Here is a 72,089-nt window from a genome sequence, read left to right as displayed (position 1 = left end):
TGTCAAATCTCCACTGGGTGAAAGCAAGAATGCAATTGAAACAAAGTAGGAGAAAATGAATGACAAGTGTTGTTTTTGTTTTTGTTTAACATAAAATACAATGGGTCTGTTTGGTAACGTTTATGTTTTCAGTTTATATTTACAAAAAATTTATAAACTGGTTTTTGTTTATTTTTTGTTTATTTTTAGAAAAACATAAACTACAAACGCGTTTGGTAATTAACAGAATGTTTAAAAATTTTAAAAATATAAAAAAGAGTGAGAAATGGCAAGTGGTGGAAAGTGGCGGCGGAAGACGGTAGTGGAAAGTGGTGACGGTGGGTGGTGGGTAGCGGATGGTGGCGGATGGTGGTGGGCGGGTGGGTGGTGGTGGTGGGTGGGTGGGTGACGGTGACGGTGGTGGGTGGTGGGTGGCGGTGACGGTGGCGGGTAGTGGTGGCGGTGGTGGTGGCGGGTGGTGGTGGGTGGGTGGTGATGGCGGGTGGTGATGGTGGGTGGATGGGTGACGGTGGTGGGTGGTGGTGGCGGGTGGTAGGTGGTGGTGGTAGGTGGTGGCGGATGGCGGGTGGTGGTGGGTGGTGGCAGGTGGGTGGTGGTGGCGGATGGTGATAGTGGGTGGGTGGGTGACGGTGGCGGGTGGTGGATAGTAGCGAGTGGGTGGTGGTGGTAGTGGTGGCGGGTAGTGGGTGGTGGTGGAAGGTAGGTAGCGGATGGCGGGTGGTGGTGGTGGTGGTGGTGGGTGGGTGGGTGGGTGGGTGGCGGTGGCGGGTGGTGGGTGGTAGCGAGTGGGTGGTGGTGGTTGTGGAGGTGGTGGTGGGTGGTGGTGGCAGGTGGGTGGGTGGTGGGTGATGGTGGTGGTGGTGGTGGTGGATATTGGGTGGTGGCGACCGGTGGGTGGCAGGTGGTGGCGGGTGGTGGATGGTGGTGGCAGGTGGGTGGTGAGTGGTGGTGGCGGGTGGTGGTGGCGGGCGGTGGATGGTAGTGGCGGGTGGTGGGTGGTGCTAGGTGGATGGCAGGTAGGTGGTGGGTGGTGGCGAGGGGTGGGTGGTGGTGGCGAGTGGGTGGCAGGTGGGTGGCTGGTGGGTGGTGGTGGCAGGTAGGTGGTGAGTGGTGGTGGGGGGTAGGTGGTGGTGGCGGAAGACGGTGGTGGAAAATGGTGGCGGGTGGTGGCTAGTGTTGGGTGGTAAAAAAAAAAAAAAAAAAAAAACTCAAAACTCAAAACGGAAACACATTTTTTGAGTTTACATTTTTTGGCCAAATTTATAAACTGAGACCACTGATTTATAAATCAAAAATTTAGCAAACAAGTTTTTATTTGAGTTTTTTTTTAAATTTTTGTAAATATAAACAGAAAATTGACCAAACGGCACCAATGTAATGGATTTGAAGGTTTTGCTATTTTTGTTTGTGGTATATCACCAAATAGAATGTCAAATTCCATAATCCTTACAGTGGTAGGGGCTTTTTGTATATTTGAAGCCTGGTTTTTGTATTGATTGCCCCTTTATTAGTGTATGTTTTGCACATCATGAATGAATGACAATTGTATCATTAGTGATGCCAAATGAATGACAAGTGTGTGAACTGATTAATGTGAATGATAATTTACTACCTTTCATGCTACTATGACAATTTATGCCTTCATTAGTAATGGACTACTATGTGTGTGTGTGTTGGTACTTGTTTTTTTTTTATATTTTTTTATTATAGTTTTCAGTTTATGGATGGATATGATGTTCAAGCAAGAATGTCAATTTTGGTGCCTTTACTAGATTGTTTTCACTAATTTGAATTTGAAGTCACAATGTGGTCACAAATTCTGTGGGTGACTTACAATCCTTTCCCAACTTCTGTGTCTTGATTGGTGATGGATTGCTATGTATGTGTATTGCTGCTTGTTTGTTTGTTTTGTTTTGTTTTTTGTTTTTAGTTCAGGGATACACACAGTGAAAGCAAGAATCTCAACTTTCGGGCCTTCAATATATTGTTTTGCCCAAATTGAATTTGGAGTGACAAATGTAGTGACGAATTGTGTGTATGAGTCACAATCCTTTTCCAACTTCTGTGTGCTATCTCTGTCTATGTGTGAATAACCAAACACAAAATAAAAGACACAAAAATAACAAGTCACCAAAAACAAAATAATAGACAAAAATACATAATTTTCATCTCAAAATCAATTTTTTCCTTTCACAATAGTTCACCCATTACATATGATTCATAAACATGATACAGGCTCCATTCATTCATACACTACCATATAACTTGTAACTTTACATTACAAACCATATTCCTACAACCAACCATGACAAAACCAAGCAAATCCATAATTTCCTCTCTCTTCCAGTCATTTTATCCTACTGTGCTTCCATTTTATTCAACTTCTTCAATAAACCAGAAATGATCTACATTGCCCGATCGCACATGGGTGGGTCTACCCAGGTAAAGTGATTGCAACCATTATTAGGGCAACTTAGAAATCTCCTCCCAAGATTTGCATCGGTCCATGCTATGTGTATCGACCTTCTTCTTCCACAAACATTGCAAAACATCTTGTCCACATTACTTGCGTTCCATCTCTCTTGATTTCTTGAGCTTTGATTATTCCTCATTTCTTCTCTCCCATTGCTTTCGTTCATGCTCTGTTTTTTTTTTTTTTTTTTTTTTCGTCCATGTTTTTTTAAGTTGAAGGGAAGAGAAGGGAATCTTAGGTTTTGGCGGGAAATGCTTAATTTTCCCTCCGTCCAAAAGTGTAGGGGGCCACGTCATCCATTCTATCCATTTCCTTGACGAAAATAGATGGCAAGGGTAAAATTGATAAGAATTTGCATAGTATGGGGGGTAAAATTGAAAATAATAAAAGTTTGGGAGTGTAATTGAAAATCGTGATAAAATATAGGGATAAAAATGAAATTTTCTCTTATATCTTCTAGAAGATAAATATAGCCTTTTTTTGGTAGATCATTCACCTTTCACACTACTGTCTCTTCATTACCTGTGATTCTATGAAAGGATTTTGGAAAAATAAAAAAATTAATCAAAACACTTTCTTATAAGCAATGAAAAGGAGGATGAGAAAGAGTCAAGACAATACCAAGTCTAAAAATTTACATGTACCACCAAATCACCGCACTACAAGAAAATGCACCTACGGCGACCAAATTGGCGACTAAAAAAATTTTTAGTCGCTGAAAGTATAGGTTTTGGCGACTAAAACAACATTAGTAGCCAAAAGTAAAACTTTTTGGCGACTGAAAAAATTTAGTAGCCAAAAGTATAGGTTTTGGCGACTAAAAATCAGTTTAGTCGCCAATTATCGACTTTTGGCTACTAAAATATTTAGTAGCCGAATGGAAATTAAAAAAATGATTTTTTTCCTCTTTGGCAACTAAACTTTGGTCGCCAAAAATGTCATTTCAGCGACAAAAAAAAATTTTAGTCGCCGAAAATTGACTTTTCGCTACTAAAATTTTTAGTAGCTGAATGGAAAATAAAAAAATTATATTTCCTCTTTGGCGACTAAAGTTTTAGTCGCCAAAAACTTACTTTTAGAGACAAAAAGAAATCTAGTTGCCGTATATTGATTTTTAGCTACTAAAATATTTAGTCGCCGAATGAAAAATAAAAAAATTATTTTTTCTCTTTGGTGACTAAAGTTTTAGTCGCCAAAAACTTACTTTCAGGGACAAAAAATAATTTTAGTCGCCAAATAATTTTTTTATTATTATTATCTTTGGTAACCTAATCAGCGACTGAAATTTAGTCGCGGATGTGTTCAAAATTTTTCTGGGAAATATTTCCAATTGGCGCCTAAATTTTTGCCCAAATCTATTACTTCTTCACACGCAGTTCTTTCTCTCTTGCTGTCCCTCTGTCTCTCTCTGTCACACAGAATTTGTAGGGTTTGTTTGAGTAATGGAGATCATCGATACTCAAAGCCTTTCGAACTTGGATCTCAATTCCAAACCACCATTCTCTTACAACTCCATCAAGATTTGCTCCTACGATGCTTCTCAACAACTATCTCTGGCGATCGTCCTAAGCAGAGGTTTTGACTCTCTGGCGGTGGCGGCCGGAATGACAAATAATGGTGATGTCAGTGGCACCGGTGAAGTGCCGAATAATACCGAATCGAGTGCCACCGCCATGTGGGTGCAGAAGGTTTATCGGAGCTACCGCACCAGACGTATGTTAGCCGATTCCGCTGTTGTAGCCGAAGAGCTCTGGTTGGTACACCCTCTCTTCAATTCAACCCTCTCTGTTTTTCTTCATTAGACACACTAATTCACAAATGTAATTTTTCTTGTCATTTTCATTTTTGTTTCAAATTTGGTGATATTGACAAGTGTATCAATAATTCCGTTTATAAATATTTTTGGGCAAATTGCAATTCAGTTGAAAGATCAAAAATAAATTGCAAATGAATGGTAAACTTATCAACTTTAATAATTGAAGTGATAAACTTTTCCATGATTTTGTAATTTTTTTTGGGTCTTTCCATTGATTTACAATTTCCCCAATATTTTTCTGTAGAAAATTGGCTGTTTATTTCTCCCTCTGAAGTAAATTGTCCCAGAAAGTGATTGCTTTGTTAGGCATTTTCTGATTTGGAACTTGGCTAAATTATATGGTAGATGTTTTAATTAAGTGTGTTTATTTATCAAAATAAAAAAAAAAAATTTTATTTGATAGAAGTAAATACTGAAATTTAAGCTAACTGTTCGTATTGGCATTGAACCTATACCTTTTTGATAGTGTGATTTTGCAAATAGGGATATAATTGCATATCTATGAGCACATTCCAGCTTTGGAAATTTTCTAATTGTTTTATTTCTATGTGAATGTCTGTTCAACCACCGCTTATACAGCCATCAGATAACCAGATAAGCTTGGCTAACTTTGATGCAATTAAAGTCATTGGAAAGGGAAATGGTGGAATTGTGCGATTAGTGCAACACAAATGGACTGGTCAATTTTTTGCTTTAAAGGTACTTTACAACTTCCATACTAAACCTGCACTTCTAGTCATTAGAATCTTACAATTCATGATATGTATCTTTCGATTCAGTTGGTTTGAATCTTTTGGCTGAATTTTATATTTGTAACGAATCTTTCAGAATTGTGTGTGAATCTTACGACTAACAATTTGGGTACAATTCATGTGATTTGGTAGTCTTTCATATTCAAGAATTGAATCTATCCAAATGTTGCATGAATATTATGAGTCATGATTCAGTGACCTTTCAATTTCAACAACCACAAAAAATTCCTGTATTTTTTTCTCCTACAATATGGAAATTGGGAAATGCAGTGTACCATTCTGAGACTGAATTATTGGCAATTAGATGTTTGTATTAAGGGCTTTGAATGCTTGGAATAGTGGGTTTGTTCAACATGTTGTGGATTGAAATCTCTTGATGATTGTGGACTTTGGGTTTCGTTGGTAGTGTTGTTAATATTGAAAATATTCATCATCAATAGTTGGGCAGTTTGAAGTAGTTGGGAATGTGATTGTGTTGGCATTTTTAGATGTGCACAAGCATATCATCGGTGAGTGTGCACAAGCATATCATCAGTTGAATTATGTTGTACACACCTAATAGTTTGCACTTTAGAGTTGTCAGTTGTCTGCAGTTATGCCTGAATATGTCAAATTTTGTTAACAGTTGGTACATCACCTTGAAAAATGTTCTGACAGGCTGTCTATGACATTTGTTTGCTTCTACACGTGTGTTGTTCAAATTTTTGTATGAACATTTTACTGTTGTTCTACTTACATAGGGATTTATTTATTTATTCTTGACAATGCTTAGAAACTTGAAGAACACAGATGCTTAATGTTTAGTCCGGTGTATGCACAAGATACTCAATGTGCTGTCATAATAATTCTCTGTAACCACCTGAAGAACATAGATCCCTTTGTGTTGTCCCGAGTTGTATAGTTAGCTTGACTCTTATCCTTTTCTATTGCATTAGCTAGTCTGGTGTACATGCCCTTTTCAACTCATCATTGACAAGAACATCTATAATTCTGTATGTGCAGCTCCATTTCATATCAATTTATTTATTTATTTATTTTTGGGGGGTAATGGAAAATGAGTTGGGCCCCCAGTGGGGGTGCTGGGGGTCATCTCTGATTGGCCCAATATTTTTTTTTTTGAGCCATTGGCAGTGCGCCAACTGTCACTGGGGGTGCGGGGGGTCGCCCCCCACTGGGGGTCCCCAGCATTGCCCGGGGGGTAATATTCATCTCAATTAGTGATGAAGATATATTTAAATGGTTCCCAATAAATAAAAGTTACAATGGTTCCCAATATATATATTTATCAATCTAGCCGAATAGGCCCAAAACTTAGTCGAAAAATGACGTTTTGGGGGCAAAAATTCAAAACAGCCCCTGAACCTCCGTGTGGCCAAAACGAATAGTTTCCCCATGCCAAATATGAATTGTGACAACTAACGAAATGTTATTCGGACCTATAGGTTGGGATTTAGAGCCGAATACGCCCAATGCCTTAATCGAAAAAGGGCATTTCGGGGGCAAAAATTCAAAACAGCCCCCAAACCTTCGTTTGGCCGACACGAGCAGCATCCCCATGCCAAATATGACTTGTGACAACTGACGAAATGTTATTCGGACCTATAGGTTGGGATTTAGAGCCGAATACGTCCAAAACTTAGTCGAAAAATGGCGTTTCGGGGGCAAAAATTCAAAACAGCCCCCGAACCTCCGTTTGGCCGACACGGGCAGCTTCCCCAGGCCAAATAGGACTTGTGATAACTAACAGAATGTTATTCAGACATATAGGTTGGGATTTAGAGCCGAATACGCCCAAAACTTAGTCGAAAAAAGGCATTTCAGGGGCAAAAATTCAAAACAGCCCCCGAATCTCTGTGTGGCAAAAACGAATAGTTTCCCCATGCCAAATATGACTTGTGACAACTGACGGAATATTATTCGGACCTACAGCTTAGGATTTAGAGACAAATACGCCCAAAACTTAGTCGAAAAATGGCGTTTCGGGGGCGAAAAATCAAAACAGCCCCCGAACCTCCATTTGGCCGACACGGGCAGCTTTCCCATACCAAATAGGATTTATGACAACTGACGGAATGTTATTCGGACCTATGGGTTGGGATTTAGAGCCGAATACGCCCAATGCCTTAATCAAAAAAGGGCGTTTCGGGGGCAAAAATTCAAAACAGTCCCCGAACCTGCGTTTGGCCGACACAGGCAGCATCCCAATGCCAACTATGACTTGTGACAACTGACGAAATGTTATTCGGACCTATATGTTGGGATTTAGAGTCGAATACGTCCAAAACGTAGTCGAAAAATGGCGTTTCAGGGGCAAAAATTCAAAACAGCCCCCGAACCTCTGTTTGGCCGACACGGGCAGCTTTCCCATGCCAAATAGGACTTGTGACAACTAACGAAATGTTATTCAGACCTATAGGTTGGGATTTAGAGCCGAATACGCCCAAAACTTAGTCGAAAAATGGCGTTTCGAGGGTGAAAATTCAAAACAGCCCCCGAACCTCTGTGTGGCAGAAACGAATAGTTTTCCCATGCCAAATATGACTTGTGACAACTGATGGAATATTATTCGGACCTATAGGTTAGGATTTAGAGACAAATACGCTCAAAACTTAGTCGAAAAAGAGCGTTTCGGGGGCGAAAATTCAAAACAGCCCCTGAACCTCCATTTGGCCGACACGGGCAGCTTCCCCATGCCAAATAGGACTTGTGATAACTGACGGAATGTTATTCGGACCCGTAGGTTGGGATTTAGAGACGAATACGCCCAAAATTTAGTCGAAAAAGGGCGTTTGGGGGGCGAAACTTCAAAACATCCCCCGAACCTCCGTCTGACTCTCACGGGCAGCTTTCCCATTACAAATAGGACTTGTGACAACTGACGGAATGTTTTAAACTTGCTAATTTTGTAAACGTACACACGTGCGTTATTATTTTTATCACATGTTCTAATATCCTCTCTGAAATGGCATTCATATACATTAATAAGCACCGATGGATTTATATCCAATCTAATGATTCAAATGCCTTTTGCAAACAAATAATGAGGAAGTTGGTAAAAAGAATATTTTCTATTCACATTGGGCTTCGATATTGGTTTAGCCACAGAATTTGGATACATGTTGCATACAAATAGAAGTTTGTTACATTAGCTGTATGTTACTAATGAAAGATTTAGTAATGATTGTTCTGCATTTAATAATGTTCCTTATAACAAAAGACTTTAGAAAGACTGTACAATGACTGATAATGGATTCATCATGGAAGGTTGCTTCTCACTTATTTTTATTTGTCACTTGTTCCCAAATTCATTCATGAAGTTGGGCATTTTTGGATCCAATTCTAGTGTTTTTTTTGTTTTTTGTAGATGACTTCGCTGCGTGGACTTGCAGAGATATTTTTGTGTATGGAGAAGAAATTGTACTTTTGTATAGAAGTAATATAATATTTTTGTCGTCTTTAGCTTTTGTGCAGTTAACTATTCCTGATACAGAAAACTATTGGCAGCGAACAGATAATTATTGGCATGGTAGATAGATCACGTTTTGACGCCGTCCACTAAATTGATTTTTTGTCGTGGTACATAGATGTATTTTTGGCTTGGTACATACATCATCTTTTGCCATGGTACAGATTACGATGATAATTTGTACCATGCCAAATGGTCATTTCACATGGTATAGTAAATGTAATTTTTGTATATGGAGGGCTTTACTTTTTGTATAATTGTATATGTTGTATGGAATTATTATTTTAGTTCGGACAATAGTTCGTTTGTATGTACTTGGACAGTTAAAGTAATTTATTTTTTGTATATGGATGCAGATTGTGGAATGATTGATAATTTATGTATAATTTTATTTATATACGTATTACAGGTTGAATGGAATACAGATAGGTTATGGACACATTATAATATTAACAATAAAACATAATATCATGTTTTTGCCGACTAAACCTTTTGTAGCCAATGAAAAGGGGGGAAAAAAAAAAACAAACAAACATTTGGCTACTAAAAGTTTTGTAGCCAAAAGAAAATCAAACATTTGGCTACTAAATTTTTTGTAGGGAAAAGAAAAACAACCATTTGGCTACTAAATGTTTTGTAGCCAAAAGAAAATCAAACCTTTGGCTACTAAAAGTTTTGTAGCCAAAAGAAAATCAAACATTTGGCGACTAAAATATTTTGTAGCTAAAAACAAATGTTGAAGAATAAATGACTTTTGGCGACTAAAAATTTAGTAGCCAAAAATGTCGTAGTTTAGGCGCCTAAATTTTTAGTAGCAAAAAACGTTGAAGTTTAGGCGACTAAATTTTTAGTAGCAAAAAACGTTGAAGTTTAGGCGGCTAAATTTTTAGTAGCCAAAAGAAATAGTATTTGGCGACTAAAATTTTAGTAGCCAAAAAAGATTGACTTTAGGCGACTAAAATTTTAGTAGCCAAAACACTAGTATTTGCTTTTGGCGACTAAAAAATTTAGTAGCTAAAAAGTTTTTGGCCACTAAATAATTAGCTTTTGGCGACAAAAAAATTAGTCGGCAAAAATGTATTTATTTAATTAATTTTGAAACCTATTGGTGACTAAATATTTAGTCGCCAAATGAGTACATTTGGCGACTAAATTAGGTTTAGTCGGCAATTATATTTCCCGACTACTCTTTGGCTACTAATTTCCCGACCAAAAAATTTAGTCGCTAAAGAGTATTGGCGACTAAAATATGACTTTTGGCGACTAAAAATTGAGTCGCCAAAAGTGAAAATTCTTGTAGTGTATAAAATGTTTGTATGTTGTGATGTGGAATGATATATGAAGTTATATGTTTGTACTAGTAAAATCATGTTTTTATTTAAATGTTATTATGTTTGGTTTGCAATAGTTAGAGACTCCATGGTATTACATGTATGATGAATGTATCACATTTTCAAAAAGTGATGAATTGAAACCCACTTCATATATCGCGGTCTTTCAACGTCTTCCATCACTTGCACTTGGCAGTATCCAGAAAAAAAAAAAGTTTATATTGGTGAAGTAAAAAAGGGATCCCTCAACCAGTCAAATGGGAATCAGACGCCTAGATCAGAAAAAAAGTGTACAAATTAGATTTGTTTTAAGTGTAATTTACATTACGATCATGCATTTTATTTTTAATATTATTTTTCAAACAAATTTTTTTTTTTGTCTTTTCAAAATTTATATATTTTTCTACACAAGAAGGGGTAGGGGAAATTTTGCCTCTTCAAATGTGATGTGGCCCATGGTTTACCAAAACCAAATAAAATAAATAAAAGGACGGTTATGAGTATATATATATGAGGCTCCTCAATCTTTAAGGAGTTGGTCCAGTGAGCATAATTTAAAGTTTAGGATGTGCTCTCTTTGGTGTTAGGAAAAATCGATGATTCTCCACAAATAAATCAATCAATGGGAATAAAAACTTAATGCAGAAAAATTAAATCAAAGGCAACACAAGAATTTTACGTGGTTCCCTCAATGTGAGGTACGTCCACGGGATCGAAATCCGATTCCACTATCAACCAAATAAGTTCCAAACGATTACAAACGAGACACTAATGGTCTCACAAAACCACCCTTAGGTGAATTCCAAATAATCACAAATAAACTAGAGGAAAGACCTCACCAAATAGATGAACCAAAATCTTCAGAACCAGAGTTGTAGAAGACCCAAAATAACGAACCAAATCAACTTCCACACAAAGCACCCGAAACAAAGCAGAGAAGCAAACCAAAGGCACCAATCCTTAAATTGACCAAGTCAAATCTAGAGAAAACAATCTAATTGAAACTCACCAAGGCACTGTTGTCCAATAAATCAATTAGTTGTTCCACAAAGCAAATCCCACCAAATTGATTGATACCCCAACCACTCTCACGGAAAAAAAAGAATTGCTGCTGCTGCGTTTTTTTTTCTTGGGAAAAACAATACACATCATATATTGAATCTAGGGTTTTCTTCTCAAAACCTTAGTTGTTTCCAAATTAGATTAGGTCTCCACAAATTAAATATAATATATAAAAATATATTATACCTAAACCAAACCAAATTAAAGCTCTTTTAATAAACTAATTGGGTCCCACACTCCAATAAGGAGGTATACCCAACAATTCTTCCCCTACCGACTTAGGTGGAGACATCAACCATACCCGCCAAAGTTCGACACTTCAAATGTTTGTCCCTCGACAAAGTCTTTGTCAACATATCTGAAATATTATCATTTGTGTGAACCTTTTCGAGTTGTAATAACTTCGAATCTAACACATCACGAATCCATTGGTATCTCACATCAATGTGTTTCGATCTCGAATGAAAAGAAGAATTTTTACTCAAGTGAATAGCACTTTGACTATCACAATAAAGCACATACTTTTCTTGCTTCAAACCCAACTCTTGCAAAAATTTCTTCAACCATAACTCTTCTTTGCAAGCTTCTATAATGGCAATAAATTCAGCTTCAGTAGTTGAGAGAGCAACACATTTTTGTAATTTAGATTGCCATGCCACAGCTCCCCCTACAAAAGTCATCAAATACCCTGAAGTAGATTTCCTAGAATCAACATCACCGGCCATGTCAGAATCCGTGAACCCATCAAGCATCGGCTTACCATCTCCAAAACACAAACACACCTTCGAAGTCCCTCGAAGATACCTGAGAATCCATTTTACCGCTGCCCAATGTTCTTTACCCGGATTAGAGAGAAACCGACTCACCACACCAACGGCGTTGGCAATATCCGGCCTTTTACAAACCATGGCGTACATCAAAGAACCAACTGCTGAAGCATAAGGAACTTTCAACATCTTTTCTTTGTCTTTCTCACTTGTAGGACATTGATTCGAACTAAGTTTGAAGTGACCCGCAAGTCGACAACCAACCGGCTTTGCTTTATTCATGTTGAACCTCTGAAGAACTTTCTCAATGTAGCTTTCTTGAGACAACCAAATCAGTCCCTCTTTGCGATCACGAACAATTTTCATACCAAGTATTTGCTTTGCCGGCCCCAAATCTTTCATAGCAAAGGACTTGCTCAACTCCAACTTCAACTTGTTAATCATGGTAGAATCTTGGCCCACAATTAACATGTCATCAACATAAAGCAAAAGAATAATAAATTTGCCATCCGGGAAATTTTTCACAAACACACAATGGTCCGAAGTGGTTTTAGAAAAACCATTATTCATCATGAAAGAGTCAAATTTTTTGTACCATTGCCGCGGGGCTTGTTTGAGACCATACAAACTTTTCTTCAATTTGCAAACAAATTTCTCTTTCCCTTTCTTTACAAAACCTTCCGGTTGCTCCATGTAAATTTCTTCTTCAAGATCACCATGAAGAAATGCGGTCTTCACATCAAGTTGCTCAACTTCAAGGTTCATACTTGCAGCCATGCCAAGTACAACCCGAATAGAAGACATCTTTACAACCGGTGAGAAAATCTCGTCAAAGTCAATACATTTCTTTTGCCCAAATCCTTTTACTACAAGACGTGCCTTGTACCTCAGATTCTTACTATCATTCTTTAATTTGAAAACCCACTTATTTTTCAAAATTTTCCTCCCTTTAGGCAACTTCACTAAATCATAAGTGTGATTTTCAAGTAAGGAATTCATCTCCTTTTCCATGGCCTTTTTCCAATCATCTTTCTTTGCATGCTCAATTGCTTCTTGGTAGCTTTCAGGCTCCCCTTGATCGGAAATCAACACAAATTTATTGGGAGGATACTTTCTTGAAGGTTGTTGGTCCCTTGTAGATTTCCTCAACTCAAGTTGTGATGACGGTACTTGAGTTGGATGCTCTTCCTCAATTTCTGGCTCAACTTCATTAGGATTAGTATCATCCTCCACATCTTCAATAGGTGGCTGCACATCTCCCCCATTTTCATCATGAACTGAAGATGAAGGAGATGGATCTATGTCAATGAGATCACTAGTTTTTGGCTCCGGTTGATCACCTTTTCCAAAGTCTTCAATTGTTTGGTCTTCAAGAAACACAACATCACGGCTTCGAATGACTTTCTTGTCGACCAGATCCCACAATCTATACCCGAACTCATCACGCCTATAGCCAAGAAAAATACATTGTCTTGACTTACTATCAAGCTTGGACCTCTCATCCTTTGGAATGTGAACAAAAGCTCGGCAACCAAACACTCTCAAGTGCTCATAAAACACATCTTTGCCAGTCCAAACTCTTTCAGGAACATCACCATTCAAAGGATAGCAAGGAGACAAATTGATCACGTCAACCGCTGTACTCATTGCCTCACCCCAAAAGGATCTTGGCAATTTAGCTTGTGAAAGCAAACACCTTGTTCTTTCCACAATGGTGCGGTTCATCCTCTCGGCAACGCCATTTTGTTGAGGAGTCTTCTTAACTGTCTTTTGGTGCCGAATACCTTGGCTGCAACAATACTCATCAAATGGCCTAATGTATTCACCACCATTATCTGATCGGATGCACTTCAATTTCTGTCCTGTTTCTCTTTCAACCATGGCCTGAAAATGCTTAAATACTTCTAGAACTTGATCTTTAGTTTTTAGTAGAAAAGCCCAAACTTTCCTTGAATAATCATCAATGAAAGTAACAAAATAAAGTGCACCGCTATGTGTTCTAACTTTTAAAGGACTACAAACATCCGAATGAATTAACTCCAACACATTTTCTTTTCTAGAAGCAACATTTTTATGAAAATAAACTCTATGTTGTTTACCCGCCAAATAATGAACACAAGTTTTAAGATGTGTACCTTTCAAACCGGGTAGAAGCTCTTTCTTGAACAAAACTTGCAGCCCCTTTTCACTCATATGGCCAAGCCTCTTGTGCCACAATTCGGTAGAAGTATCATCTTGAAGTGCATTGACAACACCTTTACAAATTTCTCCTTGCATCGAATAAAGTGTATGAGTCTTCTTGCACTTAGCCACCACCAAAGAACCCTTTGTGAGCTTCCATATTCCATCACCAAATTTGTTGTTGAAGCCTTTATCATCTAGCTTCCCAGTAGAGATCAAATTGAGGCGAATGTCGGGAACATGCCTCACATCTTTAAGCAACAACTTGCAGCCCAAATTTGTTTCCAAGCAAACATCACCCATACCAATAATCTTGGACAAACCTTCATTACCCATTCGAACAGAATCATAATCTCCTTCAGTGTAGGTAGTGAAGAAATCAACTCGAGAAGCCAGATGAAAAGAAGCACCGGAATCAATCACCTAATTGCTCTCTTGGCCCACAAAATTGATACAATCATCTTCACAAACAACCATGAGATCATCAGTAGTAACTGCCGTTGTGTCTTCTTACTTCTTATCCACACTTTTATTACGTCTTTTCTCCTTGTTCTTGAGCTTTCGGCATTCTCGCTTCATGTGCCCTTTCTCATGGCAATAATAACACTCAATGTCTTTCTTTGAAAAAGAACCATCTTTTGATTTGTCACTATCACCCTCAATGGGTCCATACAAATCTTTACAAAATAATATGTCCTCCATTTTAGTTTTCCAAGTTACCCAATTGCTTCCATTGAAGCTAGACATACGACCCACATTCCCCTCCATTGATTTACACAAATAAATAGATCCAAATAAACCGTAAGCTCTGATACCAGTTGTTAGGGAAAATCGATGACTCCCCACAAGTAAATCAATCAATGGGAATAAAAACTTAATGCGGAAAAATTAAATCAAAGGCAACACAAGAATTTTACGTGGTTCCCTCAATATGAGGTACGTCCACGGGATCGAAATCCGATTCCACTATCAACCAAATAAGTTCCAAATGATTACAAACGAGACACTAATGGTCTCACAAAACCACCCTTAGGTGAATTCCAAATAATTACAAATAAACAAGAGGAAAGACCTCACCAAATAGATGAACCAAAATTTTCAGAAACAGAGTTGTAGAAGACCCAAAATAACGAACCAAATCAACTTCCACATAAAGCAGCCGAAACGAAGCAGAGAAGCAAACCAAAGGCACCAATCCTTAAATTGACCAAGTCAAATCCAGAGAAAACAATCTAATTGAAACTCACCAAGGCACTATTGTCCAATAAATCAATTAGTTGTTCCACAAAGCAAATCCCACCAAATTGATTGATACCCCAACCACTCTCACGGAAAAAAAAAGAATTGTTGCTGCTGCGTTTTTTTTTTCTTGGGAAAAACAATACACATCATATTTTGAATCTAGGGTTTTCTTCTCAAAACTTTAGTTGTTTCCAAATTAGATTGGGTCTCCACAAATTAAATATAATATATAAAAATATATTATACCTAAACCAAACTAAATTAAAACTCTTTTAATAAATCAATTGGGTCCCACACTCTAATAAGGAGGTATACCCAACATTTGGCTCTTTGGTTCAATACTCACTGGCTTCGAGAATTTAATTGTGCTTCTGCAAGTGGCAGTGAAATTGGTTTTCAAAGATTAGTCAATGTGCGTGTAAACCAATTAGAATACTCGGTTATCAATATATATATATATATATGGAATTTGTTATGCACTTTAATTTGAAGATGGGACAGTTACAAAAAAATTTCAAGGTTTGATTTTTGTAACAAAATAAATCTTAAGTCTTTAATTTTGTCAATTTAAAATCTATACTTTTGATTTATTTTCGATCTGAACTATGTGCCTATTTCCACTAACTAAAACCGATGAAAAAATAAGTATTTTAATCATTGAACTCATATTTCTGCTTACTAAAATTGATGAAAAAAAATAATATTTTAATCAATAAACTTGATGTAGGTATACATAAAATGTTTTCGTTAGTTTTAGTTAGCAGAAATAGACAAATGATTTAGATTGAAAACAAATAAAAAATTTAAAATTTAAATTGACAAAATTAAAAATTTATAATTTATTTTGTTATAAGGGTTAAACTTGGAGATTTTTATTTTTATTTTTATATATTTATAATTTTTCCTTTGAAGATTTTAATTTTACTTCTATTTTATTTTATTTTTGAGAAAAATTACAGTTATCGTCTTGAAGTTTGACTTTTGTATCAAATTAATCCTTAAATTTCTTATTGCATGACGTTTAAGCTTGAATTTTCATATTCTGTAAGTTTATTCCAACTGATAATATTTCTTTAGATTGTGTTTGGATTATGATGGATTTGGATATGGATTTGAAAAGAAAAAGAAAAATGTCACATTTCATTACATTTTTTGTTTCAATTTCCAAATCTGTACCTAAATCCATAATCTAAGTACAATCTTAAAAATTGGATTGAAATCAAGTTTAAGTTCGAATTTTTCATGTTGCGTTAATCTTATCTAATTGATAATATTCTTTAAAGCTGTATTTGGATCATGAATTTGGATAAAGATTTAGAAAAGAAAAAAAAAAAAGACGGTGAAATGTGAATGAAATATAATTATATTTCACAATGCTTTTTATTTTCTCTTTCTAAATCTTTATTCAAATTTATGATGTGTTTGGATTATTAGCCTAGTATGAACAAATATTGAATGTGAAGATCGATAAACAAAATTGGGTAAATTATAAATATACTTTTTGAATTTTATTTAAAATACAGATTGTCTTTTGTGATTTGAAAAATTACAAATATTTCCTTATTAGAATTTTTCATTTAACAAAATTAACTAAAAAAATAAAATTTGTAATTGCTCTCTTATACAATAATAAAATTACCTAAATTATTAATTAATACGTATTTTTTAATATCATTAAAAACTGTTAATTAACTTGATGATTTATTAATAAAAGGGGCGATTTGTTATGAAATTAGAAACCTCAAGAGGTGGAATGTAATTTTCAAAACTATAGGGGACGATTTATATTTTAATCGAATCTCAGAGGGTATATTTATAATTTACCAAATAAAATTAGGTGGACAATGTGTCTCACACTAAGCACTAATCTAGCCATGTGATTCTCGCTAAAGTCATGTGATATTATTGTTATACCCTATGTTACATATACTTTTCAAAATAAATCAAATACTCACGTTTGACATCCGATACTTAGATAAGGGTGTGAGATATATGTCCGATACTTTTTATTGGACATTTCTTGTATATTTGTATTTAACATTATCTTGTATTTATCATTTGTTGTGTAATTGCTATAAAACTTCTTTTTTATTTTTTTTATTTTTTATGAATGGTGTGTCTAGACCAACTTATGTGTACCTTGACTAATTCGGAGACCCACGCAAAGTGTCCCGTCCACATGGCTATAAAACACCTTTTTTAACATTATATATTATATATAGTAAATCATTTTATTTCACATAATAGATTAAAAATATAAAAATATGATATTTTTTATCGAGTTTGTGTACCTTTAGATTTGAGATTTTAAGAGTACACCGTTTAGATTTTAAGAGTACACCATTTAGATGTACAGTCGCACCCGAATCTATGTAATATAGGTTATACCCAATGTTTATTCTTCTAATACTGGCTTCTCTGGGTAAGCTCAGTGACAGCAACTATAGCACTGCCTACTTATAGCAACATTGCAGCCACTCATTTTCCTCAAAAACCTTTGAGTTGTACCATCTTCTCTCAAGCTTAAGTGCTCTTGTCTCTCACTAACAAATCATCAACCTCTCAATATTTTCTCCATTAATGGAATCCAAAGACTACACTCAAGATGGTACTGTGGATCTCCATGGCCACCCTGCCCTTGCTTCCAAAACTGGCAGATGGAAAGCTTGTGCTTTTCTCGTTGGTATACTCATCTTCTTATCTCTTCTTCTCGTTGTGTTCTCATTTTCTGTTTTCTTTTTTCCTTTTCTTTTTTCGTTCTCATTATGTAAATTATGCCACAGAAGAGTAACGATAGAAAATTAATGGTGTTCTGTGTTGGGAAAAACTACTCACATTACATAATTTCACATTGCATATCGCAAAATTATGAGATGAACAAAACAAACCTTCAATCCCAGGAAAAATAGCATGTTGAATAAAATACAGATAAAATATAAAATGGTTAAAGGAAGCAAACCGAAGCCTGTGTGATACCACAGTCTCCTTAAAATAGATTCGCCGCCTCACCGTTGGGTGCTGGAAGTACGCCGGCGTCTACTTCCCAGTATACGACGGTTTTTACCAGCTACAACAAAAGCACCTTCTGATTAGCTTAGGGAACGGACAACGGCAGCACTCTTTCTCAGGAAGAAAATTATAGGAGAAGTAGACTGACAGTGTATGGATGTCAAGGAAAAATTCTATATATCTATTCAAGGAATAGGGCCTCCTTTTATACACCATGGGGGAGAGGGGAGGAGCCTCTAGCCATCAAGGCTAGCAACTAATGCTAGCAAAACTGCCCAATCAATTTTGTAAAACTGATGAGCCTTAAATTTGTGAGTTATATACACATTTATGAGGCAATTTCTCATTCAACCATTTTTCTCCAACAATCCCTCACATGAATAAAAATTGACCGAATACAGCAAACGCTCAACGTTTATCAACAAAGACTCGGAAAGAGAGAGAGCACACAGACTAACCCTGCATCAGAAAAGGTAGCTATTGGCCTTGAACCTTTCGTAGTGAAAGCCTATCGGATTTACTAGCTGACCAATGAACATGATGTCTTGAACTGTTCTGCCGTTTATCGAGACAATAGACCTCACACAGGAGTTAGTCCAACCATTGTTTTTGTTCTCACTGGTGTGTCCGGTATGGCCCCGGAACACTAGCCTGATTCTGTGAGTGTTTTTAAAGAATTCGGCCTTGGCAATTCTTAAAGAAGCAGCCCCACTTCGCACTCACATAAGTGACCTAGATCTGTATTTCATTATACCACATCACTACGGTCATTAAAAGCATTAGCTTAACCTTCCACCCCCACAGGGCATCACTGTATAAAGGAATGGGCAAGAGGATTTACCTCTTCAGTGACTCACCCATTATACGAAGTTAGGTTGTCCCTTTGAACCTAGATCTTGGGATTTCCAGTCAACTAGGTTGGGTTTGCCGTTCCGGTAACCTTTACTAAAGGCCTTAACCCCATTCCTCTTGACGACTTTTCTACTAACTCTCGAGTTAGCCCTTTGGTTAGCGGATCCGCAATGTTGTCCTTAGACTTAACATAGTCTAGAGAGACAACTCCATTTGAGAGTAGTTGTCGTATGGAATTATGTCTACGACGGATATGTCTAGACTTTCCATTATACATATTACTCTGTGCTCGACCAATCGCTGATTGGCTATCGCAATGAATACTGATAGCTGGCACAGGTTTCGGCCAACGTGGAATATCCTCAACAAACTGGCAAAGCCATTCAGCTTCTTCAGTTGCTTTATCTAAAGCAATAAACTCAGATTCCATCGTTGATCTCGAGATACACGTTTGCTTGGCAGATTTCCAAGACACGGCTGCCCCTCCGAGGGTAAACACATAACCACTAGTGGATTTGGAATCTTTTATATCAGATATCCAATTTGCGTCACTATACCCTTCTAGTGCCGCTGGGTATCTGGTATAATGCAGCCTATAATCCAGGGTGTAACGGATATACCCCAACACCCGCATAATGCCCTTCCAATGAGTAGCATTAGGATTACTCGTGTATCTACTCAACCTACTAACAACGTAGGCGATATCCGGCCTTGTACAACTCATCAGATACATCAAACTCCCAATGACCCGAGAATATTCTAGTTGAGAGACACTCTCATCATTATTCTTGGTCAAATATAGACTTAAGTCTACCGGTGTCCTAAACATACTTGTATCTGACTTTCCAAATTTCTCAAGTATCTTATTAACATAATGAGCTTGAGAAAGTACAATACCACCAGATGTTCTAGTGATCTTAACACCCAGAATGACATCTGCAAGGCCCATATCCTTCATGTCAAACTTAGAGTTTAACAATCTTTTGGTAGCTTTAATCATTTCATCATTGCTACCAACAATGAGTATGTCATCAACGTATAGACACAAAATGACATAACCTTTGTCAGTGTCTTTAACATATACGCACTTATCACACTCATTGATTCGAAACCCATTTGACAACATAGCATTGTCAAACTTCTCATGCCATTGTTTGGGAGCTTGCTTCAAACCATAGAATGACTTGACAAGCTTACAGACTTTCTTACTTTTCCTTGGAGCTGAAAACCCTTCGGGTTGCTCCATGTAGATTTCTTCATCTAAATCTCCATTTAAGAAAGCTGTCTTTACATCCATCTGATGTATTTCTAAAACACGTAAAGCTGCTATTGCAATTACCATGCGAATGGATGTAATCCTTGTCACAGGTGAATACGTATCAAAGTAATCCAGGCCTTCTCGCTGTCTGTATCCTTTGATAACTAGCCGAGCTTTATATTTGTCAATTGACCCATCCGCTTTCATCTTTCTTCGAAAGATCCACTGACTCCCCAAGGCCTTACTGCCTGGGGATAGATTAACCAACTCCCAAGTATGGTTCTGTAAGATGGAATCAATCTCACTTTTAATTGCTTCTTTCCATAAAGGATTTTCAGGTGAAGTCACAGCTTCATGGAACGTTCGAGGTTCTCCCTCTAACATATAAGTCAAGAAGTCTGGACCAAAAGACTTTGTGGTTCTAGCCCTTTTACTCCTTCTTGGCTCATCTACTTCATCAGCTTGATCATCTACTTGATCAATTATTTGATCAGCTGTTTGATCATCCATGTGATCATTTATGTGATCGTCTTCGTGATCATCTATTTCTTTCATGGAACTCGGAACCCTATCTTGGGAACAACACGGAAATACATCTTTAAAGAAAGATGCACTTCTAGATTCCATGATAGTATTCTTGTGTATATCTGAAATATCAGACTTGTGCACAAGAAATCTATATGCACTACTATTTTGTGCATAACCAATGAAAATACAGTCTACGATTTTCGGACCTATCCTAACCCGCTTGGGTGTAGGTACCGCCACTTTTGCAAGACACCCCCACATTCGTAGGTATTTATATGAAGGCTTGTGACCTTTCCACAACTCATATGGAGTCTTATCCACTTCCTTCCGTGGTATTCTATTAAGAATATAATTCGCGGAGAGAATTGCTTCCCCTCATAAGTTCTGTGGCAACCCAGAACTTATCAACATTGCATTCATCATCTCTTTCAGCGTCCTGTTCTTCCGCTCAACAACACCATTTGACTGAGGCGAATAAGGCGCTGTGGTTTGGTGAATAATCCCAAATTGAGCACAAGTCTCGGCAAATGGGGATTCATACTCACCACCACGATCACTTCTCAATGCCTTGATTTTCTGGCTTAATTGATTCTCAACTTCATTCTTAAAAAGAATAAATTTATCAATAGCCTCGTCTTTGCTTTTAAGCAAATACACATAACAGTATTTAGTGCAATCATCAACAAAAGTGATAAAGTACTTGTTGTCACCACGTGATTGTACAACTTTCAAGTCACACACATCACTATGCACTAAATCCAAAGGCTGGGTACTTCTTTCAATAGAATGAAAAGAAGACCTTGTCAATTTTGCTTCTACACAAGCTTCACACTTGTGTTGTGGATTAATCTTGAAAGATGGTATGTGATCTAACTTGATTAATCTACGTAAAGAGTCAAAATTTACATGACCCAATCTACCATGCCATAAATTAGGGCACTCAAGCATATAAGTAGAAGAAGAAGCTTTCTCATTAATCTTAGGGATAAATGTCATTACATTCAATTTAAACATACCACCTGACATATATCCCTTCCCCACATAGACCCCGCCCTTGGTCAACACGACCTTATCTGATTCAAACACCATGCGGAAGCCATGCTTGCTTAGGAGAGACCCCGAGACAAGGTTCTTACGAATGTCCGGCACAAAAAGGACATCGTTCGAAGTCAGTTCTTTTCCTGAAGTCATCTTCAGGATCACCTTGCCTTTACCCTCAACAGCTGAGGTTGCAGAGTTTCCCATAAACAACTTCTCCCCATTTGAAACCGGTTCGAAAGTTGTGAACATTCTCTTCTCTGCACAAATATGGCGAGTGGCCCCAGTGTCTACCCACCACTCCCTCGGGTTTGACCCCACCATGTTCACTTCTGACACGACGGCTGACAGATTCATGTCGTCCACATCGTGTGACAATTCCTCCATTTGAGCCATATGTGCCCGGTTTTTGTGTTGCGGAGGGTTTTTCCTGTAGGGCTTCTTCTTCAGACAATCAACTGCCCGATGCCCGTCACTTCTACAGTTGAAGCATTTGCCATTGAACCTAAAAGTAGGCTCCTTTGGCTTGTAGGCTGGCCTTTTGGAGATTCCTCCTCTAGCCCCCAACTTTGAGCTTTTGCCTGTCGGTGGTTTATTCCTTGCCCCCGAGGACTCGCCATGCTCAACCATGTTGGCTTTGACAGTGGAGGTACTCCCTCCTTTCTTCCTGTTGTCCTCTTCAATCCAGAGCCTGACAACGAGCTCTTCAACTGTCATCTCCTTTTGTTTGTGCTTCAAGTAGTTCTTGAAGTCTTTCCAGCCGTTAGACAGCTTCTCAATCAAAGCAGCTGCCTGGAATGACTCACTTAGGACCATCCCTTCTGCATGTATCTCGTGCATAATTACTTGGAACTCTTGGACTTGACTCAGGACAGTTTTAAAGTCCACCATCTTGAAGTCCAGGAACCGGCCGACGATAAATTTCTTTACCCCAGCATCCTCGGTCTTGTACTTTTTGTCCAAGGCATCCCACAACTCCTTAGCCGATTTCTTGGCATAGAACACGTTGAAAAGCGGGTCCGCCAAGCCGTTCAGAATGTAATTCCAGTATAAGAAGTCTGCTTGTTTCCAAGCGTCTAGAGCCCTGAGCTTTTGTTTATCTTGCTCATTCTCCTCTACGGCTGGTACATCTTCACTCAGAAACCTCGCAAGGCTTAGAGTAGTCAAATAAAACAGCATCTTTTGCTGCCATCTCTTGAAATTCACTCCCGTGAACTTCTCCGGGCGCTCGTGATGATTGAGCGGTCCTCCCGGAACAGCCGGAGTAACAACAGAAGGATTGACCACAGAGGTCACAGCAGGGGTTGGCAAGCCAGTCGCCCCGGGGTTCGGATCCCCACCAACATTAACAGCAGCAGCATCAGCATCAGCATCAGAGACAGTTGCCATTTCGAAAAAATTACAGCAGAATTTTCACTATTCTGTATTTCCAGAAATCAAACTTAACACTAGAAAATCCCACAATTGGAAATTTAATTCAAAACTAGTATCACCACACAACCTAGAATCGAACATGGTCAGGAAAGTTTCCAGGAAGACTGGAGGGGTCACACCGGTCCCACTTAAAACCCAGTTAACCTTAGACAAAACTTTCAAGAGTATGTTGACTCCTAGTCCATAGGAAACAACTTTAAGAATTAAATTTTCCAAGGGATGAACTAGGTTAAACACACCAAGTTCCAAACTGTACAAGCAATTACAACAAAATTGCTACAATAATTACGAGCAAATAAAACGTGCTTTACATATTGGTGAATAACCACAAATGAACACTCAAGCAAACAATTGCCTCAAATATTTAGTCCAAATTAATCCTTTTTCCCATTCCCATAGGTATTCCTGCAATAAAGAATTAGCAGCAAAATACAATAAAACCTCCCTCAGCTTTTCTTTGCTTTTGGCAAAGTAGTGATTGAAGGGGAGGGTATTTGCAAACAAAATAATAAATAACTGTAAGTAAAGATCAAAACTAACCCTTAAGTTACACATCTAGAATTTAAACTAAAAAAAACTGTAAAAAATTAATTACATAATAAACATGTAATTAACTATACAAGTTACAAATCCAAAATTAAATATAATTAAACCATATTTTGAATTGGTAAAGGTTACATATGAACTTATGGTACACTAAACATGTAATTAATTGAGGCAAGTTACAAACATTTTATAACTCCTAAACACTTAAATCACATTACTAGGCAAGAATTGCAAATGACATGATTAACATGCAAATAATTCTAGAGAAATTAACATGAATTTAAATATAGGCAAGTTATACACTTTACAACTCCACGCCTAAGTTAAAAATTAATAGGTACAAGTTACATGTAAATTTACTACCTAATAAACATGCTAGAAATGTAAATTACACTAAAAATTAAAACCGAATGAACATGTAATTTATATTGTAAACTAGAACCATGTGAACTAGAAGCATGTAAATCTAGAAATACAATGTATGAACCGGTGCACCATAAATTAATAAATTAATTAGAAAATACAATGAATTAACGTTGCACCAATGGAACTCTTCTTCCCTATTGATAACAGTGGCCTATTCCATGCTATGGGAAGACCAAACAGTAGCATACACAAAATGGAAAAATCAAAAGCTTAACCCTGTGTACATGCATCTAATAAACCAATTAACTCGCTAGTACTACCAGTGGCCAATTACATGCAAAATTATTACACACACCTAGGAATCTATTAATCTAATTCTATGATAAACGTCGAATCTATTTTAAGTTTGTTGGGAAAAACTACTCACATTACATAATTTCACATTGCATATCGCAAAATTATGAGATGAACAAAACAAACCTTCAATCCCAGGAAAAATAACATGCTGAATAAAATACAGATAAAATATAAAATGGTTAAAGGAAGCAAACCGAAGCCTGTATGATACCACAGTCTCCTTAAAAAAGATTCGCCGCCTCACTGTTGGGTGCTAGAGGTACGCCGGCGTCTACTTCCCAAGATACGACGGTTTTTACCAGCTACAACAGAAGCACCTTCTGATTAGCTTAGCGAACGGACAACGGCAACACTCTCTCTTAGGAAGAAAATTATAGGAGAAGTAGACTGACAGTGTATGGATGTCAAGGAAAAATTCTATATATCTATTCAAGGAATAGGGCCTCCTTTTATACACCATGGGGGAGAGGGGAGGAGCCTCTAGCCATCAAGGCTAGCAACTAATGCTAGTAAAACTGCCCAATCAATTTTGTAAAACTGATGAGCCTTAAATTTGTGAGTTATATATATATTTATGAGGCAATTTCTCATTCAACCATTTTTCTCCAACATTTTGTTGGTTATGAAGGGTATAAAGCATATGAGAGGATGGCATTCTATGCAGTAGCATCCAATTTAGTGGTTTACTTGACAACCCAACTTCATGAAGACACTGTTTCGTCTGTGAGGAATGTCAATAACTGGTCTAGCTCAGTTTGGATGACTCCAATCGTTGGCGCCTATATAGCAGATTCTTACTTAGGTCGCTTCTGGACCTTCACATTGTCATCTCTCATTTATGTCCTGGTAAATTTCTTTCATCTCTATTGTTATTAAGAAAAATACACTATTTTTTTTACAAGTTTTTTACACAATTATCCATCAGAATTATTAGACTTATCTCACATCGTCTTTCTAAGCCCACCGAGTTTGGTTAATATATTTGAGAGCCTGCGTCAAACAAATGTCAATTAGTTTTGAATTGGATGTTTTGACCAGAATGATATGGTGTTAACGTAACATATGGTACATAGTATTTTTTTTGAAAATAAAATAAAATAAAAAATCTTTCATGGATTTTTTATTTTAAAGTGATACAGTCAATTTAACATATTATTTTGTATATATTTTTTTGCATAAAATTTACTTTTTGCATATCCTTACCCAAACATGGTCTCATCAAGACGTTCTTTTTCTTGTGCATATTTTATAGTGACCCAATTACATGATAATGTCCATCTACAACATTGTTATCTATGCCTACGCTCTCAAGGGCCAATAAAAGTCATAATTTTTTCAAAATCTATACATGTATTTGTTAGATAATGTCTCAATGGGACCACATAATTAAATGTGGTGTTATCATTTATAAGAAGCCTACAATTTAAGTGATTCAATTTAGTTAATAGGCTTAAGGGTATATGTGTTATGGACCTAATGTGTAGATACTAGTTGTATAATTTCTATTTCTATGAGGGGCAGAAATAGAAATTAAAACATATTGGTTAAAGTTGGTTTTCATTACCTTTCAGTTTTAAAACCAATAATAATAATGGTTAATTTATTAGTTTTTATTACCTTTCAGTTATGAAACTAATAATGGTTAATTTATTGGTTTTTATTACCTTTCAGTTATGAAACCAATAATGGTTAATTTATTGGTTTTCATTACCTTTCAGTTATGAAAACCAATTACAACCTTTAAAAGGTTATGGTCCCTATTCCTTCCCAAGAGTGAAAAAACAAGAATACTGTTTTGTTTTCTAAATCCTCTCAAGGAGAAACATAAGGCACATAAGGGAAAGGATTAGAAGGCTCTAACAAAGTCAATATTAAGGTTTTATTGACAATCAGACACTTCCGTTTAACCGTTCATCAATGGATTCAGGTATGTCATTTTGTCTTGATCTCTTGATAATACACATGGTAAATGATCCAAAGTGTAAGGTTTATGTTCTGAAATTTTATGTTTACAAGTGGTATCAGAGCCAACATATCATGTGTCTTATCAGAATTGATATGCTTTATTCATTCTATTTAGTTTCCTGGAATCAGATTCTGAATTTTCTTATGGATGTAAATTCTGTTTTTTCCTGTTTTGTTCTGTGAAAATGGCAATCTATTTTCTGGCATTGTAAAATGATTCGGTGGGCAGTTTTTTTTTTTGGACCCGTCAATTCTATTTATATATGTATATATATAATTGGAATTGCTTCAGATTATATAACATATACGGGGTCACAAATTTAGAAATCTTTAAATTTAATGTAATTTCATACAACGTCTACAGAAATTTAATTTTCTAACATTCTCAATATAAGTCAATTCAAACAAGATGTCACAAAAGTGATCTCTCTTGTCTAGATTGTTTTATATGGAATGTTTTGAAGTTCATGTCTGTGTATCTCATGCGGGTATTTATCGGTCCAAAGACATGATTAAAACTTGGCAGAATTACACACACATTTTGTGGTGATAAACATGTGCCAATTGTCAAGAAAACCTAATGTGAATAATAAATCTATCAAAAGATAGATTTGTTATTTGACATAACTTATTGTCAATGTTTGATCATTACAACAAGAATACCACTTACAGTTAATATCACTACCCAAAGGTTTGGTATTAATGTTGTGCTAGGTATCTTGAGATGTTGTTATTTTTTTTTTTATTTAGAGATTATCTGTTTGGTAACTTAATGTGAGCATTCCTTTTATTTTCTTGTCTATTCAGCTTTAATGTCGACTACTTCAATCTCTGCCAACATGAACAATGTTCCAATGTTAAATGGAACAAACTTTAAGGACTGGAAAGAGAACATATTGATTGTTCTCGGCTGCATGGACATAGACTTGGCATTAAGAATGCCAAAACCGAATGCTCTCACTGCACAAAGTACTCTTGAGGAAACTGTGTACTTTGAAAAGTGGGATCGTTCTAACAGGCTAAGTCTTATGATCATGAAGCGTGGGATTCCAGAAGTTTTTCGGGGTGCAATAACAGAGGATGTTACCGTTGCCGGTGAATTTCTTTCAGAAATTCAAAAGCGTTTTGCTAAAAACGATAAGGCTGAAACAAGCACGCTTTTAGCAAGCTTGATTTCAATAAAGTATAAAGGTAAGGGTAATGTTCGCGAGTACATCATGGAAATGTCTCATCTGGCTTCAAAACTTAAGGCACTAAAGCTCGACTTATCTGATGATTTGCTCGTGCATTTAGTTCTCATCTCTCTTCCTGCACAATTTAACCAATTTAAGGTCAGTTATAACTGCCAGAAGGAGAAATGGACTCTCAATGAGCTCATTTCATTTTGTGTGCAAGAGGAAGAGAGATTGAAGCAAGAAAGGACTGAAAGTGCTCATCTGGCAAGCACCTCCAAGCATACGGGCAAAAGAACGCATAAGGGAAAGGAAGTTGCTATTCCTCAGGGTCCGGAACCAAAGAAACAGAAAGTGCAGGATGGTTGTTTCTTTTGTGGCAAGCCCGGACACAGAAAGAAGGATTGTGCCAAATACGTCGCCTGGCGTGTAAAGAAAGGTACATTTCATGTTTTGGTCTGTTCTGAAATAAATTTAGCTTCAGTACCAAGAAACACTTGGTGGGTAGATTCTGGTGCTACTACTCACATATGTGTTTCTATGTAGGGTTGCCTGAACTACCGAAAGCCAACTGATGCTGAAAGATACATCTTTGTGGGTGATGACAAGTCGATAGAAGTGCAGACAATAGCGCACTTTAGATTATTACTGAAAACTGGTTATTATTTGGATTTATTAGACACTTTTGTTGTACCGTCCTTTAGACGGAATTTAATTTCTGTTTCTGTATTGGACAAATTGGGATATTATTGTTCTTTTGGAAATATGAAGTTTAGTATGTCTATTAATTCCAATGTTGTTGGTACTGGTTTACTTAATGTGTTTGATAATCTATATTTGCTCGAAACTATTGCATCTTATAATGCAACCTTGCACGTGGAATCACGAGGTACAAAGCGTAAATTAACTAAGGAAAATTCAGCCTCATTATGGCACAAACGCCTAGGTCACATCTCTAAATCTAGAGTTGAGCGCCTTGTGTCTGATGGAATTTTGGACTCTCTTGATTTTTCAGATTTTGATGTCTGTGTTGAGTGTATCAAGGGAAAACAGACCAAAATAAAGAAATATGGTGCCCATAGGACTACAGATGTCTTAGAATTAATTCATACGGACATTTGTGGCCCATTCCCTATGGCGTCTTGGAATGGTCAACATTATTTTATCACATTCATAGACGACTATTCCAGATATGGGTATCTATTTCTTATCCATGAGAAATCACAGTCTTTGGACGTATTCAAAAAATTTAAGGCCGAAGTTGAGTTACAACTCAACAAACGGATTAAAAGTGTCAGGTCTGACCGTGGTGGTGAATACTATGGCAGATATGATGGATCAGGTGAACAACGTCCAGGACCATTTGCAAAATACCTAGAGGAATGTGAAATCGTCCCACAATACACCATGCCAGGATCACCTAGCATGAATGGTGTATCTGAGAGACGAAACCGGACTCTTAAGGATATGGTAAGAAGTATGATCAGTCATTCTACTTTACCAGAGTCCCTCTAGGGTGAGGCTCTAAAGACAGCAACTTATATCTTAAATCGGGTGCCAACTAAAGCAGCTGCAAAAACACCTTATGAGCTTTGGGTTGGGCGAAAGCCTAGTCTAAAACATTTGCATGTGTGGGGGTGTCCTGCTGAGGCGAGGCCTTATAAACCTCATGAACAAAAATTGGACTCTAAAACCATTAGCAGCTACTTTATTGGCTATGCCGAACGATCACGGGGTTACAAGTTTTATGATCCCACAAATAGGTCAATATTTGAGACGGGAATTGCAACATTTTTTGAGGATGTTGAGTTTGGGGGGAGAAATCCAGTTAGAGATATTGTCTTTGAGGAGGAAGCAGGAGTAATCCCACTTCCTACTACTACTTTTGACCAATCACAGGTTCCTATACCTATCATTGCTCGAGAACCTGACAATGTTGTTCAAGATAATATAGTTCAAACCCCCATTCAAGATGAGGTAATTGTTCCTGAGGAACAAACTCTACAACCTCAACCTCAAGAATCTGTGCCATTAAGGCGATCCACCAGAGAAAGGAGATTTGCATTTTCAGATGATTATATTGTATATCTCCAGGAACATGAGGTAGAAAATGGAATGTCGAAAGATGATCCAATCAACTTTCGTCAAGCCATGGAAAGTTCCAACTCTCATAAGTGGATAGAAGCCATGAATGAAGAATATAAGTCTATGCAAGACAATAAAGTTTGGGAACTTGTCTCATTACCAGTTGGTGCGAAGCCCGTAGGTTGTAAATGGATATTTAAAACCAAAAGGGATTCAAATGGTAATGTGGAGAGGTATAAGGCACGTCTTGTAGCCAAAGGCTTTACTCAAAAAGAAGGAATTGACTTTAAAGAAACTTTCTCTCTAGTTTCTTCGAAAGATTCTTTTAGGACAATTATGGCGCTTGTTGCATATTTTGATCTTGAGTTGCATCAGATGGATGTCAAAACAGCTTTTCTTAATGGTGACATTAAAGAAACAATTTATATGGTGCAGCCAGAAAACTTTGTGTCAGGAGACCCAAAGAATATGGTTTGCAAATTGACTAAATCCATCTATGGACTCAAACAAGCTTCTCGTCAGTGGTACTTCAAATTTCATCAAGTTCTCACTTCGTATGGTTTTGAAACTAACGTTGTTGATGAATGTGTGTATCACAAGTTCAGTGGGAGTAAACACATATTTTTGGTTTTATATGTTGACGACATATTGCTTGCCACAAACGATATAAACTTATTGCATGACACCAAGAGATTTCTATCTAAGAATTTTGAAATGAAAGATCTTGGTGATGCTTCCTTTGTATTAGGAATCGAAATACTCCGAGATCGTTCTCGGGGTATTCTGGGATTATCACAAAGGAGCTATATCGAAAAAATACTCATTAGATTTGGCATGCAAAATTGTAAATCAGGTGAAACCCCGGTTGCTAAGGGAGACAAGTTTAGTCTCAGCCAATGCCCGAAGAACAGTCTTGAAATTCAAGAAATGCAGAAGATTCCTTATGCCTCGGCTGTAGGGAGTCTAATGTATGCTCAAGTATGTACGCGTCCGGATATTGCGTTTATAGTTGGCATGTTAGGCAGATATTTAAGTAATCCTGGCATGGATCATTGGAAAGCAGTCAAGCGTGTTATGCAATATTTACAGAGAACAAAGGAATATATGCTCACATATAGGAGATCGGATAAGTTAGAGGTCATTGGATATTCCGACTCCGATTTTGCTAGATGCCAAGACAGTAGGAAATCCACATCAGGCTATATTTATCTGTTAGCTGGCGGAGCAATTTCTTGGAGGTCTGCAAAGCAAACGCTCATAGCTTCATCCACCATGGCTGCAGAATTTGTAGCATGTTATGAGGCATCAAACCAAGGGATATGGCTGCGGAATTTTGTCACTGGGTTGCGTATTTTGGAAGGCACTGAAAGACCACTTAAGATATATTGTGACAATAAGTCTGCAGTTTTATATTCCAATAACAACAGGAGCTCGACAAAATCAAAGCATATTGATATCAAGTTCCTAGTTGTAAAAGAAAGAGTGCAGAGTGGACAGATTTCCATAGAGCACATTGGGACAAACTCCATGATAGCGGATCCACTTACGAAGGGACTACCACCCAAGGTCTTTCATGAGCACACTGCTCAGATGGGTGTTGTTCTATTTGAGAACATTCTGGTTTAGTGGGAGTTTGTATTTATATTACTGCTTTATGTCAGTCTTGAGTTTTATCTATGTAATTAGATTAATTTCTGCAGAAATGAAGTATTCAGTTTATTACGCTCTGTTACGTATTGTGAAGTATTGATCTCAATAAAGTTAAGTAGGACCAGTTGGAAATAGGCATGTATGGATCACATCACATGTAATTTCCATGCTACGCATCCATGATTGATCTATGTCATTTAGCTGTATTAGTATACGTGACCATTGGTGGGTCGAGTTACGATTGATGTAACGACGACCGCTTTGATCCTATATTAATATAGTTAATGGACAAGATTGTTTGGATACCCTCAAGTTATGATAACAAATTTTTGAGCTCACTAAAGTTAAGCACATTTTTCAGGATACATATGTGGTCCAGTGGGAGATTGTTAGATAATGTCTCAATGGGACCACATAATTAAATGTGGTGTTATCATTTATAAGAAGCCTACAATTTAAGTGATTCAATTTAGTTAATAGGCTTAAGGGTATATGTGTTATGGACCTAATGTGTAGATACTAGTTGTATAATTTCTATTTCTATGAGGGGCAGAAATAGAAATTAAAACATATTGGTTAAAGTTGGTTTTCATTACCTTTCAGTTTTAAAACCAATAATAATAATGGTTAATTTATTAGTTTTTATTACCTTTCAGTTATGAAACTAATAATGGTTAATTTATTGGTTTTTATTACCTTTCAGTTATGAAACCAATAATGGTTAATTTATTGGTTTTCATTACCTTTCAGTTATGAAAACCAATTACAACCTTTAAAAGGTTATGGTCCCTATTCCTTCCCAAGAGTGAAACAAAACAAGAATACTGTTTTGTTTTCTAAATCCTCTCAAGGAGAAACATAAGGCACATAAGGGAAAGGATTAGAAGGCTCTAACAAAGTCAATATTAAGGTTTTATTGACAATCAGACGCTTCCGTTTAACCGTTCATCAATGGATTCAGGTATGTCATTTTGTCTTGATCTCTTGATAATACACATGGTAAATGATCCAAAGTGTAAGGTTTATGTTCTGAAATTTTATGTTTACAATATTTATATATATATATATATATTTAAATGCACAGAATGTAGTGTTGAGCATTACGTTCATTTTAATGTTGCCAGTACTTTGTATTCTATTCATAATTTTTTCATGTGTTTATGTAGAACTTTTGCTCGTGGGGTGGGATCGATAATAACCACTATTACATGGAATATGTATTTAGGTTATCCACAGGCTTATGATTTGTTGGGAGATTATAGTTATTCCTTCTAGTTGAAATTTAAATATGCACAAGTTGGAAATGATCTGTAACAAGGTTATCCACATACTTATGATGATTTGTGTTAATTCATCAACTTGGAATTAGATATGCATATATAGGTTACACGCTCTTTTCAATGCTTTAATGAATTTCAATTTAATTGATTGAAAAGGACATGTACTTCGTATTCATCAATGAAAACCACATAGTACTGCATTCGCATCATAATTTGAAACAGTATCGGCAATATGATGATTAGAATTATTAGTGCATGTTTGGAGTTTCTTACAATCTTACATAAGATTCTTGGCCCTGGTTTGCATCAGAGGGGTGGGGGTGTTGTTTATTTTCTATTTTGCTCTCTGTTCTGCCTGGGTTGGTCTCTCATCAACCTGGGTTTGTTTGCATCTATCAGTGCTTCTTAAGTGGTGCCATCTTTGGGACCATTTGAGCAGCTTTATGTATGCAGCATCCCCCTCTCTCTTTGGCTGAATGTTGTTTGTCTTTTCTCTTCATCAATAAAACTTATCTTTGCTTATCAAAAAAAAAAAAAAAAAAGAAAAAAGAAAAAAAAAGTAATAGACTCATTTATAATGATCTCAATGCACTTACAATCATTCGATCATATCTCGACATTCTTATAATCTTACATAAGATTCTTAGCCTGTACCTGATGCTAAAAGTAAACGACTCATTTACAATGATGTCAACAGGGAATGGTACTTCTAACAATGGCAGTATCAATCAAAATCTTGAAACCAACATGCATAAATTGGGTATGCAACAAGGCCTCATCTTCCCAAACAGCATTCTTCTACTCAGCTCTCTACATCATAGCAGTTGGGGCTGGTGGGACCTGTTGGACAATCTTCACTGTATTTAAAAGATTTAATTCTATTGTGTACAAAACAACAACTAGAATTTAAAGAAATAAAGAAAATGAGAGAATTTGTTTGATTACAAAAATCAAACTCGAAAAAATAAATAATAAATAAAAACAGATTTTATTTTGTTACAAAAACAAAATTAAAATCTGATTTAAATAAATAAAAACAATACTGAAAATAAATTAAATAACTTACTTGATTTAATTTCTTCGAATTATTTTCTGATCAAGTCCAGTGTTTGAAACTGTGTCCTTAAGACAGATTCGTCCTCTCCACGGTGCTTTCAGAATTTGGACGTCTATCTCCCAGGATGAAATGATCTACCACAAACAATAGCAGCACTACAAATTGTTTGCCTTACGAACACACTAAGTGTTTACACTCTTTCTTTCGAAAATAAAATGCTGCAAGATGAAGAATATAATTAGCAGAGGTGAAATACGAAATTTCTGAATGAAAAAACATCAAATGAGGGTGGTCCTATTTATAGATGTAAAGGTGACTCTTGGTTTTAAATTGAACAGGTATGATACCTGTTGGTTTTGAATTCAAACAGATTTGAATCAGTTAACAATTCAAACAGATAGCAAAACGGGAAGGGCTCTGTTTGGATGTGCAGAAAATCCAAATCAGTTTAATTTGAATTCTGGATTTTATTTTACCAAAAAATAAAATTAAATTCAAATGTTTTTGGCCCAAAAAGATTAGAAGCCCAACCCAACCACACACCCGCGCCCAAGCCCGTCCGGATGGACGGCGGCGCGCGTGTGGTGATTTTTGGGTCCAATGGGTCTAGCCCATTTTGCCCATAACTTCTCCCTCTAAAACACTTGGGTACCCCTTGGGGCACACCCCAAGTATCTAACCCAAGCCTTATAAACCCTTTCAAAACTTCCCACCAAATCAATGTGGGACAAGCCAATTTACAACCTTAAGGAATTTCCACCAAAACTCCATTTCCATGGAGCACACTTTGGCTTCAATTTCCCATTCACTCGGTAATGGTTTTGAGCAACCAAATATGCCACGTGAATCACAACGCGGCATAGAACGCGTTACCACTTTGACCCGAGTAAATCGACACTCAGGGCCCACCTAAAAAATAGACCAAACTTGAGAAAAAATTCTGATTTTACCTAAAATTTCTCTACCATTTCCAACAGGACCAACTCCAACATCTCCACCTTTGGTGCAGACCAATTTGATGACTTCAACCCACATGAGAAGAAGCTCAAGGTGTCTTTCTTCAATTGGTGGATGTTCAGTTCCTTCATTGGTGCACTCTTGGCTACCCTAGGCCTTATCTACATCCAAGACAACTTGGGTTGGGGATTAGGGTATGGTATCCCAACAGCTGGGCTTTTACTATCCTTATTCATATTCTACAGTGGGACACCATTGTACAGGCACAAGGTTAGGAAGACTACGAGCCCTGCTGGTGAACTACTTCGAGTCCCTATCGTTGCGTTTGCTAACAGGAAGCTTAGAGTTCCAAGCCACCCGTCCGAACTTCATGAGTTTGAGCTCCAACATTACATTCATAGCGGTAAACGCCAGATCCATCACTCCCCAATTTTTAGGTGAGTAAGTTTTACTGCCATTTCTAGAAGTTATATTTGAGTTTCATGGGGGTCTGTTTCATTTTTTCGTGTTTTCAAAGCAAAAATATCCCAACACTACTCTCCAATATTTAGGTGAAGGAGTTTTACTACCATCTTGAGTACTAGTTATACTAGCATATCATCCGTGTTATGTACAAATTATGTTTATAATTATCTATATATGTAAATTATGATTTTTAAATATTTTTTTAAAATGTCTTTTTTTTTCTCCTTTTTTATATTATATTAAAGTTTAATATTTCGATAATAATCATATGTGTTGGACTTTTCAAGAAATTAAATGTTTTTTTTTTAATTATATTATATTAAAGTTTAATATTTTAATAATAATAATATGTGTTGGACTTTTCAAGAAATTTTTTTTATGCTTGTTTTTAATGCAGTAAAGTGTTATTATGAGGGATAATAATCATATGTGTTGGGACTTTTCAAGGAATTCATATGTGTTGGATTTCAAAGAATTTTTTTTATACTTGTTCTTAATGCATTAAAGTGTTATTATGAGGGTAAGACTTGGGAGTTGAGAGAAACTAATAAATGCTAAGAATTTTTTTTAAAAAAAAAATCAAAAAATCAGGAAATTTAGATTGAGAGATTGGAGTTCCCACAAGGCTTGGGGCTAAAAACCCCCATTTGCTTAATATATAGTATAGATAGATTTGAATTTCTTAGGGCTTATTTCGTTTTTTTGTGTTTTTGAGCAAAAATAACCCATCACTCTCCAGTTTTTAGGTGAGTGAGTTTTACTACCATTTATCATTACAATAAATAAGAGTTTTAAAAATCAAATGTTTTCGTCTTTAAAAGTGAAAATTTTGTTGTAAAAGACATTGATGGACCAATTTTTATCGTCATGATGACAGTCGCTAAAATGTTGTTCTGAAAAGTCCAAAAGAAGGCTTTTAGTGACAACATTTTGAAATGTCACTAATAAATAGATTTTTCGGAACAAAATAATTTAGTCTCGAAATGGTTTATTTTTTGAGAAAAAAATTTGGTCCAAAAAGGTTAATGATTTATCACTAATGTCTAGTTTTTGTTGCTAAAAATATGATAACGACACTTTTCGCAACAAAAATATTTGGTTCTTAAAAAATAATTTGGTTTCTAAATTTTAGTCTCTAAAATTTTAATTTTTTGTAGTGTATAGTAGTTATATTTGAATTTCTTGGGCCTATTTCATTTATCGTGTTTTCGGAAACAAAAATAACAAAACGCCCAAGAACATCTAGTTATATCGTTTTTTATTCTAGTGCGAAAATAATTTTCAAATATGAAAAATGAGTTTTTGGTATTTGAAGCAGTTTTTATTTTTTATTTTTATAAAAGAAAATTTGCTAAACAAATTTTATGTGTGTGTGTGTGTGTGTTTTTTTTTTTTTTTTTTTTGTATATATAAAAAATGAAAATAGAAAATAAATACGATATTAAAAATGCCTTAGTTTTGCATTTCATTGAAATTAAGTGGAGGTGAGAGCAACATCTATAAATATAAATGAATCCAACTACTCAAAGCTCCAATTATTGAAATAGGAAAATTTTAGAATGAACTTGAGGCTTAAAATCTTTTCTCAGTTCATAACTATAACTGCCATTGAAAGTGGTACCACTACTACTAACCCTTGGGTACAGGTAATTGTGAAAAATTTTTGTTTTCATTAACGCAAAGTCCAGTACCATATCTAACTTTTGCATTAATCTCTATTATTAACCTCAAACATAATTTTTTTTTAAAATGTTATATATAAACAAATTTATTATTTGATTTTCTTATTACTAAACATAAATAGACGAGTCTCATATAAATTTATTAGTGTTGACTACCTTTGTATCTAGTGGTAAAAAAAAATTTGATGAGAAATTTACTCTATCTAACGTTTGCATTAATCTCTATTATTGTCCTTACAAAAATAAAAAATGCTGTAAACAGACTTTTTACCTAATTTTTGCTTACCAGTAAAAAAAAAAAAAAAAAAAAAAAAAAAAAAAAAAAGATTTATAGATAACATTATTCTATAAATATGGTTGATGAGAACCCCAAGAGATTTGGCTTAGTGGGAGGAGAAGGCAACTAAAAGGCTTATCACTCAAGTGGTTGCACATTTAAATATTACAAAGATACCTCAAATCTTGATGCCACTAGAGATTAAGCTAGTTTGAATATCTGATTATTAAATATATATATATATATATATATGTGTGTGTGTGTGTGTATTTGTGTGGGGTTGCTGAGTAACCTAAATATTTTTGGTATGATTACATGCATTCTAGTGAAATTTGGATAAGAAATTTGTAAGGTCATAGACCCCATGATCATGAAGACCATAGAAAGATGCTCTTCTTGGTTTGGTGTTTAGTACCCAATCCTTTAATATATAAACCTATGCACTGTTCACAGTAATTATTCCTTTCTAGTATTTCCTTAATATTGTATTTAATTGGAAGATTTGAGAAGAGATTTAGAAAAATAAATAGAAAATATAGGTAAAATATAAATAAAATATATCTATATTTCACTTAATTTTACACGCATTTTTTCTTTTTTCTTCTAAATCTATCTCTAAATTTCTCAACCAAACATAACATAAATGAATTGTCAGTGTCTACCCAAGTTGCTATGCCACATCACCTAGGAATTAGACCTCCCCACCATAACCACTCTCTCACAACAAAACAAACTACATCTACATCTACATCTACATGTAAAACACACTAGTGATTTTAAAGCGCAATTATATATAGTGCTCTAAATTATGAGTTGAGTTGAGTTGAGATTTGAGTGTTTGAGCTCAGTTTGTCAAAAAAAAAAAAAAAAAAAAAAAAAAAAAAAAGCTAAATTTGAGTTCAAATCAAATTAAAAAAAATTAAATTCATCAACTATTTGAGAAAACTAAAAATTATTTCTAAATAATTTGATTTACAGCCCTAATTATAAAAATAGAAAGCCCTTGATAAATGAGATGGGTCCACTTAAAAAATCAGTGATTCAGAGCACTATCATAGTTGCTACCACAGGGCAAGTCAAGGATTCCACATGGTAGTTCTAGTCTCCATCTAGATTCTCTTTAAACAGACCATGACTCTGTTTTGCACTTTTAGGTTCTATTTGGTTGGGAGATTTAGGGAGAAATTTAAAAAGAAAAAGGAAAAATATATATAAAATTATGTAAAATGTAGCCATATTTTTTTCACATTTTACTTATCTTTTCCATTTCTCTTTCCAAATCACTCATCAAATCTCTCAACCAAACACAACATTAGTAGTTGAAATTCAAAGCTTGAAAGCGATATTGAGCCATAGAATTGCTAATTGAACTATATATCAGTAAAAATAAGACAATTAAACTCTCCTGAAAACTACCTTCATACTTCTAGATGTTAACCAATCTTATAATTGGCTAGCATTTAAAAGTTTGTGTTTTTAAAAAAAAAAAATTAAAAAAAAAATGCGTCTAAAAAGGGTAAAAATTGTACTACCCTTCAATTTATGGGCATAAGATTTGTTATTCCCCCCAAAATTATGTTTTTATCCTATATATTCATATTCACGTGATTTACTTTTAATTAATTTTTAATTTATATTTGATATGATATGAGTTATGTTTAAAATGAATTTAAACACATTTTAAATTTGAGATATTTTCTAATTATTTTTTGAAATATATCACATTGATGATAGATACATAGATATATATAGAGAAATAGTGGGTTCCACTATTAACCAACAATCACTAAGATATTTTAATATATGAATCGATAATTGATAATCAACAGAATATGACACTGGGCATCAAAGATTCTGATTGGATAGAGCTACAAAGAGAGTCATAGAACCCATTCCTAAAGGACACACAAATTTGATTAGCCTATTTTAAATACTTTCTTAGGCTGATGTATATGTCATGTCAATTTTTGGAGATCAGGCCCACTTCTGAGTGCAATCTTTAGGGTTCTACACAAGTAGACAAACCACATTTGCATGAGCAAATAAATATACTGCTCAAATTAATATTGTCTTCCTTAGTAGGCTTACCAATCATGGCTCACATGTTTTTAATTATTTGCAGTTGTCAATCTTTAAAAATTGTAAATATTGTCAAATCTTAAGAAAAATAAATTTAGGGCAAATTACATGTACCCCTTCGAGGTTTAGCAAAATTATAGATACCCTCCTGAGATTTGAGAAATTACAGATACTCCCCTGAAGGTACTATTTGCATAACAAATTAAGGGGCAAATTGTTATGAAAATATAAATCTTAGGAACAATTTGTTATGAAAATATAAACCTCAAGGGGGTATTTGTAATTTCCGAAACCTTAGGGGTATCTGTAATTTAGCTAAATCTCGAGAGAGGTATATGTAATTTGCCCATAAATTTACAATTTTATCCTCAGGTTCTTGGACAAGGCTGCAATCAAACAAGACAACCTTAATCCCTCAAAGCCTCCATGCTCAATCACTCAAGTAGAAGGAGCCAAACTCATTTTAGGCATGGCCATGATATGGGTAGTAACCCTAGTCTCCAGCACCATTTGGGCCCAAATCAACACCCTCTTTGTCAAGCAAGGGACCACCATGGACCGCAGGTTGGGTTCCAATTTTCACATCCCGACTGCCTCACTAGGCAGCTTTGTCACTCTCTCCATGCTCATTTCCGTTCCTATGCATGATCATTACTTCGTCCCTCTCATGCGTCAAAGGACTGGAAACCCACGTGGCATCGCTCTCCTCCAGAGACTCGGAATTGGATTCATCATCCAAATCATAGCCATTGCAATTGCCTATGTAGTTGAAGTCAGGTGCATCCATGTGACAAAAATTCACCACATTACAGGACCTAAAGAGATTGTTCCTATGAGCATACTTTGGCTATTGCCTCAATATGTTCTTCTAGGGATTGCCGATGTGTTCAATGCCATTGGATTGCTTGAGTTTTTGTATGATCAGTCGCCAGAGGACATGCAGAGTCTTGGGACAACGTTTTTTACTAGTGGGATCGGAGTTGGGAATTTTTTAAATAGCTTTCTGGTGACAGTGGTGGATAAGATTACAGGAAGGGGTGGAGGAAAGAGTTGGATAGGGAGGAATTTGAATGATTGTCACTTGGATTACTACTATGGGTTTCTTTTGGTGATATCTGCACTCAATTTAGGGGCTTTTTTGTGGGCATCAAGTGTGTATGTGTACAAAAGAGATGTTACTGAAATGAAGGATGTGTTCAAATGGAAGCCAAGAGCTTGGACACAACTCCCTTAGGATTACAAGTATGAGAAAAATTGGAGTGGCAACCAAGGTTTTAAACATCGACTGATATATCGAATATTATTTCGTCTTGTACCTTTAATTTCATGTCTTTAATGAAAATTTTAATTTGCTGATAAAAAAAAAAAAAAAAAAGTTAACGGATTTTGGACTTCTGATACCATTATTCACCAACATATCAGTTGATTTTATCCGATATTAGTTGATATATAATTGTATCGCTAATACTGGTTATATTCCAATATCGTTATTCAATATCATAGTGTAACACATATGCTTATAAGCACTAGGATATTTAGTGTAGCATATTGATGTTTCTAATGTTACTCTATATAACTTTTCGATTGCCTTTTATTATTTAGCATTGTGGTTTTGAAAACTGGTATTCTGAATACAAAAGTTAAAAGTATTTCATATCGGACTTTTTATTTATTAACATTTTTTAAAATTAATTAAATCATTTTTATAAATTAAAAAAATAAACAATAAGTACTAATTGACTATCACATCCATGAAATATTGATCACTATTCAATTTAGTAATATAGCAATCACGTTTTTTGTGTTGGTTTATATAATGTGAATAATCTAGTAAAATTCAATGATATACAAATATAATACTTACACAAAATTCAAACACAAATGTTGTGATTGATTATTTCATTTTAAACTAAAACACTCATCATTATTATTTATGATTTAAAAACTGTCATTGTAATATCATTTTGAGTATTTTTTTTTATAAAACTTCTTTATAAATTATTTTCTTCTAATAAATATAAAGGATGCTATGTGTAGAAGAACCATATCCAGTTCAGTACATGCTGATGATTATTAATATATATATATATATATATTATAATTTAAAATCAAAAGCTTTTAAACAATGTTTCTATCCCAAATCAAATTAGAAATTCTGGAGGGCCCAGCCCAAATTAACCAATCAGTGAAAAAGGTTGAAGCCCTTCAAATACTATGCATATAAAGCCCATATATAGGCAGGAGAGTCAGCCCATCCCGATATGGGCTGTGGGCTGCTACTGTCAAATCCGTATAGCTAAAGGTGTTTTCAACGAAAAGAGCCATGAGAGGTCAAAAATTCAACAACCATGCTCCATACACCCAGTGGGGGTGGCGCCCCCAGTGACGTGGCGCGCCTCCACTGGTCGAAAATCAAAAAAAAAAAAAAAAAAAGAAAAACTGTTTTTTTCCTTCCAACCCCCAGCTGACACCTCACTGGGTGTCACCCCCAGCTGGGGGTAGGAAGCATTTTTCAAAATTCAATTATAAATTTCTTAATTTTCTTGAGAGGATAATTTATAAATCAATTGGGCCGAGCTAAGGAAATCACCTTCTTTGTAAATTGGGTCACGTAATGGGCCGGGGTAAGAAATGATGTAGCTCGGTCTAAAGGCTAGGCCTAGTTGAGGTCCGAACCAAGCTAAGCTTTGCACGTGGTCGCAGTGAGATAATTACGTCGTTCTGCATTATTAGCTCGGTCTTGAGTTGTTAACCCGGTTGGAGTACACCAAACCGGGGTACAAGTAATGAAGGGGAGAACCGAGCTAGTTGGAGCTCGGTCTTTTCTGCTGCTTTAGCATGGCCATGTTGGCTCGGTCGTTTTGTCATACTACAGAGGTAAAACCATCTCACTTGGTTTAAGCAGTGAGGGGGGTGTTGAAGGATAAGCATTATCTTTCAGGAGTGTGATTCCTATGAGGACTCTGCATGGAGGAATAAGAATCCTACTAAGATTGTGCCGCACGGAACTTATAAAAGCTCATAACATAACCTACGGAAGAGGTAACACAACTTCGATTCTCGAATACACAGAGCTTTTGTTTATTTGTCTATTTTGCTGACTTAGGCATCGGAGAGGTATTTGGCACATACCCGCCGGCTAGCTCACGTTTGTGTTTTTAGGAAGTAAAGCGACGACGTACGGATGAGCGCAGACTTGATCAACAGGATTATACGAGAACATTATTTCGTGCTCGTACAATTGGCGTCGTCTGTGGGAATTCCAAATAGAACAAAACCTCTTGATCAAGCTTTCCTCTCGAATTGGAAGCAATGGCGCACAATGAAGACTTGCTGCAATCAGCCATTGATGGGCAAACCCCTGAGGGGGGTGGGAGGCACGAAGGCTTGCCTTCTATCCCTCCCATGGCGGATTTAAAACCCCAGCGACAGAACCCCCAGAGGGATGCAAGGGAGAGGCGGGCTAACAGCCCCCGTCGCTCTCAAAGTCCTGAAAGACAGAGGCGGAGGATCGACCCTCAAGCTCTGGAGGATCGCGTGAAAGAGCAGGACGACCTAATAAGGAGGATGGCGGCAGACATGGAGTTGATGAAGCGCCAGATAAAAGGAAAATGGGTGGCGACAAGAGAGGGGCACAAAGGCAACTCGCCCCCTCGCCACTCGAAGGATCGTGATAGGCATACCACACCATCGCAAGCAGAGAGTATGAGCCTTAGAATAGGCGACACTCAAACAAGGACGTACAGGACTCGTTACTCCAGGTTTGATATACTGAGGGAAGCACCTATCGGCCATCGCACACGCACCATACGTCATCTAGGCACACGGAGTTGCCTAGATCATCCGACTTTCGAACTGTGCTTGAAGAAAAGGCACGATAGAAGGAGGATACTAGGGCATGCGACCCACACAGGGTTTCAGCCCTACAACGGTTGGCTCCTCGGACGCATGGAAGCGTCGAGGTAGGAATGCCTGTGTCGCGCCTTGCTTATGAACCAGCAGAAAAAGTATTAGCAAGGTTACAGAGTTCGATGTTCGTTCCGGCAATTGAGAACGCACCACTACCTTCAGGCTTCCACCAGCCTAAGTTCACGACTTACGAGGGAAAGACAGACCCCTACATGCACCTAAGCCACTTTTGCCAGGTTATGGCAGTATACCAGCGGAACGAGGCATTGATGTGTATCCTGTTCCCATCCAGCCTTGGCGACCTAGGTTTAACCTGGTTCAAAAGACTACCAGAAGGCAGCATAGCCTCCTGGACGCAATTGGCAGAGGCGTTCATGACTAGGTTCAGAACGAACACCAAAACACCAATGGAGATCGATCAGCTACTCTCCATTGACATGGGCGACAAGAAGACGCTGAGATCCTACAACATTCGCTACTGGGAGACTTTCAACCAGATAGGAGATTGCCCCACCAATCTCGGTATCGCACAATACAAAAGAGGTTTACTAGTCGGAAACAAGTTGAGGGACTCAATTATTATGACGCCACCCCTCACGATGGAGGCCTTGATGGAGAGAGTGCACCAGCATATTCGGGTGGAGGAGGATGGCACCCGCGCTAAAGCAAAATCTGGCACAACAGCAACGCCAGATAAAAAGACTACGACAAAAGTCAATACGGTAGAGCGATCAAGCAGGAATGGGCGAGGCAGGCGGGACAACAGAGAGGACCCAGACAAAAGGTGGTTAAGAGTTCGCACTGCCATTACCACGGTGTTCAAAAAATCGATCTACCGAATTCTCAGTGAAATATGCAATGAACCTTTCGTCAGATGGCCAGCAAAATTGGGAGAGGCACAAAAAGACTATGACGAGAGGTCCCGGTGCACCTTCCATGATGAAAAGGGGCACCGCACTGAAAATTGCACGCCGTTGAGGCAACATTTGGAGGAGTTAGTGGCAGCTGGGCATCTGGACCAGTACATAGAAGGAGGGACATAGCCAGCCCCCCAGAACCACAATAACCCAAACGGAATGCCGGTCGATGCCCCACCTCAAGGCGTAATTAACGTAATACATGGAGTATTCGAACCAGAAAGGGTATGTGAACTTAGGGGAATGATAAAAAAGGCAGAGCACTTAAGGGAGGTATTAAGTGCACAACCTGCTATCAAAAAGGGAAAAACAGAGGCCACGAATGTCATATCTTTTTCTAACAGAGACCTGGCAAGGATATATTGCCCTCACAATGATGCACTGGTTGTCACTCTCCGCGTCAAGAATTACGACATCAAGCGGATATTGATTGACTAAGGGAGCTCATGTGAGATAATGTATTACAAAACCTTCAAACAACTGAAACTGGAGGACAAAGACTTGGCACCTGCAACATCCCCCCTGATCGGATTCAACTCAATACCAGAGTGGCCAGTAGGCAAGATAATCCTCTCGGTCAGAGCAGAAAGCATGACGAAACAAGTGGAATTTTGGGTATTAAAAGTCCCTTCCACTTACAACATAATCTTGGGAAGGACATGGTTGCACGCCATGCGATAGGTAGCGTCAACCTACCATCAAGTATTACCGTTCCCCAACAAAGCCGGAGTAATTGAAGAGGTCTTTGGAGACCAAATTATGTCCAAACAATGCTTCGTCATAGTAAATGGCAGCCGCGCTGCCAAAGGGTATGTACAGATGGTGGAAGAACCTGAGAGCAATGAATTGTTTGCGGATGTTGGCAAAGTCGCTGAACAAAAGGCAGTGGAAGACTTGGGATAGGTAAGGATAGATGAAAAGAACCCAGAAAAGTTCTTTTTGCTCGGCTCGTCGTTGTCCAGCACTGAGAGAATAGAGGTCATGGAGTTCTTAACCTCTAACATCGAAGTGTTTGCCTGGACACCACACGACATGCCTGGCATTGACCCAAACTTCATCTGTCACCAACTTAATGTCCACCAAACTGCCAGACCAATCATACAGTGCACTCTTAGATCAGCGTTACACTACGCTGAGATAGTGGCAGAAGAAGTGGGAAACTTGCTGGAGGCAAGAGCCATCAGAGAAGTGCACTATCCCAGGTGAATCTCTAATACCGTGGTAGTGCCAAAGAAGAATGGGAAATGGCGTGTCTGCGTGGATTATAAAACAGTCAACAAGGCATGCCCAAATGATAGCTTTCCCCTCCTACGAATAGACCAACTGGTAGACCTGACGGCAGGCCACAATCGGCTTAGCTTTCTTGATGCGTATAGAGATTACCATCAGATCTCTATGTATGAGCCAGACCAGGAGGTCACATCTTTTACAACTCCTAGAGGGTAGTATTGTTACAAGGTCATGCCCTTTGGCCTAAAGAACGCAGGGGCAACATTCTAGCGGATGATCACCAAGATGTTTGAACCATTGTTAGGCAGAACAATGGAGGCTTACATAGATGACATGGTGGTCAAGATCAAGGATGAGAAGGAACATCTAGGGACCTAGGTGAAATGTTCCAGATCCTGAAGAAGAATAAGTTGCGCCTTAACGCATCCAAATGTGCATTCGGCGTAGGATCAGGCAAATTTCTAGGCTTCTTGGTGACCAACCGAGGTATTGAGGCAGACCCCTCTCAGATCAAAGCAATCCAGGATCTAGAGAGGCCCAACTTAGTAAAAGAGGTGCAGCATCTTACTAGCATGGTAGCTGCGCTCAACCGGTTCATAAGTCGGTCGTCAGACAGATGTCGACCATTCTTCCAAGCACTAAAGGCCAAGTTTGAGTGGGATGAAGAATGCGATCGCGCCTTAGAAAGCCTGAAAGAATACATGTCTTCTCCACCATTGCTAGTAACCCCAGTACCTGGAGAAGGGTTCTTTTTGTACCTAGCAGTTTCACAGCACGCGGTCAGTGCAGTGTTGGTCCGAGCGGAAGGAATCCAACACCTGCCCATCTTTTATGTCAGTAAGACCTTGCTAGGCCCAGAAACCAGGTACTTATCATTGGAAAAACTGGCCTTAGCCTTGATGATGGCATCAAGGAAGTTGTCACATTACTTCCACGCCCATACCATAATTGTCCTCACACCTTTTCCATTAAAGGCCTTGTTTGAGAGAGCGAACTTTTCTGGGCGAATCTTGAAGTGGGCAGTGGAATTGGGACAGTTTGACATCGAGTTTCAACCCAGAACCACAATAAAAGCCTAAGCTTTGGCAGATTTTGTGGCAGAATTCACACCAGGAAGTCATCATATCTGCTCAATCGACCTGACTAATACAACTGAAATGGGGATGGAAAGTGTCGCAGTAAACGCGCGACCCCTAATACAAGATACTCAGCCACATTGCGAACCACATAGGCTTGAAGATAAGCAGGAAGAGGCAGACCATGCTACACCTGGCAATGACTCATCAACAAGTAACAACATGGTACAATCAGATAATGAGGGACAAACAGTAGGTGTGGACCTTGAAGAAGGCATCAGCAACACTCACGACCCAAAGACATCATCCGATCCCTCCACTTGCTGGAAGCTATTCGTTAGAGAGATGTGGAAGCTCTTTGTGGATGGAGCATCTAATAGGCATGGTGCAGGACTTGGCATAGTCCTCATCTCACCAGATGGCCTGGTAGTGGAATAAGCAGTCAACCTTGGTTTCCCAGCATCAAACAATGAAGCGGAGTATGAAGCACTTTTAGCAGGCCTAAAATCAACACTCTTCATGAAGGCCACCAAGCTAATGGTTTACAGTGACTCACAGCTGGTGGTAAACCAAATTTCAGGCGACTACGAAGCAAAGGATGAAAGGATGACTAAGTACCAAGAGTTAGTAAGAAGAGAAATCATGAAATTCGAAGTAGTGCGGATAGGGCAGATCGGCTGAGAGGAAAATAGTAGAGCAGACGAACTAGCAGGCTTCGTTTTAATGGCAGATACATCCATCCCACATCCATTACTGATTGACTTTCTACCAAGACCAAGCATTGAAGAACCCGAAGTAGTAGAGGTATGTTGTGCCGAACTAGGCCCTTCATGGATGGATCCTATTATAGTGTTCTTGAAAGACGGCATCTTACCTGAAGAAAAGAAAGAGGCCAACAAAATAAGAGCAAAGTCACAGCGATTTTGGCTCTCCCCATCAATGGCCTTGTACAAAAAATCCTTCACAGGACCTTACCTGAAGTGTGTTCATCCCAGTAAGGTCGAAGCATTCTTGTTCAAAATACATGAAGGCGTATGGGAAGCCACCAAGGGGGAAGATCATTGGCCTACAGAGCAATTTCACAAGGATATTGGTGGCCTTACATGCAAGTAGATTCAGAGAAGTATGTCAAGAAGTGCGAGAAATGTCAGAAGTTCGCACACCAAATACATCAACCAGCCAGAGAGCTTCTACCATTAACTAGCCCATGGCCCTTTGCGATGTAGGGCTTGGACATAGTAGGACCACTTCCAACGGCACCCGGCACCAGAAAGTTCTTTCTTGCAGCAACAGACTACTTTGCAAAATGGGTAGAAGCAGAAGCACTCGCCTCAATAAAAGAAAAAGATGTGAAGAAGTTCGTCTGGCAGAATATCATCACTCGGTTTGGCATACCCAAGGCTCTAATATCTTACAACGACACTCAGTTCGATGGCAAAATTTTTAGAGGCTTTTGCAAGGAATACAAGATAGAATTCTACAATTCTACACCAGCATATCCCCAAGCAAATGGCTAGGCAGAAGCATCAAATAAGGTCGTCTTGGATGGATTGAAGAAAAAATTAGAGAAGGCAAAAGGCAAGTGGGCTGAGAAACTTCCTCATGTTTTATGGGCTTATCGTACTACACCTCGACGGTCGATCGGAGAAACGCCATTTTCCTTAACCTATGGCATGGAGGCAGTAATCCCACTGGAAGTCGGCCTCCCCACAATTAGAAGTGAAAATTTTGACCCAGACTTAAATGGAGAGGCCATAGCCTTGGAACTCAACCTTGCAGAAGAAAGAAGAGAAAGAGCACTAGTTCACATCGTCTCATACCAGCAAGAGTTATCTAGAAAATATAACAAGACAGTGCATCCGAGGCAATTCAAGATTAGAGATTGGGTGCTACGCAAAGTGATGGAAAACACCTTGGTACCCGGAGATAGCAAGTTAGGGCCTAATTGGGAAGGACCTTACCAAGTGGTTGGATTTGCGGGAAAAATGGCATACCACTTGGAGGATGGAGACGGCAAGGCCATTCCCAGGCCGTGGAACACTGCCAGTATCAAACTATTTTATTTCTAGTTTTTTTAAAGTACTTGTAATTTTTTCTTTTTCAATAAAACAAGTAATTTCCTTTTTAGCATAATTACATTCTTCTGTAAAAGGTGTTTTAGTGAGCTAGGGGCATTAAAAACAGAGTTGGCAGGAATAACCAACTTTGAGCACTCTTCAGCCAAGATTAGGATCTGAGCTAAAGAGGTTGGCTGGAAAAAACCAACACTTACTCTTCCTAAGCCGAGATAAGGATCTAGGCTGCAGGACGTTTGGCAGGAATAACCAATCACTTCACTCAAGGTTGGCAGGAATAACCAACTTTGAGCTCTCTTCAGCCAAGGTCAAGATCTGAGCTGAAGAGGTTGGCTAGAAAAACCAACACTTACTTTTTCTAAGCCGAGATAAGGATCTAGGCTGCAGGACGTTTGGCAGGAATAACCAAACACTTCACTCAAGGTTGACAGAAATAACTAACTTTGAGCTCTCTTCAGCCAAGATAAGGATCTAGGCTGAAGAGTGGTTGGCTGGAATAACCAACTCTTAGTACTCTTCAATCGAGATAAGGATCTAGGCTGAAGAGCGGTTGGCTGGAATAACCAACTTTAAGTACTCTTCAGCTGAGATAAGGATGTGGCTAAAGAGTGCTTGGCAGGTATGGCCAAACAAATTACAAGGTTTAGACCGAGATAAGTACCTCGGCCAGAGAAAGCAGTACAAATTATAGTCGAAAAATAAGTGCATGTATGGAATAAATCGAGCAAACAGACGTGGAAATTTGGGCAAGAAAAAGGAGAAACTTACCAGTGCCATTGATTTTGTTGCCGAGCAAATGGCCTTCAGCTTGGTAAGGTTGTCGTGGTGCTCCATATCGGCTGGAAGACATACGCTCTTGGCAAGGTTGAAAGCCAGCAAATGGTTTTTTTGGCTACCACTGAGTCAAAGTCAGTAACAGCGCAGTTCTTATAGGTGATTTTTGGTGCCCACTTAGAGGAGCTAGCTCGGTCTGAGCGCTCAAGTTGTGGGCTCGGTGGCGTGGTTTGGGACAGCACGGTTTCAACCTCGTCAACAAGACGTGGCTCGGTTGTGGAAGTCGGAGCACGCTTGCTAGGCCGAGATGAGGACTGCTGTGCGGTTGGAAGGGCTACTACGGCGTCTTGTGTTTGGCCAGCTAGTGGCACATCGGCCTGATTTGTTTCGGTGATGAGGGCTCTTACTGCTCTCTTTTTAGCCATTTCTTGTTCTGCAGTCAATGGGATAAGGTTGATTTGTGGAATGGTTGGATCAGGCTCAGGAGAGGGTTCCAGAAGAAAGTCTATCACCCTGGTCTTCCTCCCACTACTGTATCGGTAGGTCGGCTCAAAGTTGAGTAGCTCGGCCCAACCTTGATTTGGATATCTTAGTGCGGCGCGAAGGGCGTCTAGGTTGGGGTAACTGTACAGCGACTTTAGATGGTCCAAATCTGCATAAAGAAAAAGACAACAGTTAGTTCGGTTTAAAACTTACAAACGGAGTAAAGAATGCACAAAACCAGGCCGATGTAATTATACCGGCTACTCCTTTATTCCAGTTGATGCGGTCTCTTGGTATTTGGGCTTCCTGGTCCTCAAAGTTACCAGAAATCCAGAAAAAATCGTCGTCATTTACATCCTTGTCTGCGGTGTTCTTTATTATCTTTTTTCGGCGGCGTCTTATTCTTAGATAATAAACCCAGCCATCTTCATTCTGGCCTAGAGAGTACTGGTAAAATAGCTCGGCCAAACTGAGGTTAAGGCCAAGCCAGCGATTTAGCTTGGCGATGCCATTTATTATTCGATAAGAATTGGTACTGAGCTGGGTTGTGCATATGTTAGTTTGTCTGAGAAATTCACAAATGAGAGGCTGTACAGGGAATCAAAGTCTGGTTTCTACGATAGAAAGAAGGGTGAAGGGAACGAAGCCCGGTTTACCCCAGGGAGCGGTGTCTAGTTCGGCTAAGCTAAAGTGAACATCATCAGGGATGTTGTAGTCCCTTCGGAACTCGGCCATAGCCCCTGGAGATTTTGCTAACAACCTATATTTACCCATGTGGTCTTAAATTATGTATAATTTAGCTGGGGTCTTGGCTCGGTGGTGAGATGACGCTGAGTATCTCGGTTGAGCGTTCAAGGGAGTGCCTGGCCAACCTAAGTCTGCAAAGTGAAAAAGAAAGGTGTTAAACACAGATCGCTGGACCGTGCTAATAGAAACAAAGGCAAAATAAATGGAGTCCAAGCTCGGCTACGTGGGATGCTATCCGTCCTTAGCTCAGTTGCAGCAAAGGACTTTAGCCCGGTTAAGTAAACGGGGGGTTTGTACCCCGGTTGAAGCTTAGGGTGCAGCACTCTTAGTTCAGTTTTGACTAAGTCAGAGCTGGTTTGGCCCCCTTATATCTCGGTCGTGGGTAAAGGCATTCTAGTGCGGTAGTGCACAAACCTAATGCAGTTCGTTAGCCCGGCTAAGTGATATAGAGGGTTCTTAAACCGATTGCAACTACAGGTATGGCACAAAGTCTTATAGTTTGGTTGTTAGAAGAGTTATCCAGTTTGGCTAGTGAGAGGGAGATTAATGATATGGACTTTGTGCCAGACAGATTTGGGCCGGACAGAGTTGTGCCGGACAGATTTGGGCCGGACAGAGTTGTGCCGGACAGATTTGGGCCAGACAGAGTTGTGCCGGACAGATTTGGGCCGGGCAGAGTTGTGCCAGACAGATTTGGGCCGAACAGGTGTTGGGCCAAGTTGTGTGGCCCGGCCTTGAAGGAAGCTGCTCGGTTAAGGCAGCGCGTTGACTGACCGAGCTGCAAGGATCCGTGATTACGAAGCCGGTCAGGTGAAAAGTCCAGCACCAGGAAAGGCAAGGTTGGACCGAATTACCTGTTTGCTCGGCAGGTAGGTCGACCGCAGACAAGCGTAGGTAGTCCCGAGCTCGGCTTTGCCGAGATACCGCCGAGTCCGGTCCTCATCTAAGCTTAGCTGTTGGAGTACTTGGGCATGAAGCGCAGCATGGCAGACGATGGCCGAGATGGAATTGCCCGGCTGCCGAGCTCCCAGGAGAATGGGCAGGCAATTGGATTAGGTGATGTTCAGCAAGGTTTATGCTGACAGATGGGATAACGGAGCCACGTGTCAGGAGATGACTGGGAGTGGATATGGGGCGCAGAGGGTATATAAGCATGTCTGCGCCTCCCATACGCAGACAGATGAACACTTTGTAAGGAATTTCTTACACTTAAACTCCTCTCTCCCTCTTTCTCTCTATCCTAAGGTGTGTGCTAACTTGATCGTCGGAGGGTTTTTCCGGCCACACACCGCCGGGTAGCTCACCGTTACTTGCTCGCAGGTGATCGGACATCGACGGAGCTCGGAAGAAAGGAATACGGGCTTGCCGGAATATTTGCTCCCCGTACAATTGGCGCCGTCTGTGGGAAGCTTGACAGATAAAACCTTGTCTTCCAGGCTCATCTGATCGCCGTCCATGGCGAACAACGACGAGATTCCGTTGTTCGCCATCGATGGAGCTACCCCGGAGTTCACCCGACGGAGAGAAGGACATCCTGCCATCCTTCCAATGGCGAACTTGGATGCATTCACTGGAGGACAGTCAGGAGACGCGCGGGATAAGCGCGGAAGAAGTTATGGTCATTCACGAAGTCCAGACGGTCATCGGCGGCGGAGAGAATCACATGCCCGACGTCTGGAACACAAGTTGAGGGACCAAGACGCTGTCATCCGGCGAATGGCGGCGGAGATGGAGGAGTTGAAGCGGCATGTCAAGGGGAAGGGTGTAGATGGAGTGGTAGACCACAGAGAGTGCACCCCATCCCACCGTTCAGAGAAGTCCAGCGCGCAAGATAGCACTTACCAGCCCTCACGTCCGGTGACGACGTCGAGATATTCCTATTCCGTTCGTTCAGAGGACTTGCGGGCAGTCTTGAAGGAACGGGCTCGCCGGCGGGAGGCTCAAAGGGTGCCGGCGTTCCAGCGGCTATCCTACAGGGTTCATGCCAGCGAGGAGGCCGGAATGCCTCCACCCCGCCAGGCAGCGCCACTCCTAGTGGATTCAGATTTGGCCAGGTTAAGTGCCACCCCTTTTTCCCTGGAAATAGAGACAACACCGCTTCCGGCAGGCTTCCACCAGCCTAAGTTCACACTCTACGACGGAAAAACCGATCCTTACATGCATGTGAGCCACTTCCGACAGGTTATGGCCGGACATAGGCGAAATGACGGACTTATGTGCCTGATCTTCCCGTCAAGTTTAGGTGAGCTGGGCTTGAAGTGGTTCGAGAGGTTGCCGGAAGGGAGCATACAACAGTGGCATCAGTTGGCCGAAGCCTTTGTGACGCGCTTCAAAACCAACACAAAAACACCAAAGGAAGTCGATCATTTACTTAGTGTCAGGATGGAACCGAGCGACACTCTCAAGGCGTACAACTCCAGGTACTGGGATACCTTCAATGAGATCCTAGATTGCCCAGTCAAACTGGCAATCACCCAATATAAGCGCGGTCTCCCGCTCGGACATAGGCTGAGGGATTCGCTTACAATGAGCCAGCAGACATCCATGTGGCACCTAATGCAGCGCATCAATGAGCACATCCGAGTAGAGGACGATGCAGCGATGTCCACCGCGGAGACAACCTCGATAGCCACGGGCAAGTGGGCGACTGGGTTTTAAGGAAGGTCATGGGCAACGCACTAGTGCCGGGTGAAGGCAAGCTAGGGGCAAACTAGGAAGAGCCTTACAAGATAACCGGGCAAGGGGGCATACCACTTAGAAGATTTGGATGGCAAAGGCGTACCCCGGCCATGGAATGCGGCCTTATGTAATTTTTTGAGGGACTTGTTTCCCCTACACTTCTGAATGCAAATACTCTTTTTGTCAATGTAATAGAAGTGAATTACTTTTGCTGAAGAGCTTTGTTGTGTCCGAAATAATAGTGGATGAGGGGCCTACTCTCCTGTTCCAGCCGAGATGTTTTACTCTGGCTGAAGAGTTGATGGTTTGTTCAACTCCGAGGTTCCAACCGAGATGTTTTACTCCCGCTGGCGAGTTAATGATTTGTTCAACTGCGAGGTTCCAGCCGAGATGTTTTACTCCGGCTGGCGAGTTGATGATTTGTTCAACTGCGAGGGTCCAGCCGAGATGATTTACTTCGGCGGAAGAGTTGATGATTTGCTCAACTGCAAGGTTCAAGCCGAGATGATTTACTCCGGCTGAAGAGTTGATGATTTGTTCAACTCCGAGGTTCCAGCCGAGATGTTTTACTCCGGCTGGCGAGTTGATGATTTGTTCAACTGCGAGGTTCCAGCCGAGATGTTTTACTCTGGCTGACAGGTTGATGATTTGCTCAACTGCGAGGTTCCAGCCGAGATGTTTTACTCTGGCAGGCGAGTTGATGATTTGTTTAACTCCGAAGTTTCAGCCGAGCTAATGTTGCTTGCCAAGAAAGAAGGAAGTCGCGGAGCGGACCTAGCTCGCCTTCTTTGGAGTTCCTTGGCCGAGCTGACCTTGTCCACCAAGAAGGAAGTCGCGGAACGGACCTAGCTCCCCTTCTTTGGAGTTCCTTGGCCGAGCTGATCTTGTCCGCCAAGAAGGAAGTCGCGGAGCAGACCTTGCTCCCCTTCTTTGGAGTTCCTTGGCCGAGCTGATCTTGTCCGCCAAGAAGGAAGTCGCGGAGCGGACCTAGCTCGCCTTCTGTGGAGTTCCTTGGCCGAGCTGATCTTGTCCGCCAAGAAGGAAGTCGCGGAGCGGACCTAGCTCCCCTTCTTTGGAGTTCCTTAGTCGAGCTGATCTTGCCCGCCAAGAAGGAAGTCGCGGAGCGGACCTAGCTCGCCTTCTTTGGAGTTCCTTGGCCGAGCTGATCTTGTCCGCCAAGAAGGAAGTCGCGGAGCGGACCTTGCTCCCCTTCTTTGGAGTTCCTTGGCCGAGCTGATCTTGTTCGCCAAGAAGGAAGTCACGGAGCGGACCTAGCTCCCCTTCTTTGGAGTTCCTTGGCTGAGCTGATCTTGTCCGCCAAGAAGGAAGTCGCGGAGCGGACCTAGCTCCCCTTCTTTGGAGTTCCTTGGCCGAGCTGATCTTGTCCGCCAAGAAGGAAGTCGCGGAGCGGACCTTGCTCCCCTTCTTTGGAGTTCCTTGGCCGAGCTGATCTTGTCCGCCAAGAAGGAAGTCGCGGAGCGGACCTAGCTCGCCTTCTTTGGATTTCCTTGGCCGAGCTGATCTTGTCCGCCAAGAAGGAAGTCGCGGAGCGGACCTAGCTCCCCTTCTTTGGAGTTCCTTGGCCGAGCTGATCTTGTCCACCAAGAAGGAAGTCGCGGAGCGGACCTTGCTCCCCTTCTTTGGAGTTCCTTGGCCGAGCTGATCTTGTCCGCCAAGAAGGAAGTCGCGGAGCGGACCTAGCTCGCCTTCTTTGGAGTTCCATGGCCGAGCTGATCTTGTCCGCCAAGAAGGAAGTCGCGGAGCAGACCTAGCTCCCCTTCTTTGGATTTCCTTGGCCGAGCTGATCTTGTCCGCCAAGAAGGAAGTCGCGGAGCGGACCTAGCTCGCCTTCTTTGGAGTTCCTTGGCCGAGCTGATCTTGTCCGCCAAGAAGGAAGTCGCGGAGCGGACCTAGCTCCCCTTCTTTGGAGTTCCTTGGCCGAGCTGATCTTGTCTGCCAAGAAGGAAGTCGCGGAGCGGACCTTGCTCCCCTTCTTTGGAGTTCCTTGGCCGAGCTGATCTTGTCCGCCAAGAAGGAAGTCGCGGAGCGGACCTAGCTCGCCTTCTTTGGAGTTCCTTGGCCGAGCTGATCTTGTCCGCCAAGAAGGAAGTCGCGGAGCGGACCTAGCTCGCCTTCTTTGGAGTTCCTTGGCCGAGCTGATCTTGTCCGCCAAGAAGGAAGTCGCGGAGCGGACCTAGCTCCCCTTCTTTGGAGTTCCTTGGCCGAGCTGGTCTTGTTCGCCAAGAAGGAAGTGGCGGAGCGGACCTTGCTCCCCTTCTTTGTATTTCCTTGGCCGAGCTGATCTTGTCCGCCAAGAAGGAAGTCGCGGAGCGGACCTAGCTCGCCTTCTTTGGAGTTCCTTGGCCGAGCTGATCTTGTCCGCCAAGAAGGAAGTCGCGGAGCGGACCTAGCTCCCTTTCTTTGGAGTTCCTTGGCCGAGCTGATCTTGTCCGCCAAGAAGGAAGTCGCGGAGCGGACCTAGCTCCCCTTCTTTGGAGTTCCTTGGCCGAGCTGATCTTGTCCACCAAGAAGGAAGTCGCGGAGTGGACCTTGCTCCCCTTCTTTGGAGTTCCTTGGCCGAGCTGATCTTGTCCGCCAAGAAGGAAGTCGCGGAGCGGACCTAGCTCGCCTTCTTTGGAGTTCCTTGGCCGAGCTGATCTTGTCCGCCAAGAAGGAAGTCGCGGAGCGGACCTAGCTCCCCTTCTTTGGAGTTCCTTGGCCGAGCTGATCTTGTCCGCCAAGAAGGAAGTCGCGGAGCAGACCTAGCTCCCCTTCTTTGGAGTTCCTTGGCCGAGCTGATCTTGTCCGCCAAGAAGGAAGTAGCGGAGCGGACCTTGCTCCCCTTCTTTGGTGTTCCTTGGCCGAGCTGATCTTGTCCGCCAAGAAGGAAGTCGCGGAGCGGACCTAGCTCGCCTTCTTTGGAGTTCCTTGGCCGAGCTGATCTTGTTCGCCAAGAAGGAAGTCGCGGAGCGGACCTAGCTCCCCTTCTTTGGAGTTCCTTGGCCGAGCTGATCTTGTCCGCCAAGAAGGAAGTCGCGGAGCGGACCTTGCTCCCCTTCTTTGGAGTTCCTTGGCCGAGCTGATCTTGTCCGCCAAGAAGGAAGTCGCGGAGCGGACCTAGCTCGCCTTCTTTGGAGTTCCTTGGCCGAGCTGATCTTGTCTGCCAAGAAGCAAGTCGCGGAGCGGACCTTGCTCGCCGACTTTGGAAGTTCCTTGACCGAGCTGATGTTGCTCGCCAAGAAGCACGTCGCGGAGCGGACCTTGCTCGCCAACCTTGGAAGTTCCTTGCCGAGCTGTTGTTGCTCGCCAAGAAGCAAGTCGCAGAGCGGACCTTGCTCGCCAACCTTGGAAGTTCTTTGCCGAGCTGTTATTGCTCGCCAAGAAGCAAGTCGCGGAGCGGACCTTGCTCGCCGACCTTGGAAGTTCCTTGACCGAGCTGATGTTGCTCGCCAAGAAGGAAGTCATGGAGCGGACCTTGCTCGCTTTCTTAGTGCGGTCGCCATCTTGCATATTGAGGACCGAGGAAGTATTATCCCGGTCCCGATAGGTAATCCCAGTCACGCTTCAGCGAACGGAATTAAGGGGCAATTGAGAGGGAGATTAATGATATGGAATTTGTGCCAGACAGATTTGGGCCGGACAGAGTTGTGCCGGACAGATTTGGGCCAGACAGAGTTGTGCCGGACAGATTTGGGCCGGGCAGAGTTGTGCCAGACAGATTTGGGCCGAACAGGTGTTGGGCCAAGTTGTGTGGCCCGGCCTTGAAGGAAGCTGCTCGGTTAAGGCAGCGCGTTGACTGACCGAGCTGCAAGGATCCGTGATTACGAAGCCGGTCAGGTGAAAAGTCCAGCACCAGGAAAGGCAAGGTTGGACCGAATTACCTGTTTGCTCGGCAGGTAGGTCGACCGCAGACAAGCGTAGGTAGTCCCGAGCTCGGCTTTGCCGAGATGCCGCCGAGTCCGGTCCTCATCTAAGCTTAGCTGTTGGAGTACTTGGGCATGAAGCGCAGCATGGCAGACGATGGCCGAGATGGAATTGCCCGGCTGCCGAGCTCCCAGGAGAATGGGCAGGCAGTTGGATTAGGTGATGTTCAGCAAGGTTTATGCTGACAGATGGGATAACGGAGCCACGTGTCAGGAGATGACTGGGAGTGGATATGGGGCGCAGAGGGTATATAAGCATGTCTGCGCCTCCCATACGCAGACAGATGAACACTTTGTAAGGAATTTCTTACACTTAAACTCCTCTCTCCCTCTTTCTCTCTATCCTAAGGTGTGTGCTAACTTGATCGTCGGAGGGTTTTTCCGGCCACACACCGCCGGGTAGCTCACCGTTACTTGCTCGCAGGTGATCGGACATCGACGGAGCTCGGAAGAAAGGAATACGGGCTTGCCGGAATATTTGCTCCCCGTACAGCTAGGCTTGCAGCTAATACAAACAAGATCTTAGTTCGGTTGGAGTATTGTTTTGGATCAAAAGCGTCATTTCTCAGATTGTTCGTGAAATCTAGTGGTTCTACTAAGTGGTTATTTCCCATGGAAACTACAAGAAAGTATTTTTGAAAAACATATATGCTGTCCTATATCTTACAATACAATGCGAAATGAACAAGGACGAAAAAGATTTGAGCTACGTACCAGTTCAGAATGATGGAATCGGAGATGAAAATAGTACCGGCAGAGAATGCGTGCTTTTACAGATACAGTATTGAGGAAAAATGAAAGCTCAAAAAGTAGAGAGAGAAAAAGATGAATAGTGGAACGTTTGGTTCAAAGAGTAGGGTTTTTGTGAAGAGCATGGGTTTAGGCGGGACTGTTCAAATGTTGTGACGTACGAGGGTGGCTGTGACAGTTGTACTCAACCAGTAGGGGCCGGCCACGTGTCTATGGAATAACAAGTGATTCAGATGACAGCGTGACTGAAGAGATGTTTTTTGACCGAGCCAATTGGTAGCCCGGTGATATCTTAGCTCGGTTGAAAGTCTTAAGTTTTTTAGCTCGGCTGGTAAACAGGTAATCCCGAACATGCTACGCAGATGGAATTAGGGGGCAATTGAGAGGGTAATTTATAAATCAATTGGGCCGAGCTAAGGAAATCACCTTCTTTGTAAATTGGGTCACATAATGGGCCGGGGCAAGAAACGATGTAGCTCGGTCTAAAGGCAGGGCCTAGTTGAGGTCCGAACCGAGCTAAGCTTCGCACGTGGTCACAGTGAGATAATTACGTCGTTCTGCATTATTAGCTCAGTCTTGAGTTGTTAACCCAGTTGGAGTACACCAAACCGGGGTACAAGTAATGAAGGGGAGAACCGAGCTAGTTGGAACTCGGTCTTTTTCTGTTGCTTTAGCATGGCCATGTTAGCTCGGTCGTTTTGTCATACTACCGAGGTAAAACCATCTCACTTGGTTTAAGCAGTGAGGTGGGTGTTGAAGAATAAGCATTATCTTTCAGGAGTGTGATTCCTAGGAGGACTTTGCATGGAGGAATAAGAGTCCTGCTAGGATTGTGCCGCACAGAACCTATAAAAGCTCATAACATAACCTATGGAAGAGGTAACACAACTTCGATTCTCGAATACACAGTGCTTTTGTCTATTTGTCTATTTTGCTGACTTAGGCATCGGAGAGGTATCCGGCACACATCCGCCGGCTAGCTCACGTTTGTGTTTTCAGGGAGTAAAGCGACGACGTATGGAGGAGCGCAGACTTAATCAATAGGATTATACGAGAACATTATTTCGTGCTCGTACATTTCTTATTTTAAAATAATTTAAAAATCCTCTATTGGTTGACTCACATTTATTCATTAAAATAAAATTTCAAATATTTTCAAAAAGAAAGTATATATAATATTTCATACAAAATATGGGACGTATTCACCCAAATAGAAAATTGAAGATCAAGTCAAAATTTTCTAACAAATATTTATTTTTAGAAAAATATTTAAGACACCTAATTTATCATCCCTAAAAACTACCCCTGATGATGTGTCTGATAAGTGCCAAATTTTGACTTGTCAAACATTCTATCATGTGAGATCTAACCTCAATATCATATCATTTATGGGTGACAAATTAAGCGATATAGTATTATTATTTTTTATGCAAGATACGTGCTTATTTCCAAAATAAATTGCATATAACTTTTCAACATAAATGATTCATACAAATATCTTTTTCTCACAATAAACAAATCTTTTTCTCACAATAAATCAAATGGACCACTCTCTCTCACTTTCCTTCTTTCTACATAAATTACTGGTCTAAATATTGTGTTGGAGTGTTTTTGTCCCTTAACTCTTTGTTTATACTATTATAAAAATAATTTTTTATGACTTACATTTATTTTTTTTAATTTCCAATTTATTCCGATTAATGGTTGATTAAACACAATTTTTCATTAAAAAATATTTTGCTACTATTATTTTATTTTATTTTAAGTTCAACCCATTTATATTATTCGGGAAAAAAAAAAGGGTTGTTATACCAAAAATGACATTTTAGGATTTGGGTTGGAAAAGACTTTTAGGCCCTAACTTGGGCCGAGCTGGAGATTGGGCAAAAGAGATTTTTGTATTTTCTAACAACATGACCTGAACTCGACCTAATTTTATATAAAAAAAAATAAATTTTAATTTTAATTTTAATTATTTTAAAATAAAACAATTATGATTTCACTTCACCTTTGAACAATAGTATAACAAGTTTTTTCTCTAAACAAAATTTGTTAAAATTTAAGAAAATAGTAAATTTTTATTTTTGAAATAAAATAGTGATTAAACTTTGAAAATCTTGATAAAACTAAAAATAAACCTATTAAATGAACATTACTTAAAATGATTAATACTCAATTAATTTTTAATGTAAAAAATATTAAAATAAAAATTTCACCTGAGATTGAATAAGAAAATTTCATTCATATAGGTACTAAATATTATACAGTTAATAATAAGCCATAGATAAAGTAAAAATTCAATCATTTCTAGATAAAATTTTTAAACCAAATGCCCTCAATTGACAATTTACTTAAAACAATATAAGTGGTTTTTTTTTTTTGAACGCAAAGGGAAATTAAATTAACCAGAAACAGTCAAGCTTACATCATTGAGAAGCAAAGAACATAAAGCCAGAGGAGGGCAAGACTGCCAATTAGTAGAAAGAGAATCATTAGCATGTGCATTGGCCACCCAATGTGCTTCTCTATTAGATGATTTGTTAGCCCAAAGAAACTTCCACTGTCTTGAGGTAGCAAAATGTCGAATGTCCAAAATGATAACCATTATCTCCCAAGGGGGAACTTATTCAGATACACATAACTTGATGATCACCAGGTTATCACTCTCAATCACAACCGAAGATAGGTTGTGAGCTTGAGCCAAAATGCAGGCCATGCGAAGGGAGAGAGCTTCGGCTTGCAAGGCAGACATGATATGTCTGCAATTCAAATAAGTATAGTAACAAAAAAAAAATTACATCTTGTATGCTACTCAAGTGGTAAGACATTACAACAATTTACACTTTTGGCAATCAAATTTGACGACTAAAAGGAGTTTAGTCACCAAAAGTGCAATTTTTGGCAACTAAAATTTATATTGGTCAGCGTTTGTTTAGGATTTAGCTACTAAAATTTGTTGGACGATGTATATTATTTATTGGTTACTAAAAAAAATTTTAGTCGCTAAATATGCCATAATAGGCGACCAAAAAAAAAAAAAAATAGCCGGCGTCAATCTAGTGTTTAGGCTACTAAAGTTTGCTTTAGTCATGGTATACTAATTTTTGCCGACTAAAATAGTTTAGTCGGCAAATAACAGTCATAATTTTACTTTTACTCTTTGGCGACCAAAAAATTGGTCAGCAAATATGAAGTTTTGGTGACTAAAAAATATTTAGTCGTGGTACATTCATTTTTTCCGATGAAAGAAAATCTAGTCGCCAAATTTCTATTTTTGGAGACTAACATTTTAGTCACCGTTAAAGTTTGTTTGCCTACTGAAAAGTTTAGTCGTTAGAAATTAACTTTTGTCGACAAAAAGTGACATTAGTCGCCAAAGGTGCCAAAATTTTAGTGGGAAAATAAAAAGCTTTTGGCGCCGCCCAAGTATTCTCCTCTATTTAGGAATACAAAACATTTTCTTCTCTTTCACATACACAATCAATCACCATCAAACCTTACCTCACCTTCGTAGGCGCTCACCACCGCCATTGCCGCAATACCAAGTTCTCTCTCTCTCTCTCTCTCTCTCTCTCTCTCTCTCTCTCTCTCCTCCTCTATTTCTTACTCTTGCTCTAGGGTTTTATATGATTTATTTAGTTTAATTTCATGTTGATTTCTTATATGGGTTTTGTTTTATTGGTTTGATTTATAGAGTTTTATGGGTTTGATGTCGTAAATGGGTTTGATTTTAGTGGTTTCACACATTTTCCCATCTTTTTCCTTTCTCTCTCATTAGTTTCAAAGCCCTAATCCATTGATTGTGTATATATTTGCATGTATGGCTGCTCATTGATTATGTGTGTATTCTCATGTATTTTGATTGTTTGTTTACTGATTTTTATGATGATTTTGGGAAATACCCATCAAGTCATACATGGGTTTGATTTATTTTCACTTGTTTATTGCTCATAGATTAGTTACACCTCTTAAAACGTATAAATTGATACAATTTATAGGGTAAAAACTATGGGGTGATTTGTATGGTTGAAGATGATGCTAATGATGATCTAAAGGATGATGACAATACGGATGATGAAAGGCTCGATGAAAGCAATGGTGTGTGTTCTGTCGCTCGTGGATTGCCTGTGCTAGTTCTAGCATCACGTTTGCAGATGGGGCAAAAGGTTCTCTACGTGGTAAACCAAGCATCAACACAAGTAGCATGAAATTATGTCAAATAAGCAAGAACTAGTTAATGAAAGTAACAATAATATGATCACAAACTGACATAATTATTGAAGCAATTTTGTAATGTATTTAGAAAGGCATATCAAGAATTTCACAAGGAGCATTCTAAGGAAATTATATAGGATTTTACTTTCGGTCTTAATTGTAGGTTTTCTACAGTTACTAAGCCTTTTGGACAGAGTTATTATCGGTTTATTAGGTTGGGTTGTAGTATGGGTAGTTTTATAATTCCAGATTTGCGGTAAATGGATTGTAATATGGTTTCAAAGGTCTTATTTGGATCAAATTACAAAATTAGGTCATCATATGCCCTCTTTATTAGGTCTAGAATGTTCCAACTAGTCAAAGTTCCTCAATTTCCTAGCTTAAAGTTTTAATCCTACTAGAATTAGTAACAATCTAGCAACCTTAGCAAGGTTAAAGCCTTTTTTTTTTCTTCGTCTCCTCCCACTCCTTTTTGGAAAGTAGCCAACCATTCCCGCAATACCATTTGAAGCCCTATTAATTATACTTCACTCAGCTTCACAAATAAAGCATAAATCAAGCCTAATCGTTCGCCCCCCCTCCCCAACCCACCTTTTGGATTTCAATTCCACGTTAAACACATAACATGGCTACCCAAAAATTCTAGCAACTTATTTTCTACATACCTAATATAGATGGTGTAGCACCAAGAAGAAAAACAAAGAGCTGATCACAATCCGAAATCAAATATCTCAATCCAAATTTATCAAAATTCGAATCATATCAAGTTGACTAGTTCCAAAAGTTTTACTATGTTTTTACCTTAAAGGCCCCAAAGGCAACCAAATCTCACAATTTTTATAAGAATTGTCATGCATGATCATTCTCTCAAAATTTACATAAATTCATTATCTTTACAACATGAGATTCAACCAAGGAAATTTTACTTATCAAAGAGAAGAAGAGAGGAGATTCAACCAAGCAATTTGTAACAAAGAAACAAATAGCAAACGGTGCTAACGCTGCTAACTTACCAAGAAAAGAAATAAAGAATATAGCCAAGATAGACCATCTTGAATACAAAGAGCTTGGGGTTATCCATAGTTCCATGTTGCTAACATCAACATATTTTGTGAGTATTTCGCCTAATGCCTTCGAGATAAGCACAACATGTGTTTTTATTCGAGTTGAAAATCTGGCCATTGCATTTCCACATGGGTGGATTAGACATTCTCATAGATATAACATAACTATATAGTCATCAGCATAATTAGGGAGAAAAGAAAATAGGTAACTTTAGTAAACTAGCTAATCGTGGACTAGTGGAAAATGGGCGATCCAAAGATACAAACTAGGATTTAAAATCTTAAGGGACAAACCTTAAATTTTTTTTAATGAAATTAAAATAGGAGTTTATCCTAAGGTTACCCACATTTTAGAAAAGTTAAAAACTAACCACCTAGAGAGAAAACAATTTGTTTACGGTTACAAAGAGTAAAGTACTAATACTACATCATATCTCAAAGCAAACTCAACTTTAAAGCCAGTGAAGAAGTTGGCATCCAACATTTGCTCACTGTTTAGTTAGCATCACAAAGTAACTATATGAGAAGCAAAAAGACAATTCAGGAACATGTTTGGCAAATTTACTATTAAAATTTTATGTTGCAAGACAGATAGAGAGAGAACAAATATGAAATGCATGTAAGAGCATTATAACCTAGACTAGTTATGGTTATGGGCCTCTGGCCAAGTGTGAGCAATCTCACTTGTTGATGGTTGGCACCCTTATAAGGGAAAAGTAAAGTTTTTCGTTCCAAAAGAAAGAACATAGGGCTTTGACCAAAAATGTTCTCTTTTTTTTTGTGGTGGTGTTGTTGTTGTTGCTGTTTTTTGTGTCTAAAACTAAAAGAGTACTTCTAAATTCTCAGCATATGTGTGCGAAGATTAGATCCTTGCAATATATGTGTACACCTAAAAAATGAAACAAAGAGAAAATCAATAGACCCATAGATCTCAGTATGGGTGTCACATAATCAGGGACTATTTTTCGAGTAACTTCTTAGAGTAGCATGATTTTGAGTTTAGAAAATTGAAACTTTGTACAACAAGAGGTAGTTCAGTAACTAAATAAATTGTTGGATAAATTTTACTCGTTTGAATTATAGTTTAGGTTAGTTTACGAATCCTCTTTCGATTAGGATTCTCTAAAGTGAAATTTTAATTTTGGTTACTATGCTTATTAGCAAGCGTAGAAGAAACATTTGAAAACAAAAAGAAGAATAATCAATTCAATAGACTACTAGTAGATTTTTAAGGAGAACAATTATGATTCTCCAAGGTCTGAATAATTATGAGAACAAAAATATGCATTCACGAAGAGTACATCAACAAAGAGTTTTAGATAAACAATACATTAGTCTTAAAGCTCTGCAAAGGAAAAGACCTTTACTTGTTAGCAAATCACCATCTACATTGTTATAGATAATGGCTACTTTAAAACCAGCAGCTTGAGCCATTCTAACTTTACCCTCAAACCTACATCGTCCTCTAAGAGCCAACACAAACACGGAATCATTGCCCTTATTACTCAAGGCCAAGCATGCATCCAAAGGCTCCGCTAAAGACAATGTGCCACATTCCCCCGACCTAGTCACTGGTAGTCTCATTTTGAAAAATAGGACCTGTGGGGATAGACGACATGTAATTAGCACAAGTAGGCTGGGAGTTAGAGTCGAAAATGCCTTAAACTTAGTTGAAAAAGGGCGTTCACGGGGGTGGAGGGGGCAAAAATGCAAAACAGCCCCCGAACCAATCTACAGATATCATGGGCAGCTTTGTCCTAAAAAATAAGACTCACGCAGACAGATGGTATGTAATTAGCACACGTAGGTTGTGAGTTAGAGCCGAAAACACCTTAAATTTAGTCGAAAAAAGGCGTTCAGGGGCGAAAATAGAAAACAGTTCCCAAATCACTCTACGAATATCATGGCCAGCTTCCTCATGACAAAAAGGATTTGTGGGGACAAAAGTCATGCAATTAGCACGCATAGACTGAGAGTTAGAGTTGAAAATACCTTAAACTTAGTCGAAAAAAGGAAGTTCGGGGGGCGAAAATGCAAAATAGCCCTCTGTAGACACCCCATTTTTGACCGTCCTCAAGACTTGGACGTCATCGTTTGAACACTCGATGATCATCCATGCTCGTGTTTGTTTTGAGTTCCCGAAGGTCTCGGCTGCGCGCCTTGCCTTAGGATCTCTCAACTTGACTGTTTTGTGCTGGGTTGTGCACCAAGGACTAAGGATTTTGTTTCTGAGGGCAGGGGGTGGCTTGTTGGCCATCCCTACAACTCATCGGCTAAGGCCTTGTGCCATCGGCCTTGAGTTCTTGCTATCAGCCAAAAGTGGTGGCCGATCGACACTCTTTTTGGTCGATCGACACTTTTTTTGGTCGATCGGCCATATTTTTTAGCTGAGACCTTTCGATCTGCTTTTTACAGATATTTTGTGCCAGCTATGACAGCTGGTAGGCACAATTCTCATCCTCCATACACGTGTATGGAGGGATTGCATTCAAGACTAAAGCTTGTTCAACAAGCTTGAGAATTGAAATTCTATAAGAAGGGAGCCTCCCCTCCCTTTCCAGAGGTTTTGAGAATTGAAGATACAAGTTATATATCTCTCTATATATATTTTACCTCTCTCTCTCTCTCTCTCTCTCTCTCTCTCTCTCTCTATTTGTGCTTGTTCTTGCTCAAAAGTGTAAAATCTTCACACTATTGCACACAAACACCTACTAGAACACCATCCTTTGGTTGCTAAGGTCCTTAGGAGTTGGTTTTAGAGTTTTTGGAGTGTTTTAAGCTTGGAAAAGCTGCTGGAGTTGTGTTCTTGAAGGTGTTCTTCAAGGGTGAGTAAACTACCTTTTAATCCCTCATTTTGGCTTAAGCTTTTAGACCTACTTGCATATTGTTTTAAGCTTAACTTTATACTACAAAAAGTTCTGATTTTTCATGCTTGTGATGTTTGTTTAAGGTCATTTTTGTGTTAGGGGTTGTCTACCCCCCCTTAGGCCTTGTTTGGCCTTGTTTTGTGCCTTTCTTTTTGAGTTTTGGAACCATCTTGTTTTGACCTTTCTACTACTGAAATCTAGAGGATTTTTAGTGGTGGAAAGGTGGTTTTGGAGTTTTGAATAGGAAAGGGACGCCCCTCTCTCCTTGTGTCTTGTATGCTAGTATAAGTGGCTCATAATAGTAGCATGTTTGCTTAGCATGATTTGGTCCCATTTCAGCAACTTTTTGGTGTTATTTTGCCATGCTATACCTCTGTTTTAGGTTAGTTTAATAACATCTTGCACGCACCATGCACTTGTAGTGCAATCCTCTCATTTGCCTTAACATGCATCATGCATTTGGATCATCATTCTTGTATGTTTTGGCTCAACTCAAAGAAACTTTTAGCCTTGTTTTACCATGTTTAAGCTCTGATTTGTATTGTCTTGGTCATGCATGCATTGTTTTGTATAGCCATAGTTCAATCTAGTTTGTTAGCTTTGTGCCTCAAATCCACTAGCATGCATTGCTTGGACCATTTTCATGATTTGACATCATTTCATATGTGATTTCAGTCCATATAGTGTGGTCTTGCACTCACATTTGTCACTTTTTCCATGCTTTGAAGAGTTGGTGTTTTATGCCTCAAGAATGGATCTTTGTGCATACCTCTATGCTTAGGTCTTTAGGATGCCATCTCAGTGGGTTTTTGGGCTTATTTTGACATGCCATAACTCTGGTTTTCATTGGTTAAGTCATGCCATGTTGGGTTGTAATAGGTGCAGTGCAATCCCCCTTGTTGGTCTTACGTGCACCATGCTTTATGCCTTCCATGTTGACTTGTTTTGGCTTTGGTCCACGCATGTTTTAGACTCACTTTGATATGCTTTAGGACTGTTTTGGTTTGCTTAGGCCATTTGCTTCATGTTTTGCATAGCCTTGGTGCAAGTCCCTTTGCTAGTCTTAGGCTTTGAGCCTCATGCATGCCATGCTTATGATTATGTGTGTGATTTGGCATCATTCCTAACATCATTTCAGAGCATGTAGTGTTGTCACACTCGCATGCTTTTCACTCCTTAAGTGTTCTTGAGAGTTGTCCTCTTTATGCCTTAATTCTTGGGCCAATTGGCATACATGTTTGTCTTGTATTTCATGTCATCAATTCATCATTTTGGCCACTGATTTGGGCATGTTTGAGAGCTGTCCATTTTAGTTTAAGTCCATCCTTGCATGTTGTTGCATACTTGTCTTGCATGTTGTCTCATGCTTGTTGCATACTTGGTACATTGCATGTTGTCGCATGCTAGTTCCATTGCATATTGTTCCATGTTGATACGTTGCATTTTGCATGCTTGGCACATTGCATGTTTGCATGTTTAGGTTGCATTGTGTTTGGCATGCTTGTTACCTTAGCCTTGTGTGCATGCTTGAGTCATATTGCATTTGGCATGCTTATATTGCATTGCATAGGATTTTCATGTTGCATGCATTGCATTGTGTTTGGTTTGGGGTGTCAAACCAAACACGAGGAACGAGGGACGTTTCATACTTGAAGTGATAAAACGTGCCTCAATCTTCGGTCGCCGACACTCTTGATCCAACATGATAGAGTGTGAGGCATTCATATGTTTTTGTGCATTCATTCCATAGTGATTTGTGCAATTCGGCCTCTTTAGCCATCATGCATCGAAATACGTGATTGATAGCTCGAGAGTCGAGCACTACACTCCTTTGAGTCCCAAACATGATAAGGGGTGTAGTTGCGCAACATTCTCTTGCAAATGTATTGCCATGCCCTTGTTTGTACTCTGCTGCAGCAAAAGGAGCAGTTTGCTGGAAGAGATGGCCGATCGGCTATCTGGAGTGCCGATCGGCTAACAATTTTTGGTCGATGGATCCAAAAGTGGTTGATGACCCTTATCCCTTGGCCGATGGCATACCATTTGGCCGATGGCCTCTCAGCATATCCATGAAGTGGTTCAGAAGCATTACAGAGATTCTCAAGTGTTCAGAGGTGCAAAACAGTGCAAACAGAGGCAACATAAGGCATGGCAACGGATTTTCGAGCGAAGCCGACCGAGCACACATGCATTCCTCTTCTCGAGGCCATTTCAGTGTTTTTAATAACTTAGAATAGTTATTTGTTTCAATTTGGTTGTGTAATAATTAATTAGCTTGTAAGTTAGTTAATTAGTTGATTTGTAATTAGTTTAATTAGCATAGCTAGTTAGCTTATTATTCGGACCCTCCGTCGAGAGGGCAAATTTTGTAATAAGTGTGCGTGAGTGTGTGAATGTCTTCCAACCCCATTTCTTTCTCCCTTTTATTTACCAGCTTTCAATGCTTAGTTTTAGGGCATATTTCAATTAGCATCCTTATGCTTGCATGTTTGCATTCATTCATTTGTCTTGCATGCACCGGGCTCGGCGCATCATACAAACCGCATCGTATTTCAATACATTTACTTGAATACGTGTTGAACAACATGCTATCAAGTTGCATCTCATATGCCATCTTAGAATCGCCGAGCCTATTTCTAGTTGCATTTTGCATGTGTTGCATTAGCCATCTTAACATGAACTAGGATCATGCATGATTTCTAACTAGTTTTCTGTTTTGGCTCGGAGTACACTGTAAGTGTTTATGCTTTAGCATCTTGCATGAGTGTAAGTGTTGCCATGATAGCATGCTTGCCATGAGGCTAACTACTTAAGTGATTAATTGCATGAAGGCATGTGGATGAAGGTTGGATTGCTTGAATTGGAATAATTCATCGAAATGTGTGTTTTAAGCCCACTTGAGGGTGGCATCACTATTGTTTTCTAAGCCCACTTTGAGGGTGGAAAAATCCACGACTTAGCCTACTTGCAAGTAGCACCTCTAAACCGTTTTCAAACAAACGAACATGCAATGTTTTGTACCAACTTAGGCGATCTAGTCTAGACTTGTATGCTGTGCGTATCACATAGTAATTCTAGGCTAATACACCGGAATAAGAACACATGTGTTTTCAAAAACAAAATATCATGTTAGTAAATGCCGATCTTTGATCGGGCGAACAGGGGTGCTCATTGCATGACCTTCCCCTCTCATACCCAAGTTTCCGAGCCGATGCAACTTTGGTGATGACGGACACGTGGCCTTAGGCACGAGTCAGGGTTTCCTAAATTTTCCAAAATAAAATATTTAGGTGGCGACTCTGTATCTGGCAAAGCAGTCCATGTTTGGCACTTCTTTATTAAAATTGATTTTCCCAAACGATTTGTCAGATCTGGACTCTTTGGTGATTTATCGATCTTGCATTGCACTTTGCGAGATTAGATTCAGAATCGTGACATTGAGTCCAAACTGTAGTAGTCCAAAGAACAAAACGGATTCTCGCACCAATTCGCGTGCGGAGCCGGGACGTTCGGGCACGTCTACAGTTTCTGGAAACTCTGCTGGGGATTTAGAGAACTTGACTCGAACTCATGATATCTTGTTTTGATTACACTTATGTGTCTCTTTGCATTGCATTTGCATTGGTGCGCCTAGGACACCGTGTTTGTCGTATGCTATTCCTGAACGGTTTGCCGGAGGCTTGCTTTGAAAAGCATGCCATAAGGCTAACCGGTTGCGGGCTCTGCCACAATGGGAACACAAACCCCGATTTTTACTGGGACACCCTTTTTGACCATTCGACCTAGTGCATATCGGAAACTATAGTGACCATTCCAAGTTAGGACAGGTTGCTTACCCGATTATAGATTGTTTGAAACTGTTGCGTGCATAGTGAAACCCTAGTTCTTGACAATACCAGGACAGGGAAATCCTACCCCTCCATAGGGGTGTTTTGGCTCTCACTTGCTTGCTATGTGCTTTTAGAGTTGGCCTCTACAAGAGTGCATGTATCGGTTTACAAGTCTGGGTATCAGGCCTGCGGGCATCAGTATCAGTATTTGGGGAATCAGTTTTACCTGTGGGTATCAGATTCAGATTTGGGGCAGTGATTTGGGAACAGTGATCAGTGGTTGAGAACAGTTCTTTCAGCTTGTGTTTGCCAACTGTGTGTTGTCTTTATTTAAGCTGTTATGTTGTCCGTTTTTTTGCTTATTGTTTCCTTATTATGCTTTATTTATCTTTTTGCAAGGTAGTTTAGCACAATTGCATCCGACCAGGTAGATATTCCCCGAGCACTCTGGGTTAGAGGTCGAAGACTTCGTCGATCCAAGGATCTGACAGACAGACAAGCAGTGTTCCTATCTTTACCCGCGGTTACCAGACGGAGGTCAGTAAGGCGTAGTGTATCAGTACAGCGGTCGCCAGATTAGTGGTCTACCCCACCAGTGAACAATCAAGCTGAGGTCTCAGTTTCTACTGCAGGGACAGATATACCCGTTGTTCAGATAAACTAGCACTCTATGGCAGGCTTAGAAGAGATGATGCGTCAGCTCCAGGAAAGTATGAAAGCCATGCAGCAGGATGCTGCCCGTCAAACAGAATTTGCCACACGCCAGGCTGAGGTTATGGCCCAACAGGCAGAGGTAATTGCCAGACTACAGCAGCAAACCAGAGCATCTACTTCACACTAAGCTCCTCCCCCACCAAGAGTTCCAATACTCGGAGAAACAGCTAACATCCAGGACAATACGAACATTCTAATAGGGCCAGCTCTACCTCGGTTCTACCCCAGTTGTCCAGAGCGCCCACCAACCTGGCGAATTCACCCTTTGAGTTCGAGGTGGATCCGATAGCGCTAAAAGTGAGCAAGCTAGAAAGGTTGTTCAGGAAGTCTCAAGGGGCTCATTCCATTCCGGATATAGAGGATGGGTACATCGACTCGGCCGTGACCCTACCGGACCGGTTTAAAATGTCGCACATAGACCGTTTCGACTGGTCTGAAGACCCTATGGTGCATTTGCGGCTGTTTTCGGACATACTAAGGCCGATGGACCTCTCCAGGTTGTAGAAGCTTTCTCTGTTTGGCCAGACCCTGTCGGGTGTAGCGGCTATTCGGTATGCAAAACTAGAGGACTCCGTCAAGAGAAGTTGGAAAGAGATGGCTGAGGCCTTTATAGCTCAATACTCCTATAATACTCAGATTGAGGTCACAACTCGTGATCTTGAGACAACTAGACAAGAGCCGAAGGAGAGCTTCTCCGATTTTGTGACTCGCTGGAGGGCTAAAGCCTCGATGATGACCATCAGGCCAGTCGGCAAGGACCAAATACGGATAGTTGTGCGCAACCTCCAGCCTAAGCTCATGCAAAAGATGATCGTCCTCCCCCTTCCCACCTTTGTAGATCTACATGAGATTGGGGTGCAAATCGAGGACGTCATGAAACAGGGCCTCATTGATCATGAGAGGGAGTAGCCCAAGAGGGCATTCAACCGCAATATGAATGCAGGCACAAGCAGTGCTGCAGCTGCCAGAGTTTCAGATGTGAGTATAGTCACCACCACCACCCCAAGAACCCTTGCAGCTACGCCATTCACCAGTGCGTCCGGAAGTAGCTCACAAACAACCAAATTCCCACCCCGAGACCAAAGAACCTTCACCCCACTATACATGTCTTTGTCCAAGGCTTTGGGGGTTTTGATAAGGAAAGGGCACGTGACGCCCCTAGAGTCGCGACCATTGCCAGAAAAGCTTCCCCCCTCCCATAACCCAGCGAAATACGCGCACGCCTTTCACCAACAACATGGTCACGACACCGACCAGTGCTATAGATTGCATCATGAGATTCAAGATCTCATTGACAACAAGGTGATCGTGCCTCCGAAGAAACCGAATGTCACAACCAACCCTCTCCCACCACACAACCAAGCTCCACCTCCCAAACGCATCAATTTGATCCAAACTGGGGTTGTGTCGTACGACCCTAGCATATATATCATCGCTTCCCACCTACCCAAGCCGAAGGTGTTCATTCTTGACAGCACTGACTTGTGCATGTTGGACATCTCCTAAACCAAACCTGAAACGGTGGTGGTGGCTATCGAAGATAGAATTAGGTCTACTGTAGGGGTAGATGAGAATACGAATACAGAGCCAGAGAGGTCTGCAAGCTTCATGTACAACCTGAGCGGTTACATTACATCAGCAGGTCAGGCTAGGCCAAATGTGGAATTGTCAGTGGGGGCAGAGATTTGT

The 72,089-nt window shown here is 39.7% G+C and overlaps 2 protein-coding genes across 2 annotated transcripts; both read left to right on the top strand.

The window, feature by feature from the left end:
* The first annotated feature begins 17,603 nt into the window (after nt 1–17,603).
* On the top strand, nt 17,604–40,739 carry LOC145807828 (protein NRT1/ PTR FAMILY 5.1-like). The gene is made up of 5 exons (XM_082906787.1): nt 17,604–17,773; nt 25,107–25,324; nt 33,328–33,466; nt 34,664–35,081; nt 39,520–40,739. The coding sequence occupies exons 1-5, from the start codon at nt 17,671–17,673 to the stop codon at nt 40,379–40,381; spliced, it is 1,740 nt and encodes a 579-aa protein (XP_082762913.1). The 5' UTR covers nt 17,604–17,670; the 3' UTR covers nt 40,382–40,739.
* Nucleotides 25,835–28,428, top strand: LOC145807827 (uncharacterized). The gene is made up of 2 exons (XM_082906786.1): nt 25,835–28,054; nt 28,162–28,428. The coding sequence occupies exons 1-2, from the start codon at nt 27,256–27,258 to the stop codon at nt 28,188–28,190; spliced, it is 828 nt and encodes a 275-aa protein (XP_082762912.1). The 5' UTR covers nt 25,835–27,255; the 3' UTR covers nt 28,191–28,428.
* Nucleotides 40,740–72,089: the final 31,350 nt, after the last annotated feature.

Source organism: Camellia sinensis, chromosome 14 (genome assembly GCF_055761805.1).
Source record: "Camellia sinensis isolate YWXY chromosome 14, ASM5576180v1, whole genome shotgun sequence".
Taxonomy (NCBI): Eukaryota; Viridiplantae; Streptophyta; class Magnoliopsida; order Ericales; family Theaceae; genus Camellia; species Camellia sinensis.
This window is presented reverse-complemented; position numbering and strand designations above follow the sequence as displayed.

Coding starts and splice junctions, on each gene's coding strand:
- LOC145807827 (XM_082906786.1), top strand. CDS start 27,256: ATGTCGACTACTTCAATCTCTGCCAACATGAACAATGTTCCAATGTTA. Junction 28,055..28,161: donor CGCCTGGCGTGTAAAGAAAG/GTACATTTCATG, acceptor GTTTCTATGTAG/GGTTGCCTGAACTACCGAAA.
- LOC145807828 (XM_082906787.1), top strand. CDS start 17,671: ATGGAATCCAAAGACTACACTCAAGATGGTACTGTGGATCTCCATGGC. Junction 17,774..25,106: donor AGCTTGTGCTTTTCTCGTTG/GTATACTCATCT, acceptor TTGGTTATGAAG/GGTATAAAGCATATGAGAGG. Junction 33,467..34,663: donor CATAGCAGTTGGGGCTGGTG/GGACCTGTTGGA, acceptor CCATTTCCAACA/GGACCAACTCCAACATCTCC.